Raw genomic sequence first — 64,698 nt, forward strand, 5'->3', positions numbered from 1 at the left:
TTAACTTAATAAATTTTAAATTTACATACATGGTTATAGACGTTCATGTCTTATTTGAAACGAATGATATGATTGTTTTGATTTCAAATGAAAGACTTTTTTAACTGTAACATCATATTTATAATATTTTGTCTTATAAACTCATATACTGTCTAAAATCGTGTGAACCTCAATTAGGCAGTATAAATGGTAAAAACGGTGAGTTAACATTTGTCTTTCTTCTAGTTTTTCTCCAACCTTTTGAGCATTCACAAAGCCTGTTGGATATGGGCCTTGCCCCCTCCAAAATTAGAGGGCCCTTAAACAAAATGAGCAATTAAATAAAGCCTTTCACCCAAAAGCAGGCCCAGCACCTTCGCAGGGGTAAAACCGTCATTCGCCAAGGAGACACAAAGAGCTCTAGGTTTCTGTGTCACTATAAATACATTAAACCACTGTTTGGAACAGGGATCGGTCCAGAGGTTATTATCCACCAGACTGAGAATCGTGCCGCGCCCGAACTCGCCCTAGCCCGAGATTCCCGCCGCGACTCTCTTTCTCGTGATTTTGCACTTCTGTTTCGTATTAGGTTCTCAGCTCGGCAGATAGTCTATAACTGCCGCAGCGAGACTTCTCTCTTTGTAACTTCGGATTTTTCGCAAAAGCTAATAAAGAAAATTGTTTCGTATCGTCCCAAAAATCTCGTATCATTATTGTAGCTGCTCCCCCCTTGCACAAACAAAGCCCACTCTCTAAGAAGCTTCTAGTCCAGTTGGATAAATCCCGAGCCCAAAACTGATGAGATATAGTGGAGCCGGATTCAAATTAAACCCGGACAAACTTGAACTAATACTTTTAGTTTGTGACGCCTCAAACATGATTTGATTATCGTAAGATAATATATAAGAAAAAAATCCCCATATAGAATAAATTAACGTTGACTCAATTAATTCTCTACAAGATATTTATTCCAAATATATTAGCCAACATAGTAGAAAGACTACGACACAAGCTTTAGGGTTTTATATATATATATATATATATGCTTTAAAAAGTATCCACAAAAGCTAAATGTAGAGAGTATAAATGAGGTCATTATTATTCACACACAGACACAGATAAAGAACATACGTATGCAGAGATGTCGTAACATAGATAGATAGAGAGAGAGCAAGAAGGCGCATGGCGAGGCAACGTGAGAGTGTGCATGAACTGTTCCCACCACGTGTGAAACGTGAGCTGCGACTAGCTTCCATGAGGTTGGCTCACGTGCGGGCCATTACGTGCCACGTTGTACAAAGTTGTGGTCATAACCATGGCCAGGTCACTTTGCACTCTCTTAGCTTTTCACCAAGGCCAAAGAAACCAAAAGATGTCGTAAACAGTGAGAAAACAAAAGGAATATTTGTTTTTCTCTTTGGTATTTCACTTGTCGTTTTATGTGTCTAAGCATGTTGATAATCAAATCAATGTGGTGCCTAGATTACGTGTCTTTTTAATTCTTGTGTTGACTACATATATGCACATTAATTGACTCATATCAAGAATCAAGTCAGTGTAATTGGCAAGATATATAAATTATTGAGTCAATGTTGGTTCAACTTTAATTAATGACACATGCAATATGGTTTTGACCTCTTTACATTTATTTTATAAAGAAAATACAATATTAATTTTTCTAATTCTGATCATATATTCTTAAACCATGAAGATTTACATGTTTTCATTTCATAGCTTTCCTAACTTGTCCAATCTATAATCTATACAATACCTCATAATTTTGATCAACTCATACTATTTTCCATGTATATATATAACGATTCCTAATAATAATTTAGATAGGACATTACTGATAACTTCATGATCACGTGACTCAGTATTAACCTTACAAAAAAGTGTGTGCTGTTGATTTATTCTTCTTGTAGAATCTAGGTATACGGATACCTGAAATTGCTATAAATTGAGAGGCAGTTCATGAGCTCTATAACTACAAGTCTACAAGCAACACTAAAAAAGAATCCACTAGCAAATCAGAAACACACAAAGCCACCTTAACAATGGCAGTCTTGACAGTGAGCCACAACAACAACGGAGAAGGCAGGCTACACGAGTCAACTAAGACTCAGCAGATTCCTTACTTACAAAATGGTGGCCAAGAGAACGGAGGAGACGATGACGACGACGACTGTGACGTTGCTCCCGCGGCTTGATCATATGCATATAATCGTATGCTCCTACTATAAACTTAATTAACAGTCAATTAATTAAGTAGTAATATTGTGTTTCTTGTCATTGAACCACACACACACACACACACAGATATATGTAGCTGAAGTACTAGATTATGCCTGTACTTTATCCATGTCGCAAGCAGGCTTTTATTATTTACTAGATAAACAACATTTTTGACTATGGAGTGTTGAGAGACTTAGCTATTATATATGTAACAATATAATGTATCGTGTGTCTATTATTAATGAAAATAATATTACATTATGTACACAAGAGATTTCTGGTTATAGTATATTAACGATATATATATTTGTGTGTGTGTTTATCTAATTCTCACTTTCATTTATAATTTTCTTTAATTTGGCTATTTTTTCGGTTAATTAGCTGGAAAAAATTAAAATTTCTCCAGAACCATTGTTTGTTCTTATGATCTTATCTTCCTTTGCTCAGCTTCTAGTGGCCTTGACCTCTTAGGACCACTCCTACTACAAATTCTTATCAAATTTACATATATGAATATATGATATATAATATATATGACTAGCTAAAATGTGAAGTATATATATTAAGAAATGAATTGTTAAATATACTCGGACTTGTATACTTTTGAGAAATAAGTACAATTGGTATTAACGTTAAAAGTGCAGAACATTGTTAATTTCTTGAACAGCTATTAGCCAACAATGACCGATGAATGATGATCATAGATCGAAGAGGTGAGTTTTCCGCACAGGACTTGGCTCATTGATCAATCGATTTGTTGGATAAGCACTTGATCAACTTGCTAGTCGAGCACCAGATGATCAGAAGAGCATTGATCAGCAACAGCACCAGCTGCACCATTATGTTTATTCCAATTTGTAAGTACACATATGCATTAGAAACAACTTTTAGCTTTCTAGTCAGTTATACTAATGGACAATTATTGCTCCCAACTGTAAATAGTAGTTTTCAAAAAGAAAATTTGATTATTATATTTTTGGAAAAAAAAAAGAAAGAGAAAACTAGAAAATAAGATTAAATAGTGCTTTATATTTTCTTTATGAACCTATTAGCTACTATGGATAGGCTAATACTGTGTAATACACACACAATCGTCAAGTTCAAATAAAACGAGAGAGTCTTATTCATTAGAGTCTAGTCCTTATTAACCGTGCCCATCAAACCACAAAATATGGAAACCATGATAACCTTTTTATCGTCGACAAGCATTGTGTGCTTTTAAAGTTTTTTTTCTTGTCTAAATCATTTAGGATGTATTCAGTCAAGCATTGGAAGTGATAAGTGTTAACATTGAACAAATCTTAAGTTATTCAATCATAAATTTATAAAAAAAAATTCTAAAATCGAATGTTTTAAACTAGCTAGTTATATGAATATCACTTAATATATAAAGTGAAAAAGAGAGGAAAAGTACATAAGTGGAATGTTTATAACTAATTAAAAACCTAGTGTACTAAATACTTAACTAATTAAAAAAAACAGATAAAACAATAACATATAGCCCTATAAGTTAGGTATTAATTATACCAATTTAACAAATAGGTGGCCTGACGTGAGAAGAATTAACGTATGATGTGTGGGAGACACTTGTATAAGATTATTTTGTTTTTACATACGTGTCGGTAACCATGATATTCCCTCTGCTCTATAATACTAGATGTTTAAAGATTTTTGTTTTTTTCATTTAATAAGATGTTTTATACATTTCAATACAGATTTTAGTGTTATTTGATATTAAAGAAGAATTATAAGAAAATCGAGAAAAGATAAAGAGTCTTATGAGAAAAAGGTGAAGATTGAAGACAAATCAGGTATTTCAGTTTATAGAGTCGACGATAATAAGCAATTAAAAGACACAGATTCATTTCATCAAAAAGTTTCAGTTTATTTAGTTGGAGGATACAACATCAAACAAGCATATATAGAGATTAAAAAATTAATCAGCAAACAAGAGTAAAAAAACGATAAGATAGTGAGCCAACTCAATCCCTACATAGTTAAAATTGTTGCTACCGTGATAGACTTTACGCTGAAGGTATATGGTATTCTCCAAACGTAGCTCGCAAAGCCAATCTAAACTAGAAAGATATCAGTTTTTTTTTCCAATGCTTTATAAGTAGAATATGTGTAGCCATGAAACTTCAGTTCTTGTATAATATAATGGAGCGTTGTTCAACGTTTCCATTGGCAATCTTAACATACTTATATATATGGACTTTTGTATGTGCCTTCCAAACCTTATTATCATGTATTCCAATTAGTGTGTTTTATATATTGGGGTTAGTATACAAATTGGGCAGGGCATCGCAATTTTGGTTTACAATATTCTCATGCGTTTCGTAGAATTAGAAATAATAATTGAAGTACTTGTATATTAATTATTATATATATATATATATATATATATATATATTATTTGAGAATAATTTATAAAATTTTATGTATTAACTGTTAACCAGCAAGATTTTTTTTTTTTGATTTTTTTTTAGTATATATAATATTGATATAGTTTCATAAAAAACTTTATTACATTTTTTCCAAAATCATCTCTTACACTGTTCTTATTATTACTGAATTGCATCTTAAGTATTATTGAATTGCATCTTAATTATTATTGAATTTCATAACAAGGTAAAAAGAGAAAACATATTACATAACAGAAGATGGAAATGCAATGAGAGGGAACTTGCGGCAAATATCAAGACCAACAGATTCAGCTATATCAGAATCAACCCCATTTGGACCATCCTCTACCCTCCAGTCAAATCGGCCTACAAGGTTGGCTATTGTCACCTCTGCCAAACCCAAAGCAAGTCCTATTCCTGGACATATCCTTCTCCCTGATCCGAATGGAATGTAGTTTACATCTTTGCCATGGTAATCCAAAGTTGTATTTAAGTGTCTCTCTGGTTTAAACTCTTCTGCATCTGGTCCCCATACAGCCGGGTCTCTTTGGATTGCCCATGCATTGATTATCACCTGAAAGCCAAACATGTTTTTTTTTGTTCAGTTTATAACCATATAGAGTATATATAACGTCTATCTGAATTTATGTGTGGACAAATTGATTGCCCATACTACTTTCTTTTGCAAATGATAAATATGATAAAAACTATATAAGTAATTATGGTGTTTTTATTTTACGTATAGGAGTTTGATTTGATATAAGTGATTATATATACCTCTGTCCCTGCGGCTATGTCGTATCCCTTAACTTTGACATCTTCACTTAAGAGTCTAGGAATTATCATTGGAAGAGAAGGATGCACCCTGAGCACCTCTTTAACCACAGCTTTTAGGTATTTCATATTCGCAACTTCTTTTTCTTTTATGTATGAAGTATTTGGCGTCATGGTCGACCGAACCTCGTCTTGGAGTTTCTTCAAACACTCTGGATGTCTGAATAGCTCCGTCATTGTCCATTCTAATAGAGTTGAAGTGGTTGATGTCCCTCCTAAAAACATATCCTGATATGACATGTAATGAAAGTTACTAATGGTAAATTACTAAAAACTCAAAATATGTAACTATATGTGACGATATAGTACTTGTCCGTGAATTGACTTATAATGACTTACCAAGATCACAAACTTTATGTCATTTCTTCCAGCCTGTAATCCGCTATCCTTATCGCCTTCTATCGATAAAAGTATATCGACGAAGTCCTCTTTACGATTACCTGCCTCTACATGTTCTTCTATCACTTTGTCCATAATCTCGCCAAAAGCTTGACTCACTTCCTTAATTTTCTTATTGAAACCGTTGATACTATCTATCCATGCCAAAGCCGGGATATAGTCCCCAATCGGAAACTCGCCTACAATCTCCATAATCTGCCTCACTCGCTTTTTGAAATCCCTTGCGGTATCACCCTGGCTATGTTTCTTTCCCAAGGCAACTCTGCTCGTAACATCGCTTGTTATAGTAACAAAGCATTCGCTCAGATTTTCTGATGATGAAGAACTACTTGCTTTCTCTAGCTTCTCGATCAATTCAGTTACCTCTTCTTCTCTTACCTTCTCAAAAGAGGCTACCATTTTGTTGGTGAGCAGATTCAGAATGCATACACTCTTCACGCAAAAACAAGATTTAAAATCATCATTAGATTCAAAATAATCAATTAAATCAGTCGAAAGGGGTATATAAAAAAGTAATTTGATTAGATAGTATACCCTAATACTATAACATGTTAGTGCATGTGTACATGGGTGCAACTTGTAGACGGAAGCAAAATATAAAGGTATATAGTATGTAAATAAAAAGAGGTTAAAGAGGAATGAGTAAAGGCTAGTACCTTCATCTGTCTCCAAAATTCTCCATAGGTACCAAACACCACATTACGTCCACCGTCAAAAAGCCCATTAACGGCTTTTGATTTGGGGCGGTTTGCAAACTTAAGATCGTGTGTTTTCATTACCTCGTAAGCTGCTTCACCAGAGGAGACCACAAGTATGGGGACACGACCAAAATGAAGGAGCATGAGTGGTCCATACCGGAGACTGAGGGTTTTGAGGGCACGGTGAGGGTGGAGGGTGAGCTGGTGGAGGTTTCCAATCACAGGAAGCCGCCATGGAGATGGTGGTCGGTTCACTTTGGTAGTGTTTCGTTTGAGGAATTTTCCAAGCAAGACAAGAGTTAAGAGGGTAGTTAAGAACAAAGAGATCATCAATACCATTTCCATTTCTTGAATATAGGTCATGTAGCTAGGAATGTGTTTGATTGGTGATTCTGTAAACTGCTCCTCTCCTTGTTATTTATAGGCTTTATCGCAACTCATCGTTTATTGTCAACTAGTAATTAAGAACTCAATGACACAGTCACCCAAACAAGAAACGAAAATCTAGTTTACGCGTATAAATCTTATTGCATGTTTGTATCTAGTTTTTTTTTAACAACTAGTCGTCGTCTCTACATCTTGTCTTATACAGTATCATATTTTATTTAAAAATTTATTATGAATATTATTATCATATATTATTTATAAAATTTTGTTCTTTAGTGTTCTTTAGACAGTTCTATTATGAACATTAACATCATATTAATTTCAGGAATATTATAAACATCTACTATCCGAATATTAAAAATTTAATTTCTACAATTGGAATTATCATTGTACACCAAGGATAGAGAATAACTTCTGTATTTATATATAAGAACCTTCATTTTTGTTAGAATCCATTTAAGTGCATATTATACTGTAATAAATATTATACTGGATTGTACTTTTATTTGAACAGAAAATAATAATATATACCGAAGTTCATTTCAAAAGTAGCTAGCTAGTTATACAAATTTGCTCAAGTCAATAAAAATAAAGCATAAGAATAATCTATAAATTTTATTGCATGTTTGTCTCTAGTCTGTTTTAACAAGTAATCGTCTTTACATCTTGTAATTGGCGTATATATATTAATAAAAGAACAATTATAGTAACGTTTTTTTGTTTTCTTTAGAAAATTCTATTATGAACATCATTTCTGAAATATTTTGAACAACTAGTTCCGAATAGTAAAGAAATATATAAATATACTATTAGAATTACCATTGTACACGAATAATAGATATAACTTTATGTATTTATATATAAGAACCTTCATTATTATTAGAAACGATTTAATTGCATATGATAATGTAGTATCAATATTATATTGGATTGTACTTTTATTTAAACAGAAAATAATAATATATACCGAGGTTCATTTCATAAGTAGCTATAGCTAGTCTCATAAATTTGCTCACGTCATAAAAATAAAGCATAAGATTAATGTATTTTACAGTATATACTAAAAAAAAAAATATTATTAAAATCACTTTTAAAATTAATTGTTATGTTATTTTATATAGCTGGTGTCAGTCAATTAATGTATAAATATATTTTTACTTTAACATTTATAGAAAAATTGTTAAAATACTCAAAAGTTATGTTTTTTAACTAATGTTTTTTTAAATTTTAAAAGTTACTTGTAATTAAAAATTACCAAAATACCATAAATAAGTCAAATAGTATATATTAGATCGAGTTGTATTGTTTGAAAAAGGTAACATATATAAGATATTTTTCTCTTTTTGTTTTTGTTCATGTCAACATTGATTTTTCTTCTACGACTTTTTCTATCTCAGGGACATATTGTCAAATTATCTTTGTCAGCTTCTCATCATACGTGGCATGACTTCATATAGCTGCTGATGCGAATGCGAGATGCGACGAAGTTACTATGTCCAATCGCTGCAAATACATATTTTATTGTCATTTGACTAGAATTAGTATATTCATTTCGGGTAGAATTGTGGAAGAGAAGGACAATTATAAAAAAACTGATGAAAAATTCTCATGAATAAATAATTCATATTATGGGTAGTAGTTTACAATAATAATATTATAAATTACGTTTATGCTAAACATAACATTGTCCATTATACTTATGTTTTCTGAATAATATATGCCCTAATAAAAGTTTAAAACACAAATAATAAATGTGATCCATAATGTTTTTATGCAAATTCATCATGTATCATATCTCTAGTAACGTATATTTAATTAATTATGAGTTTATAATATTTCAGAAGAGTATGTATATGAATGTTGTTAGAATCTATGAATGGCTTTAATATAGAGTTTTGACTAACTTATATTAGCTGAATATTAAAATGTCGACAACTCAAGTTATTTTTATTATAATGTAGTCAGTCAAACTTTTTTAAGTCAAAGTCGTCGCGTGTTTTTCTTCAACTGTAATCAAGCTCTTGATAATGCTGTTTGTCTACATTTAGCCATCTCACGCGTTTGAGTACTCTTCCTTAAGTTGCATAGAAAATATCTTACATGTATTTGTCCTTTTTTAAATCGCAAATTGGTAAATATCATCTAAACTTTTTAAATCTATAATTTGGAAATGCAGCTAATTACATTGACAAACTCGTGTATGCAATACGAATCTGAGTTTAGGACCAAATATTTTCATTTTCAAAAAAAACATGTAATGATGTAATATATAAAAAAAATCTCTTAACCATACGCGAAATTAGGCTACTAATTAATGATCAAAAGTTTTAGTGATGAGATTTAATAATAAGAATCCATAGCAACAAAAAAAGTCACCAGACATTTTAATTGGCAACAAACTCTTCATTTGCCAATAGGAGGGCCTCAAGCTTAGTATGAAAAGGCGATACACATTGGTACGAACCCTTCAATTCAATATGCACATATCTCTAATTCGATGTTCTTTCTTTTTTCCTTATAGATACGTAATCATTTGAATTCTTGGTTTGAATTTATGGACATCAAGGAGATTTGTATAGTTTTCAAATAACTAGCAAAAAAAACTATGGATATTTTCTTCATGAACAAATCTCATTGGTAGAATCAAATAAATCCAGCCATAAACTTTGATAAGTACTCAATCAACAAATCTCATTGGTAGAATCAAATAAATCCAGCCATAAACTTTGATAAGTACTTAATCAATTGTTCAACAACGGAAACTAACTACGCCTTAATTAATTACAATTATTAGAGTTGGTGAACATGAAAAGTGGGGCAATCTTACCATGTCGTCATTAGGACAATATAATTGTAGTTTTGAGATTAATACTCATGATAACTTGGATGATACAATTTTCAAACCACAGTTTGGAAATGGTTTATTATTTGAGGTTTGCGACAAGAATAAACAACATTTGTAACATCAATGCAAGAAGTGATATCCCAACATCTTTGTACGTACTATTCTTGCAAATGGCATGAGTTAAACAAAAGTCTATAATGGCTCACAAATTTTTCAAACCAAAGACAAGAATTTGTGGGGGACAAAGAAGCAATTATGGAGAAGAAATATCTTCTTCTAAAAACAAAACAAAAAAACAAAAAAAAAGACGATTTAAGTGATATATACTAATATGAGAAAATTGGACGTTTTTGTTTAAAATCTAATAAACAAAAAGACATATTTTTCGAGTCAAACTAAAAATCTAACATGGAGGTCGAAAACTTCTACCAATACGAAGAAATAAAAAAAGTATTTTACTGTCAGTAAATATAATTATTTCCAGGTTCATAAATCGTAACACAAAAAAATTATTAAAGAAAATATTTTGTAATTTAAAATAGAAAATAAAGAGATTGGTTGGTGTATTCTTTCATATTTGTCTATCTATTTATAGAAAATTATTTTACTCTGGTCACGTGTTGACCTCTTTATTTCTTGGAGGTTCGTGCATGTTCAGGATTAAGACTGCATCCTTATCCTCGTCCTTATCTCATTCTCATGTAAGACTGAGTCTCTTTTAGTCACCCAGCAATTTTACCATTCATAAAAGCCCAATCTCCAAAACGTTTATAGTCCAATTGAATCAAAAGCATCGACTTGGTTATGTTGGATCCAATCCATGCCTCACTTTTCCAAAGAGCAACCTCAAGAGATTTATGGATTTAACATTCGCATCCATTATAAAACTTATCATTTTGGGCTTTACAAATAGAGATACCCAAATCAAATGAAAAAAAAAATCGTATTAATTTAAATTCTCTACCTGCAATTCTTAAAAGAGAAGCGGCATATATATATTCTTGTACTTGTGAATATTTTCAAACTGTTACGTCATTTCATTCTCCACGATCTTTAACAACCTTATGACTATGTGTCAACTTTATGTCTAATGTGTGTGTTTTTTAGGTGATAATAATATATAAATTATAAATATTAGGTGTTACGCTTATTAGGAAATTTATGGGGGATTCATAAATAATATGTGTGTGTTTTTAGGTGATAATAATATATAAATATTATGTATTACTCTTATTAGGAAATTTATGGGGGATTCATAAATAATATTTAAAATGACTAACTAATTAAGGATTCACTTTATTAATTATATCTTCTTAGTAGCAAAGCGTATATATGCTTAATTATATTTTATAATGAAGAGTTGTTGTGTTTTACCAAAAAAAAAAATGAAGAGTTGTTTAATTTTAACAACTCTTCTTATTCGTTACATGTATATAAAGAGGTGAAAGAGAAAGCATTTTACACAACTGAAGATGGAAACGCAATGAGAGGGAACTTGCGGCAAACATCGATACCAATGGCTTCAGCTAGATCAGAATCATCCCCATTTGAACCAGCCTCAGCCCTCCAGTCAAATCGGCCTACAAGGTTGGCTACTGTCACCTCTACCAAACCCAAAGCAAGTCCTGTCCCTGGACATTTCCTTCTCCCTGATCCGAAAGGAATATAGTTCAAATTGTTTCCTTGGTAATCCAAAGCTGACTCTAAGTGTCTCTCTGGTTTGAATTCTTCTGCATCTGGTCCCCATACCGCGGTGTCTCTTTGGATTGCCCATGCATTGATTATCACCTGAACGCCAAACATTTTTTTCAGTTTATAACCATGATGTATATGTGAAGTTATGTGTGAAAAAATTGATTGCCCATATTTTCTTTTGCAAGTGATAGAAACTCTATAATTTTTAGCAAATGATAACTATGATAAAAAAAAACCTATAAAGTAATTATGGTGTTTTCATTTTTTCGAAAAAGAGTTTGATTTGATATAAATGAGTGTACCTCTGTCCCTGCGGCTATGTTATATCCTTTTACTTTGACATCTTCACTTAAGAGTCTAGGAATTATCAGTGGAAGGGAAGGATGCAACCTGAGGGCCTCTTTAATCACAGCCTTTAGGTATTTCATATTCGCAACTTCTTTTTCTTTTATGTATGAATTTGGCATCATGGTCGACCGAATCTCGTCTTGGAGTTTCTTCATACACTCTGGATTTCTGATGAGCTCCGTCATTGTCCATTCTAGTAGAGTTGAAGTTGTTGACGTCCCTGCTAAAAACATATCCTGATATGACATGTAATGAAAGTTACTAATGGTCATTACTCAAAATATACAAATATTTGGTGATGAAGTTGTCAATGAATTGGCTTAAAATGACTTACCAAGATCACAAATTTTATGTCATTTCTTTTAACTTGTAATCCGCTATTCTTCTCGTTTTCTATCGATAAAAGTATACCGACAAAATCCTCTTCACGATTACCTGCCTCTACATGTTCTTGTATCACTTTGTCCATAAGATCGCCAAAACCTTTACTCACTTCCTTAATTTTCTTATTGAAACCGTTGATACTATCTATCCATGCCAAAACCGGGATATAGTCCCCCATCGGGAATCTGCCTACAAGCTCCATGATCTGCCTCAGTCGCTTTTTGAAATCATTTGTGGTTTTGTCCTCGCTATGTTTCCTTCCCAAGGCAATTCTACTTATAACATCGCTTGTTATAGTAATAAAGAGCTCGCTCAGATTTTCTGATGAAGAAGAACTACTTGCTTTCTCTAGCTTCTCGATCAGTTCATTGACCTCTTCTTCTCTTATCTTCTCAAAGGAAGCAACCATTTTGTTTGTGAGCAGATTCAAAATGCATACACTCTGCATGCAAAGCAAGATTCAAAACCATCATTAGTTGATTAGATAATATACATAATATATAGAACATGTTAGTGCATGCATGTGTATATGGGTGCAACTTGTAGACGAAAAAAATATAAAGTACGTATATGTACATAAAAAAAGAGGTTAAAGAGGAATGCGAAAGGGCTAGTAATGAAATACCTTCATCTGTCTCCAATATTCTCCATAGGGAGCAAACACAACATTACGCCCACCGTTAAAAAGCCCATTGATGGCTTTTGATTTCGGGCGGTTGGCAAACTTAAGATCGTGTGTTTTCAATACCTCGTGAGCTGCTTCACCGGAGGAGACTACAAGTATGGGGACACGACCAAAATGAAGGAGCATGAGTGGTCCGTACCGGAGGCTGAGGGATCGGAGGGAACGGTGAGTGTTGAGGCTGACCTGGTGGAGGTTACCAATCAACGGAAGCCTCCATGGAGATGGTGGTCGGTTCACTCTGATGGTGTTTCGTTTGAGGAATTTTCTAAGCAAGACAAGTGTTAAGATTGTTGTTAAGACCAAAGAGATCATCAATGCCATTTCCATTTCTTGAATATTGCTCATGTAGGAAAGTGTTTGATTTGGTGATTTGTACTCATGCTCTCCTTGCTATTTATAGGGAACACATCGTTCTTTCGTCAACAAAAGTATGAACCATCATTTAGTAGTATTAGTTTGATGTGGTGTTTGCGGCGTTGAAACGTTATAATAATAAATTGTTAATTTGTATCTTCAACTACAATTTAGTCTTTGCATTTCAGTCGTAAATTATTATAAACTTATACGAACTCAGTGAGACAGTGACACAACGCATGGAACTAAAACTTAGTTTACCTATTACGTATTTACGTGTATAAATTTGATTGCATTTTTGTATCTAGTCTTTTTTTAACAACTATAGTCGTCTCTACATGACTACATCTTGTCTATATATGTACATATTTATTGAAAGAACAATTATAATAATAATAATAAAAAGAAAATTACTTATAGTTGATTAGATAATAATATAATATACATAATATGAGCATGAACATCATTTTAATTTCTGGAACTAAACGTTATCAAACTTTATTTTGAACAATTAGTATCCGAATATTAACAAAAATTTAATTTCAAATATTAGAGTTATCATTGTCCACGAAGAATTGAGAATAACTTTCCGTATTTATAAATAAGAATGTTCATTATTACTAGAATCAGTTACGTGCATATGAATATATGATGATGTAGTAATAACATGGTATCGGAATAACTTTTACTAGGTTTTAACCCGCCGTACATCGTAGGATAAATATTTTCTTTTTAAGTTATATTTTTATAAATTTATAGATGTTAGAATTTATTTAATAATTATTATGACTGCATAATATCAATCTTTACTAAATTAGTTTAATTATGCATGTTTTATATCGATGTTGTTAAAAATATAATAAAATGATCCGTATTGAACTGTGAGATTAATAATATTATAACTTTTTTTTAATATTAACTCAAACCTGTTTCTTCTTACAATCTGTAAAACAATATATACATATTTAAAGAAAATAGCAAAATCAATAATAATTTAGTATAAACTTGGTGTATAGTTAAAATATTAATAACGCTTAAGTTTTTAAAATTTTAAATATTTTAAACTTTATATGTAGTCAATAACCTTTCCCGTGTTGATTTTACTTCAATAAGAAAAGAAAAAGTGCTATCAAAACTGAAAAAACAAAAATGGATATTCTAAACTTATCCACAAAATAAAGATCTGGATATATATAGGAAAATGGTGTGGGAAATAATAAATATTAAAAAAATTGCATAAAGGATCTGTATTTTCTTATCTTCTAAATATAAACGGAGAAACATAAATATTGATTTGTTTTGTGATTTTTGACTTATTGTTAAGATATTTTTTACCCAAAATATTGCATAAATTTCAATGGTTATTATAAGTTTTTAGCAGATTTATTGTTCCTGAGATTTATAATAAGATATTCTTATTATCAAATAATCGTATGTGAACCCACACAAAAAAAATGTGTGCCTAGTTAATATTTATAAAATCGACTGAATTTATTTTGAGAAGTTTGCTTCATATTTTCAAATTTTACATTAGTTATTTTCGGAATTTTTATTAAGATATTAAATATGTATTAAACTTGAAATTGTTTTTAGCTATTTATCAAAATAACTAATAAAGATTTTCATAACTAATTTTCGTAATAATAAATATTTCCTTGTGTTAAAAAAAATAAAATAAATATTTCCTAAACTTGAAGATTTCCTTTAAGTAATTTAGCAAAAATTAAGAGATATTTCCTTGCTTTCAATATTGTTTAAACTATTTTTTTTATATACTACAATATTAAACAATTAACTGAAAGATATACTTATTATTGATTCTAGATTTTATTTAATTAATTAGTGTAATATTACTCGAAATATATATAAATACAAAACAAAATACTTTAATTTTGCTAATTGTTATAAATAAAAGGATAAAGTTAATTAATCTCTATAGTCTATTCCATGTTTATTTAACAATTCCTTAAATATAGGAACCACGTTTGACCCACGTTTTTCTAAGGAAGCAACAACAATAATATGCATGACCCAAGTTTACTATTTAACGTTAAACAAAGAATACAGTCAGCGTTTTTTATTGAATTCGTGTCGACACGACAAATATATTTGAGTAGAGTTGTATTGTTTTAAAAAGATTTGAATATATATTTTATTTTTCTTTCTTCCACGACCCTTTTTTTTTGTTTTTGTCTCATCATATATGCCATAATTGATTTTTTTTTCCTGATTCTTCGACCATCTTTATTAGTGGAATTTTAAGTTAAGATTTTTAAAATAATTTATCTTATATAAAATATTTTTTTCTACAAAATTTTAGCTTAAAATTTACCATTAAAGTGCCCTTATGTTGCAGCTGCTGATTTGAGGAAGTTACAATGTCAGCATAGCCGTTTTTTGAAAAATATATGCCTATTTGGATCAACTTGCCTAGTTGGATGAGCGTACTAAGATAGAAAACATAGATTCTGCTAAGACTATTTCGAAGAAAGCAAAGTGGAGTTGCTTTCCATGGGCAAACACCCACTTTAGAGACGCTGATTTCGTAAAAAAGGTGGAAATTGTTTTTGATCTATGATGTGTTTATGCAAATTTATCATGTATAGTATACATTTAGTTAATATGAGTTTATAATTTCTTAGAAGAGTATATATGAATGTTGTTAGAATATATGAATGGCTTTAGTATAGAGTTTGTTTTACTAACTTATATGAGTTATATATTCAAAATGTCGACAACTCTAAGTTATTTAAATAACCAAGTTAATTAGATTCTTAGTTGTAATGTAGTCGGCCAAACTTGGCAGTCTAGTCAAAGTCTTTTTTTGGCTTGAGAAAAAATCCGGATATTTACCCGAAAATTTAGATATTTATATGAAAATCCAAATATTTTTTCAAAAATTTCCAGATGTACACGTAATATTTTGAGTATTTTTTCAAAACCCGAAAGGATCAAACCAAACCCGAATCAAAATTTTAAATTTATCCTATTAAACCATAAATTTTTCTACCTAAGAAACTCGAACCCAAAAAGTTTAGAGCTAGTCTTTCCTCTTGCTGAGGAATCGTCTGCTGTTCTTCTCCCTTGTCGGACCTGCTCTCTCCCTCTCTACTTCAAACTTACTTTTTTTGTAATGTCTTATCTGTCTATTCCTTTAATTTGCTACTTTTGATTCGTAATTTGTAGATTAGGCTGTAACAGTTTCTTTTGGAACAAAAATATTAGCATTAAAACCAAAAATAAAAAACAAACTTGGCAGTCTAGTCAAAGTCTTTGTGTATTTTTCTTGAACTGTAATATATCAAATGAAGCTTACTCTACTAGAGTTTGGCTTATCTCACGAGTCACGTGTTTGCGTACTCTTCCTAGGTTTCATAGAAAATTCTACATGTATTTGTCCTTTTTTAATCGCAAATTGGTAAATATCTTCTTAACCTTTTTAATATGTAAATTTAGCAATGCAGCTAATTACATAGGCAACATTGTGTATGCAATACGAATCTCAGTTTAAAGACCAAATATTTTCATAAACAATAAAAATACAAGAAAAAGAGATATTGTTATATATGATATAATACAAAAAAAAACAAAAAAAAATCTCTTAACCATACATAAAATTAGGCTACTTATGATCAAAAAATTTAGTGATAAGATGTAATTAGGAAATCCGTAGCAAAAGAAGACACCAATATGAAAAGGCGATACACATCGGCACGAACCCTTCAATTCAATATGCACATATCTCTAATATGATGTTCTTTCTTTTTCCTTAAGTACTATAGATACGTAATCATTTGAATTCTTGGTTTAATTTCATATTTATGTATAGAAATATGTATAGTTTTCAACTAACCAGCAAGGAAAAGTATACATATTTCCTTCATAGACAGCTCTTTGGAACGTATGCATAGAATCAAATAAATCCAACCATAACCTTTGCTAGATTAATTTGATAAGCGCTTTGATCAATTGGTTCAACAACAGAAACTAATTAAGCCTTAATTACAATTATTAGAGAACATGAAAAGGGGGGGCAATCTTACCATGCATGTCGTTCATTAGGATAATATAATTGTAGTTTTGAGATTAATACTCATGATAACTTGGATGATTCAATTTTCAAAGCACAGTTTGAAATGGTCTATTATTTGAGGTCGGGGTTCTATTATTTGAGGTTTGCGACATGAATATACAACATTTGTAACATCAATGCATGGAAGTGATACCCAAGAATCTTTGTACGTACTATTCTTGCAAATTGCATTATAAGTAGAAAAGTCTACAAATGGAAGCTCACAATTTTTTCCAACCAAAGACAAGGATTGGTGGGGGCAAAGAAGCAATTATAGAGAGAAAATATAATATCTTCTACGTAAAAAATAACGGTTTAATAAGTGATATACTAATATGGAAAATTTGGACATGTTGTTATCCAATAAACAAAAAGACATATTTTTCTAGTCAAACTAAAAAACTAGCAAGGACGAAGAAATAGGAAAAGTATTTTACTCTCAGTATAATATAAATATTTTCAGGGTTACATTATTAATTTTTATAGAATTTTTTTTTGTAATGTTAAATAGAAAATTAAAGTAGTTATAGGGATTGGTGGGTGTATTCTTTTCTACATTAAAGTATTTTTTTTGTCTGGTCTCGTGACCTCTTTATATCTCATGCAGGTTCGACCATGTTCACGATTAAGACTGCATCCTCATCAAGTCATCATCAATTCATCATCATCAAGTCATCCTCACTAGTATCTTCTTTTTGTCACCCAAGCATTTCAGCATTCATAAAAGCCCAATCTCCCAGATCTAGGCTTATGGTCCAATTAAATCAAAAGGATCAACTTGGAACCATGCCTAGTTTTCGAAAGAGCAACCTCAAGAGACTTACGGAATTAACATTCGCATCCATTATAAAACTTATCATTTTGGGCTTTACAAATAGAGATACCCAACTAGTCACAAAACAAAACAAAAAAATCGTATACTTGAAAAGAGACATATTCTTGTCTATTCTTGCACTTGTAATCTTCTCAAACTGTTACTTCATTTCATTCTCCACGATCTTAACAACCTAATCACTATGGCCTCGATTGTTAACCATGATTTAGGAAAAAAATAAGAAACAATGTGACATTCCTTTTCATTCCTCAATTTTTTTACCATTTACAATAAATCATTTTTCCACATCATTGCTCTACATTCCTCACAAAATGAGGAAAAATAGAACAAAAATGTTCCTCCACAAAATTGATGAGGAACAAATGAAACAAAAAAAAAACAAATATTAAAAGGGGAAATTTCAAAAATACCCATTTTCTAATACCACTTTTTAAAAATACACCTCTTTTTAGTTTTATCAAAAAGTTACTATAAAATTTGAAATTTATCAAAAACATATGTGTAAACTTATATTTATAGACACAAATTATCTTTATATGTGTGTAAATTTATATATATATTTCATAAATACTGTATAAATACCTTTTAAAAACCTTTTAAAAACCATTTAAAAACCTTATAAAAACTGTGTAAACCTTTTAAAAACCTTATAAAAACATTATAAATGCCGTTTAGTACCTTTTAAAACCTTATAAATATTTGGATTTAGTCTCCCAGTAGTAATGATGACCTCGATGTACCTTATTAACTATATAAAAGTTTATAATTTTTCATATTTGAAAAGGGGTATTTTTGAAAATGGATAGAAAGAGGGGTATTTTTAAAAAGGGGTACACCAAAAGGGGTATTTCTCAAAAATTCTCATATTAAAATTCGTTTTTTATTTTAAAATAAAAAATTATTTATTAATAATATTTTAATCTCATAATATAATATTTTTCATATTTTTATCATGTATTGACATTAAAAAATATTTTTGATATGAATTTCATGTTAAAAAATCTTACTATACATTATTTAAAATTTGTATGGATAGTAAAACATATTTAAGAGATGTTTATATCATAAATAACAAATAAAAAATTACTATAATCTATAATAGGTTAATATAAATTATTAATTTTTAACATTAAATATTTAAATTCATTCAAAAATATATTTTAAAATTAGTGTCAAATTCATTATATATAAATTATATCTAGTATTATTATTAAAAGATGATTTATTTAATCAAATATATTATAAAAGATAGTGTTATTGTTTGGTTACCATTTATTATTTTGTTTTTCTCTGCATGTTTTACTTTCATTTCTCAAAAGTTGTTTATTACGTTCCGTATTATTTTTTTTGTTTTTTTTCATTTTGTTTCTCTAATGGTTAGCAGTAGAAGCCTATATCTCTGTCAACTTTATGTGTAATGTGTGTTCTTTTTTTATATTATGATTAGGTTATAATAATATATAAATATTAGGTGTTACTCCTATAGTCCTATACGTAGGTTAACTTTTATCTAATAAAAACTAACAGGTTATCAGAATATATTATATTTATATACCTTAATACAAATATTCATTAGTTTTAAAATTAATACTTACTGAAAAAGTTATATAGTTAAAATAATATTATTACTTAAACTCAACATAAAAAAGCATAGGTTTAGAGTTTATGTTTTATTGCATATATTATTTTATTTTAATTAAATATTTGATATGAAAAACGAATCTATCATAATGATGTAGAAATGGAAAAACAAAATTATTCTCGAGTGTCTATCCATAATAGCAATATATGTATTTCCAAGTTTCATATCAGTAATTTTAAATTTAGGATGTTGTATATGTATTTCCAAGTTTCCTTAATAATATATTTTATTAATTATATCTTTTTAGTAACTAAGCGTATGCTTAGTTATATTCCAAAATGAAGGGTTGTATAATACTTACAACTCTTCTTATTAGTGTTACATAAAGAGGTAAAAGAGAAAGCATTTTACATAACTGAAGTTGGAAACGCAATGAGAGGGAACTTGCGGCAAACATCGATACCAATGGCTTCAGCTAGATCAGAATCATCCCCATTTGGACCAGCCTCAACCTTCCAGTCAAATCGGCCTACAAGGTTGGCCACTGTCACCTCTGCCAAACCCAAAGCAAGTCCTATCCCAGGACATATCCTTCTTCCTGATCCGAAAGGAATATAGTTCAAATCTTTTCCATGATAATCCAACGCTGACTCTAAGTGTCTCTCTGGTTTAAACTCTTCTGCATCCGGTCCCCATACGGCGGTGTCTCTTTGAATAGCCCAAGCATTGATGATCACCTGGACGCCAAACATTTTTTTATTTTCAGTTTATAACCTATGACTTGAGACATATATGTGAACTTATGTGTGACCAAGTTGATTACTAGGTTAAGAAAATATATGATATTTCTTAACTTATATAAGTATTTACTTTAATATAAATTAACTAGTATTGTACCTCTGTCCCTGCGGCTATGTTATATCCCTTCACTTTGACATCTTCACTTAAGAGTCTAGGAAGTATCAGTGGAAGAGAAGGATGCAACCTGAGGGCCTCTTTAATCACAGCTTTCAAGTATCTCATATTCTCAACTTCTTTTTCTTTTATGTATGAAGTATTTGGCATCATGGTCGATCGAATCTCGTCTTGGAGTTTCTTCAAACACTCTGGCTTTCTAATCAGCTCTGTCATTGTCCATTCTAGTAGAGTTGAAGTTGTTGACGTCCCTCCTATGAACATATCCTGATATAAATATAATGAAAAGTTACTTGTCCATTACTCAAACAAAGTTTTGCATATATATGTGATAATAGTTATTAATGAAATCCTTACCAAGATCATAAATTTTATGTCGTTTCTTTCAACTTGGAATCCATTATTTTTATCTTTCTCGATCGATAACAATATATCGACGAAATCGGCTTTCTGGTTACCCGCCTCTAAATGTTCTTGCACCACTTTGTCCATAAGGTCGCTAAAACCTTGACTCACTTCCTTTATTTTACCATTGAAACCACGAACCCTATCTAGCCATGCCAACAAGGGCACATATTCCCCGATTGGGAACTCGCCTAAAAGCTCCATGATCTGCCTCACTCGCTTCTTGAGATCTCTTGCGGTTTCGTCCTCACTATGTTTTCTTCCCAAGGCAACTCTACTCGTGACATCGCTTGGTAGAGTAATAAAGAGTTCGCTCAGGTTTTCTGATGAAGAAGTACTACTTGCTTTCTCTAGCTTCCTTATCATTGCGTTTACCTCCTCTTCTCTTACCGTCTCAAAAGAGCTAACCATTTTGTTGGTGAGCAGATTCAGAATGCATACACTCTTCATTCAAAACAAGATTTAAAACCATCATTAGTTGGTTAAATAACATACATGGTATTATATATTTTGTTCATGCAAGTGTAGACCACAAAAATGTAAAGATAGTATATAAAGTAAAATAAGTTAAAGAGGAATAATGTAAAAGAGCTATATAGTAGTGAAAATACCTTCATTTGTCTCCAATATTCTCCATAGGGAGCAAACACCACATCACGCCCACCATCCATAAGCCCACGAACGGCTTTTGATCTCGGACGGTTAGCAAACTTATGGTCGTGTGTTTTCAGCACCTCCTGAGCTGCTTCACCGGAGGAGACTACTAGTATGGGGACACGGCCAAAATGAAGGAGCATGAGTGGTCCGTACTGGAGGCTGAGGGATCGAAGGGAACGGTGAGGGTGGAGGCTGAGCTGGTGGAGGTTACCAATCAACGGAAGCCGCCATGGAGATGGTGGTCGGTTCACTTTGATGGCGGTTCGTTTGAGGAACTTTCTAAGCAATACAAGTGTTAAGATTGTCGTTAAGCACAGAGAAAACATCAACATCTTTTCCATTTCTTGAATATTGCTCATGTATGAGGAAAGTGATTTGATTGATGAATTGTAACTCCTCTTCTCCTTGTTATTTATAGGCTCTTTTTGGAACTCATCAGCATGGATTAATCATTTTTTTATACATATATAATAGTGTAGTATTTTTAAATTCTAGTGCATGTTCGTTTACGTTGAATAGTTATTTTGGAAATGATATATTGTCTACCACTAGTAGTCTTTCTTAAAATATAGTATTTGCAATTGTTGGTAATCGTCTCTGTTATATGTTAATATTTTATAAAGAAAAAGACCTCATTTAATCACTAATAAAAGTAATTTTTTTTTATATCTTAAGAAACTTCTGATTTAAGCGTGGTTGACATGAAAAAAGATTGTTTAATTAGCTGCATATATATGATAATGTACAGTAATATTGCATTTTACATTAAAAAAATATATATATATACTGAAGTTAAATTTAGAATTAGTTAGCTAGTTTTATATATCTATAAATGTTTTAAGATCACTTTGTAGGTTAATCATGTTTCGTTATTTTAGTTAAAGTCGATGCAATTAACAATAGATAATATTTTGTACTTGTATATAGTAGAATGATCACTTGCTAAGTAAAATGTTTTAAAAAAATATTAAAATAACAGAATTAGTTTTCAAAACGACAAAATTTGAACAAGTGTTATACCATAATTCTCTATGTATTTCGAAACCTAACTCAGATTTACAGAGTTAACATGTTTTAGAAAAATTGAAAACTACAAAAATATCATAAATGAATCACACATAAACCGTTTTAGAACTGTAGATAGAGAGAAAGAACACTTACCACTATACTACATCTACTTTGTTGACGTATTTAATAATTTTCTTTTCGAAAGAGGAATTTTCTCGAATGAGGGCACATCACACATATATGATCTATCACAGAAGTTGTAAGCAAAGTTTGGTTTTCCTACTTGTAAACTTTTTATTCTCTTCACTGAAAAGTTATAACTTTAGTTTGATTTGATAATCAGAGATTACCACAGTATTATTTGTAAATACAGTGTTAATTAAGTTATTCAACAAATCCTGCAAAAAAAGTGTATCTTTATATATCTTAATTAAGATCGCCGTTATTCATCAGGCATTTGAACTTTGAAGTAGTAACACGAAAAAACTGCGAATGGTCAAACAAATAATATTTTTTTTGGTTTCCGGTCAATTTATGATTTACCTTTTCAAACAATATGATATAAAAAGGATACCGCCGTGAACGTCTAAAACCCGCTTGAACTAATTTGTTAAGCCATAATTAAATTGCATCACGTCACATTACACTTATATAAAAATTAAAAACTAAATAAATAAAACATATTTAAAAAACCATCATTAGCATAACATTTTAATTAATATAGTTAAAGCTAGGTTAACACATAATTTCATTTGAAAAAAGTAATCTATTTTTTCTTTATTAACTCATACTAACATATAATTTTATATATATATTTGTAATATGCAAACCCTAATCTTTCTTTGTGATTACAAATCCAAACTAATATATAATATCGTTTAAGTCTAAAATCTATATTTTACTCTTACTTTACGAACTTAAACATACATATAACCTCATTTAATCATAAAATTTACAGTTAATTTTTAAAAGAAATTTAAACCAACATATGATTCTTTTATTATAAAATCTAAAATTTAATGTCCTATTCTCCTTATAAAACCAAATGAGTAACATATCGTTAGGTTTGATAAATAAGATTAGAGTTTAGATTTTATAACCATGTATATGCAGATAAAATTTACAAATTTAAATCTTTTTAGTTTCCGAAATCAATTAAATAAAATTTATACTATTTTAAACGTGTAATACTGCACCAAAATTTTAATATATTACTTAATATAAATTAAATGTTTGAATGTTTGAAACATGGATTAATTTATTATATAAAAGCTATTATTTATAGGCAAATAATTCGAGGATAAAAAATAATGTTTTTGTTAATCGGATAATATGTTTATTGGATAATATTTTTGTTGGATAAATATTCATAGTTTCTAGCTCCTACATAAATTAGGTGCGTACCGACGTGTGTTGTCCTCGTGTAGATCAAGAAGCACATCAGTACGAATTACGATGGTAGGAGAAATGATGGTGTTAACCTATTTACCTATCATACATCATCTCCTGATCTTTGATTTTTCTTCCACGAATTTTCTCTGTATATATATATATATATGTGTGTAACCAATTTATGTCAATGTCATTATTGTTATTATTTTTTATTCTCCATGTTAATCTTCTCGTTTTTATTTTCCATGTTTGTTTCTCATATGGCTGCTGATCCAATGAACTAATCTTCTCAAATCGTTGCACTTACATTTTAAAAATCATTGGCCCATATTGCAGCAAATACCTTTCCAACACTTTTGATGATTTCTTTTTAAATCAAAGATTATCAAGAATATAATTCATTGTTAAATTCTATGTATTTACAGGAAGAAAATTGTATAAACTGCTGTTTATAATTAAAGCCTCTTAACAAAAGTGGTATTCGAATCAGCAACTTGTTTTAAATACTTTATTTATTAAACTATTACTCCCTTATGTTTTCTAAGAAAATATGATTAAGTATTTATTTTGGTACTACATATTATAGTTTACACGATGGTTATTATTTTCCTATTAACATAACCAAAATAATTGATCCATGCATAATGTGTTTGTGCGAAAGTCATCCTTGATATATAATATTTGCCTAACAACGTAAATGATTAAATGAATGTATAAATTTAAAAGAGTATACTAAAAGTTTATAGAATATATATACGATGACTTTATCAACAATATATGTATTGTACGTATACTTTGATAGGAAGATTGACTAACCCCATACAACGACTAGGTTATATTAACTGAATAATAAAAATGGCGACTACTCAAACTCAAGTGAAGTAACTTAGCCGATATAAATTTGTTGAATGAGTCAGTCAAACTTGTATAAACCAATGCCCTCATTTATTTTCCATACTATATATTATGTGTTGATTTATCTTTCGATTTATTCGGTTGTATGACACATTCAAACTTCAAAGTGGATCTTTTTTCTCTTTAATCAATTAAAACAAAACTTTCAATGTCAACGTCAACAGTATGGATTATATATCTTCACAACGTCACATCTTTTTTTTTTTTTTTGGGCAAAGCGACGTCACATTCTTAAGTAATGTACGTGAAAATATAAAACTAATTAAACTAACATATTTTTAAGTAATGTGAAAATTAATATAGTGTCTTGTTTACATAATTTAGTTTTAGATTTATATTTTCACATTACTTAAGAATGTTCTGTATAGCTAGTTCAAAAATATCAGTGTAGGAAATAAGCAACATAATTTATGTAAACAAGACACTATAATGCCTGAATAATAATTGTTTTTTTATTTTATTTTAACTCCCTTTGTTTGTTTGTTTTTCGTTTGGAGATGTGAGTCCATATTTGTAAAAATGACACAATTTTTAGTCAGATTTTTTTTTTTTGTTGTTGTTGACATAATTGATTATTGATGAAGTAGAGAGGTTTTAATATGCAAGATTTCTCTTAGTTCTTACTACTCTGTTTAGTGTTAACACTAGCTAAGTAGCTAGTGTTGATTGTTGTAATATATATATATATATATATATATGCCTTTGATCCAATTTCATAAAAATATGACGCGTAATCATTTACAACATTCATATAAAAATCCTTGACAACTATATTTTCGAGAAAACAAAAAACAATAATTATATCTTATCAAAATGTCAAACTTTCTCCATTTATTTCATCTGCTGAAAGAAGAATCTATTTTTAATACAGTAAAAAAGTATATGGATAATGAATCTATAGCCTTAAGCTCTCATTGAATTCATCTACTTAGAGAGTGAAAACGTGGGAATAATAATATAATTCTTTGATCTTTTCACCTTGGCCAAAAGATATGGCGGTTTGACTTTAGCTTTCGCATTTACATTGAAGCCTATGGTCGCACTTCCCCAATTTATATTATGTTTTTATTGTTTTATACCGCTCATGCCTTTAGATCTCCTAGGTCTCAAATCATTAGAGATAGTTATGATTTAGTACCATCACATAAGAAACGCATTAGTCTAGATGCATATATAACAACGTAATGAGTATAAAAAAATAAAAAAATAAAAAAATAAAAAAAAAATAAAAAACAAAAAAACAACGTAATGAGTGTAAATTTTTTAACAAAAACCAAAAGTGCAACAAACTAAATCGTAGCAAATTAACCAAACTTAGCTGTGACAGTACAACCACGTGTAAGTCATTTTGCGAAAAAGAACAAAGAATCAACCAAACGAATGTTCCGAAATACTTTTCAACACACCAACTTATAATTAAGAAAACAATTAAACATGTTGAAAACTGTAGAATGGTCAATTCATTTTAGTGCCATCATCTTCTAATTTAAGCATCCAAAGCGATAAAACTTGCACTCACGTAAGTCAACAGCTGATCTGGAATTATAAACAAGAAATGACACTATGAGCTCGTGGTCGAGAATGTTTTGATACATAAGAAAATTTATGGTGCATGGTGCAGCAGATGTAGACATTATTTTGTGTGTACGGTGTACCTGCCTGCGCAAGAAAATTCTAATCTTAATGATAATTCAACGACAACACAATCCTTTATTTGAGTTAGGTGGTCGTGAAACCCCCTACGAAATGTAAAACATGGTTACGAAGCTTCTCATTCTCACTACATAGCAAAAAAAGACAAAAATTACAAGTCTCAATCGGATAGCTGTGACTGTGACAAAGTATTGTTACTTTGTCACAAAGTGTGTGAGTGATTTTGAAAAGTAGAAATTGTTGTGAGACTACAAGTACAAGTAGGGTTCAAAACTAAGGCTGCTTAATTAGTGTTGCTTAATCCCATTCGCTGAAACTTGTAAAAATATTCCTATTGGTAACACTTGACACATCATGTGTTTCATTCTAATGTGAATATGTGATTATGTAAAAAAAAAACTTGTTGATCAAACAAGAAAATCTGCAACATATATTATAGAATGCATGATATAATACAAATTTTTTTGTTTTTGTCTAGAAAATACAATTAAAAAATTTATTATACAAATAAGTGGATAAATTATATATATATTTTTTTAAATCTTAATGAACAAACATGTAATAATTTACGAGTACTTCCATAAAATAAAAACTAGAGGCAAAATACATGATTGAACCGTCTATACTTAACCGGAGTTTAATAAAATGGTTTAATAAGCGTAACCATTTAGGAAATGGTTGAACCGTATATACTTAACCGAAGTTTAATAAATGGTTTAATAAGCGTAACCATTTAGGAAATGGTTGAACATGGTTTAGAAAATGGTTGAACCGTATATAGTTAACCGAAGTGTAATAAGCGTAACCATTTCACATACCATTTGTCTATGGCCTCAGGCCCAAGACTGCATTTTTATCAATCTTCTTCTTCTTCTTCTTCCCCTCCTAACATAAACCCTAATCTTGGGGAGCTCTGCACAGTTTGCAGATCGTCAGATCCGATTCTGCGTACCATATTAAGCCGGAGCAATTGCTCGTGATCCATGACATCTAATTTTGTGAAACTCAGCACTCAATATATTTGCAAGTTCACCCGTGCGACTAGCTTACAAGCTCATCATACTGATATGGTTCAAAAGGTTTCGGTTTTGAAAGAGGAGCTTTTAACGATTGGTAACAGTAAGGAAAAGTTCAGGGACGTTTTGGATCAGAATGGGCAATGGTTGTTTAGAAGTTATCGTGATGGCGCTGGGATTATAGAACTTATGGATCAACTCTTCCCTCGTCATTACTTGGCTCTTCAGGTTCCTTTCTTCTCATTTCATCTATTGTGTGTTTTTAAAAGTTTGAAACTTGCTTCTGCCCTGTTTCTGCTATATCATTATCGGATTGATTTTGTGAGGAAGGGCTAAACATCGGTATACATTGAGCTGCTGCAAATGAAAGCAGTATAACGAAAATGTATTGATTCAGGAAAGTTTGTGACTTGGGTTTTGATGTTATGTCAATGTTCAGGTTTTAGACTGGAGGAGAAGCCAAACGGATTATTGTATCCCTTTGACATCGGAGGAGTATGCGAAAGGAATCAAGATTGCGGGTCGAGCTAGGGATGTAAACCTTGCAGTCTATCTTTTCGATGAGGCGGCTAAGAAAAGAATACAGACAGCTTCAGTTTATAATGCTTTGATGAGTGTTTACATGTGGAACGGGTTTGCTGATGAATGTCAATCACTTTTTCGAGATTTCACGAGGCAAACGCATTGTGCTCCGACCATTGTGACCTATAATATTCTAATATCAGTTTATGGTCGGCTTCTGATGGTAAAGAATATGGAAGCAGCTTTCGAAGAATTACAAAAACTGAAGCTTTCTCCAAATTCTGTCACTTACAACTTTCTAATTGCGGGTTATGTGACTGCCTGGAACTGGGATAAAATGGAAGCTACTTTCCGAGAAATGAAGAGTGGTCCAGTTGAGCCTGACACCGACACTTATCAGCTAATGCTTCGTGGGTATGCAAATTCGGGGAATTTGGAAAAGATGGAAGAAATGTATGGAGCGATTAAAGATCAGGTTGGTTTAAACAGTGGTCCTTTGGTCAGAGCCATGATCTCTGCATACTGTAAGAAGTCTGTTGAGGATAGAGTTCAAAAGATTGAAAATTTATTGAGTCTTCTCCCTGGGGAGGAATATCTTCCTTGGTTGAATGTACTTTTGATTCGACTATATGCTCAAGAAGACATTGTAGAAGCAATGGAGAATAAAATCAACGAAGCATTTGAGCATAAGACATGTGTTAATAAGTCGAGTATTATGCGGGCGATCATTACAGCTTACTTCAGGTGTAATGAAGTTGACAATCTTGCTAATTTTGTCAAGCGTGCTGAGTCTGCTGGATGGAAACTATGCAGGTCTCTTTACCACTGTAAGATCATAATGTACGGATCCCAAAAACGCTTTGAAGAAATGGAAGGTGTTGTAAATGAGATGGCACAAACTAACTATGGGCTTGTAACTAAAACGTTTGCCATTATGTATAAGGCTTATAAAAGCCATGGAATGGAGTCAGATGCTGAGAAAGTGAAAGGAAAGATGCTGAAACTTGGGCTTTAGATGCACTTCATATTGCGCAAAGAATTCTGTTGTATCAGTTTGTTCAGCGTCTTTATCAACTGTGAGCTCAGACCAAACAGAGTAACAAATGGTTAGTCCTGTTTCTGCCTTTGCATAAGTCGCCTGTTTATACTGAATTGCCAGGGTGTTATGCTTAGCATTTGGTCTCTTTTTGATATATCAGGCTGTAGAACTATGCCCAATGAAGCTCAATAAAATATGCTGGCTAAGCTTCCATAATCCGTCATTGGGGTTTTGGGATGAGACTAACGCATGTTTCTTTTCCCGTCATGAGTGACTCAACCATCACTGTTCTGCCATAGTTGTACATGTTACTGGCAGGGTTTGACATTTCCGTTGCACATTTTGATACTGTTGGCGGATAAGAAACAACAGTAAAACAAATTCGATACGAGTCATGAAGAACAGTGCCTGCCCTATCTGGGCGTTCTTGCCTGTGTTGCTGATAGGATTAGAACTTAGAAGAGCTATAATTTTCTTCTTTTTGAAGGCTTTGCCAAGTAAAGTTATTTCCTTAAGAGAAACCTGTTTGCAGTGGGTTTCTCTTTCAGCCATCTGTGTTGTTAGGCTATCAATACTCTTACCTTGGCATATTGCTCTGTTGTTTAGCTTGAGCCCTGTTCGTAATTATGAGGAAACAGATAGCTCACCTACCCATAATGTTTCAGTATAGTGGTAACACATTTGCTCATTGAGTTCTCACGAGTAAAGCCATGGAACTTATAATTTATGATGATTCTTTGTTTTTTTTGTCATTCAATTCTTTGCATTTCTATAAAGATGTCATCGTACATATGCACACGATTCTCAATCAAAATCTTTATGAAAATTAAAAAGTCATCACAATAGACTAACGACCAAAGACATTTACAATCTTCACAGTGATCAAATGCTTGTTAGTTTTCTTAATCCATTTTTTTATACACAGGACATTGAAGAAGAAGACAACAGAAAACAAAGCATTCCATTAATGTATTATGTTTCTGTTTCAAGCAACACTGAAGGAAGTAGCAGCATTCTCAACGAATTTCCTAGCTCCCTTAAACCACCTCTTGTCTCCTGCTTGTGCTTTGCAGATGTAAAGCTTTCCACCATTCACAGTGGCTGTTATCAGTTGGTGTTTTCCACCTTCATCTCCATCAGCTGTTCTTGTCAAAACCGACAAGTAATAGTATTGTTTCCCTCCGATCTCTTGTGTAGATGTTTCCAAAATGTTTGCAGTTGCTACTGCATTTGCATCAAACCCTCCCTGCAGAAAGATCAGTAACACTCTTTTTAGGTATCGGTTCTTGTTTGAACTCAGCAATTTCCTTCACTAACTTGAAAAATAGATTACCTCAGAGGCTGTTTCGCCAAAGTAAGCTTGCTTTCCCAGAAGATAATTCACCTGCAGAAATCAGAAACATATCATCAGTTGTGGTGGTTATCATCTAATTGCACTTCTTTGATAAAAACAGAGTGAAACCTGAGAGAGGAACTTTTCGGGAGAGCCGTAATCAGTGATGGATTTCTTGTCTGTAGGAGTGATCATGACAGAGACATTGCTGGTGGCGTCGAAGTTATCCTCGAACCTAAGAACTTGTCCTGGATACTCAATCTCTTTGCTTGGGTTCCACTTTGATGGGATCTGGATTTTGAATCCTTCTCCTGTGTACGGCAGGAAATCTGTGTTCTTCTTTGGCTTGCCAAACACATTTGCTGCAAAACGCACTCAAGAATCAAGATTTGCCTCATGATTCTCATTGATATGATAATGATCTACATATATAGAGAAAAAGAGGGATCATATGATACCAGCTTCACCATAGGCAGCGTCAGCAGGAGAGACTTTGGATCCGACAGCAGCTGCACCAACGAGGATGGTGAGGGCAAGACGGCGGGAGATGACAGAGTTATCGTCTTCCTGAGACTGTTGAGCTCTACATACTACTAAGTGGACGGGTCTCGAGAGAGACACATGACGAAACGACGAGGAAGATGATGATCGTGCCACGGAGGAGGCGAGTGCACTCTGGTGCAAGAAGCACGTGCTGTATGACATTTGCTCTCTTTCTCAATCTTCTGTTTTTGTTGCAACCTGAAGACCAAAGTGATGAAAGTGTTTTTAAGTATTGAGTTCAAGAAAAGAGTCTTGGATTTTGGATTTTGTGGCATCTTCTGTTTGGATGTCGGGATAAGGTTGTATAGGTTCTCCATTGTGCCACGTGGCACTGATCCTTTTGGTCTGAATGAATTTCAGTGGATTTTGTAATAGTTATGATCTCACTGGAAGTAAAATGAAACTGCTAGAAGAGTCTTTTATGAGTAATCTCGAAACTGTCGCATACGATTTGATAGTGAAAGAAAATATTAGAGCGACATGAAACCGGTAAAAAGTCCGGTTCATGATTAGATAAATAAAAAGACTTTGGGACAAGAACCACCAAAGTGAAATCGAGGAACCATCCAAACATACATTGTTTGTTTATACATCAATTCCTCTGCTTTCAAGGGACCCAAAAACCAAAAGCACCCACTCTTCATGCATTTCCCTTATGTTCTGCTTTGTCTTCGCGCTGCCTTTTATGGACATCAACCTTTGGAACATATTGGTCTTTCTTCTTACCTGAATCTGAGTTGTTGCCTGACCTGGTCTTGGTTTTCTTACTTCTTTGATTCTTAGCCATTGACGCAGTAACTTCTCTTGGAGGTGCGTTTGGTTGCTTATTTCCATTGGCTTGATCAGAAGGCATGTTCTCTTTCTTGTTACCCGAACTCGAACTGTTAGCTGATTTGTGCTTGGAATGCTTCGCTGTAGAAGCAGCTTCTGGTTGGTTAATCCCATTGGTGGAATTAACAAACATTTTCCCTTTTTTCTTACCCATATCAGCATTGTTGACTGATTTGGGGTTTCCTTGCTTATTGTTTTGCTGCCTAGGTATCGATGCAGCTTCTGTTTGAGCCATGTTGTAGTCTTGCTGCCGATTCCTGTGAGTATGACTAGGATGCTTGTTCTCTTTCAAACTCAGAGACCAAAAGAGAGAGTTGAGGAAAGAGCTTGGTTTCTCTTCCCATCCACCGGAATCATACATCTCAGTCCTCGAATGTTTAGGTCTCATAGACTCCGGCGGATTTGAAAGTCCTGCGTGGCCATCATATGAGAGAATACAAGCTATCACATGCATAGAAGCTCCGAGATGAGGCGGCAAATGTTCCCGTGGATGTGTTACCTATTAAATGCCAATAAACGGTTGGACATTCAAATCAAATAACAGAACCCTTGAAGTATGAAGTAGATTTAAGTATAATGGATAATAAACTCACCTTGAACAGAATAGACGCCATTAGTCGTTCCCGCAAAATGTACATTTGAGCAACTTCAAGGGCTGTGGTTCTGAAAGGCAACCAGCGATCAACTACCAACTTGACTGAATTTTCAGGTGAAGACATCACTTTCGCCCCACGTCTACTCTCTTCTTTATGTATGTCCATTCCATCTTCATTAGTATTAGCTTCTCCATCTTCATCCTCTTCTTCTTCATCACTATCATCAGAATCACTACTCACTGTAGGAGCCACTGCTATCTCTGTTGAGATAAGTAACAAAGGAAGATCACGAGCAACAGTGCAGTTTCTGATGTGCATGCCTCCATCTCCACGTGTGATCTCATCAAAAACAACCAAAGATTCATCATACTTTTTCGACGACAAATTGAAGTTGTTTGACAGCGAATGCACACGCACTTTGGCACCACTAGCAGTCTCTACTATAGTTCTTCGATTGTTACCAAAAGCTGGGCACAATTTTCCCACCATAGGATACAATCCTACGGCTAGAACAGCACGGAGTATACCGGGATCACGCGAATTCTGGCTACAGCTTGAAATATCGTTGGGAATAATCCCATGTCTTTTAAGTTCCGACTCAAGTTGGCTACGCATTTGGTCCAACATCTTCATAGCACTAGGAGAAACAAAGTACTGAGAGCAAAACTCTGCCGAAAGACCTCTTTCTTTGGCAATTTTCCAACATTCAAAGGCAGCAACAACTGCAAGGTGATCACTGTCACCTCCACAAAGTGACGCAAGTTCAAGTTTTGCAGCAGCAGCTTTTTGCCTTTCAACTGGCGACATAGGCATCGTAAATGGTTCCTTGTAGTCGGCAGCACATGCCAGAGTAAGTGCTGGATCCAGACAGTTTACCAATACAGCGAAGAAAAGCATTTTGCTAATCAGAGGATGAACTGGGAGATGACCAAATTTCTCTCCAAGTTCTGTCAGCTCTTCCTGAGGTGTCAGGGCCCCAATGTCCTGTAGTATGCTTAAGGCATTTGCAATACTTTGATCAACAGGTGGGTCCAACAGTTTCTGAAGGAAATCATTTGTTTTACAATTTGGATCAAGTATCTTAACCTGAAAATGTTATTGAAGCGCAATGATCAGTACAGATTACACATACACGAGCGGCTCACCGCATAGAGCCAGTTACTATTCTAATAACAAAATGAGAGATGCAGTACCTGTAAGCAGAGTTCTTCTACAGGCATCCTCTTAATTTCGGGAACTTTAAAATCTGGCATAGAGGCTGCCCGAAGTCTAGAATAGAGATGATAACAAATGCCAGGTTGGCAGCGGCCTGCTCGACCCTCACGCTGTTTTGCATTTGCTTTTGATACCCAAGAAGATTGAAGGGTTGAGACATTATTGTAAGGATCATAGCTCTTTTCCTTCATCCGGCCACTATCTATCACATAAACCACATCATCAATAGTAACTGCTGATTCAGCAATATTTGTCGCCAGCACGATTTTGCGACAACCTCGAGGGGGGCGATTAAAAACTTTCTTCTGTTCCCCTGCTGGTACCATCGAGTGAAGACATATAATGTCAAATTTGACACTATCTGCGAAGAAAGGGTTCTCAAGTAATCTCTGTCTTGTTTTATTTATATCATCCCATCCAGGTAGAAAAACAAGAATGGCACCATCTTCTGAATCACCACAGATTTTCCTCATTAACTGCAGTATCAGACTCACATCAACCTGCTCTGGGTTGATTGTCGCCATGTACTTATCAAGTAACTGTTGTCCCTGCTGAGAATTAGATTGGGAATTGTCTGCATGCTCCCTGATTATTTGAGCAGCTTCCAGTTGATTCTCTGTTTCTGCCAATTCTAATGCGGTCATACCATCTTTAGACTTTAAGTTCCAGTCTGCACCAAATGAGAGGAGCATGCAGACATCACTGATCCTACCCTTTCCAGCAAACACCATTAATGGTGTTAGCCAGGTTGATTGGTGCTGATAATTGTAGATCTCATGACTTCTTCTAGAAGAAACTAGATCTAAGAGGGCATCAAACTCGTCATTGGTCCAAGCCAAGATGATTGCTTCATCTAAAGCAAGTTTATCTTCATCCGTCAAATCAAGCTTGTGGTCAGGTATACTTAAGTTGGCAGAGTTTAGATGATTATCTCCACCTGATTTCAGAATAGAGAGAACATCCTCCAAATACAAGGTTCTTACCTGTACAAGCAAGGAGATTATATTTGGGAACAAAAGAATTACCATATTCGAGAAAGAGAGAAAAAGAGAAATTAACTGGATAAGTGAATCCAGGGACACGGACAACTGGGCAGCCTCCAAAATATCCCGAAAATCTCTCAGCATCAAGAGTAGCACTCATGAGAATCTGTAGGTCCAGAAATTTCCAAGAAATCAGCTAAAGAGCGAGTACAAGGACATATTCAAAGACGTTTAACAAGTCATCAAGTCCAGCTATCACAGGTTCTTAGGCCATGTATACAATTTCGTCGGAGTTCACTTGTCCTTTGTGGAATGTGAACTTTCGACACAGTATCTTTCTTTGAAAATTCTAGTTTTTTAGAACTTACTCCACAAACACACAAATACCACAAAAGAGAATTATTTTCTAATTCATAATGCCTCTTCTTATTAATTCGTTATCCGGAGCGGAGGGAAGGGGACACCTTTCAATATACAAAACATACTCTCTCTTTTCTTTTCCCTCTCATATATCCCTTTCCCTCTTCTATTTAGACTAAGGAAAAAAATATATAACTATAGCTTCTTCTTTCTGTTCCTTTGTTATAAGTGTATTATAGCAGTGAAAAGTAAAGAAGAACACAGAGCATAACTAACCAGACGGAGATGAGGATTTGACGGAAGCAAGTCCCTGCAAATCAACAAATCATCGCAAAATTATTTGAGTTCTGTCACACACCCAAAGAAAATAGTAGAATAACTATCTTCTTTTATGGCTTGCTGCTTCAGAGAAAGATAAATACATGTGGACAAGTATAGTATTTGGCATATAAATTATGGTGCGGTACAATTGAATGCTAGCTTTAACATCAGAATCTTAGGTCACATAGAAAGATAGACTTAATTTGTTTGATAACACCCATTGACAGGAAAAATGAACCAACGTTTGAGAGGGCAAAGAACTCTACCTTATAATTGCCAACATGAAATCAGAATAGCAATCCCTTTCATGGATTTCATCCTACAAAGTAACATTCAGGTCACTGATCAACGTAGACAGCCACAGAATCAAATTTACAGCCAGGGGTGAAAATAGAGAATTGAAGATGGCAAACGATAACAAAAAGGCATGCCATAGCGACACAATTTATAACTAGTTTTTCAAGCAATTTCATTTTCCTGCAATTCTCGGCATATGTATGAAACACAAACTTACTGAATACAAGATAGCGGATCAAATTTAAATAGGTTAAGTACCACAATGATGTGAGTTATGCCGGAAACACAGCTACCAGAGCCTTTTCCTACAAGCACCCTCAGGAGAATACCATTCGTGCAGAATACAACTGATGAGTGCCTTCCACCTTTGCTTTGGAGCCGAACCTGGAATTTACAATTTAAGTCAATGGCGCACTTGTCTACAATATTGAAACACAACCACCTTTCATGTAAAAATGCAAGTGTCTCCCTACAAAGATTACTGACCTTGTAACCAATGTTTTCTCCAATGCTTTCACCTCTTTCACAAGATATTCTTTCCGAAACTGCAAAACAGGGATGAAAAACAGTAAGGAAGGGGTAAGGAGTATACAGCGTACATGTGCAGTAGAACTGTATTCAAGAGATCAACAAGTACATAGCTGCATAAAAAAAAACGATCAACCTGACATCGCAGATATTCGACGAGGTTGGGTGCAAACAATTTTGCAAGTTTCTCTTTTGCTTGACCACATATGGTCTAAAAGATATTGAGGCACCTAAAATAATAAAATGGAGGCCCTTGAGAATCCTCGAGAATGAAAAAACTGTAGGCAATTTCAAATTCAACTGAATACTCTTTGCATATCCAAAATTACAATCCCAGGCTCACGTTAAGCAAAATCCTATAACACAACATACTTCATAAAATTCAAAGTAACGTGAATATGTAGCCCTGGACAAGGCAGTTGACAGCCTGACCCTCGAATCCAAGGGGTGAATTAACTAAAATGGCTTAGGAAGTCTACTGAACTACAAGAAAACAAGGGGTAGCAAATACCTGAGTAGTTTTCCCGCAACCAGTTTCACCAGATATGAGAATAACCTGCATTTGCAATAAGAAGATATAATGAATTCTTTTTCAAGCAGTGGATATCATCACATCAAGCATATCCATACAACTAAAAAAAATTATAGCAAATAACATATCAAATAGTTCACAGAACCTGATTGGATTCCACTGCAGATGTAATTGCGTCTCTAAAGGATGTGATGGGAAGCTTTGACCGCAGCTTAGCGATCTGTAACATAAATCAACAAAAACAATTTCCTTTCACTTGCTGCTACTTGGCATGATTTATAACTTCTCAATCTGTATTCTGGATAAGGAATCAATATTACAGTCCTTTCAAACAAAAGAAATACAGCTCAACAACTGGGTGTTCCTAACCTCCTTAAGAGCTTTATCCTTCTTAAGTCTAGAACTCAAAGATGCCACTTTTTCTAGAATCTCTTCACTGCTAATTTTTGGTTTCCCGAAAAAATCATCTTTCCATTGACCTTGTTTACCCGACTGCCCGGAGTACTTGTTATTTGATGTGGCAGCAGTGTCTCCGTCACAAGGTGGATAGTGAGTAAATAACTCCTGTAGAATAGCATCTGCCCCTGGCGGAAATGACACACATTTGAGCTTCTCTTTCTTTGATTTCTCATTGGCTTCTTTACTCTTCCCACTTTTGTGTCCGCTTTTGAATATCGAAAGACGCCTTTGTTCTCCACGCCTATAAAAGCATCCACAAGAATCAGAAACACAAGACCCTCAAGTCATAGCAATTGACATTTCGCCATATAAAAATGAATACTTTCTCAAACCCCAAAACACTATGTAGCACAATAAAGGCAGTAAATCACCCCCGGAACTCTCAAAGCATAGCAATCGAACTTACGCCATCGAAAAATGAGTAAGTTCTCAAACAGTATTAGAGTAAAATAAAGGCAGTAACTCACCCCAACTCTAAACTCATAGAATTGACCATTCTTCATGGAAAAATGAATACTTTGGCAAACCCCACAACAATATAAAGTACAGTAACTCACCTCTGAACTCTCAAGTCCTAGGAATCTAACTTTCTCAATAGAAAAAAAATAATACTTTTCCAAACCAAAAATACTGTAAAGTAGATAGAATTGAAGGCAAGTGACTCACCCTGAACTTTTGGATTGAATGCCCATCTTCCGGCACATCTGATGAATTACGCCACGTTCGTTATTTGATAGATTATGCTCAAACGTGTAAACTACACAACACAATGCAACAAAATCCAATCAATACTATACAAAAAAAAAAAAAGGCAGCCCATTTCCAATCCAACAGCACAATTAGAGCTCCTAAGTAATCTCATATACCATTTCCGGAAAGAATCAGTAAGAAAAGGAAAGAAATAGAATCCAAAGAGAAGAATTGGTTTTCCCGGAGCTAACTCACCTTCATTCCCGGAGGCTCTAAAGTCTTCGATGACCTTAGTCGCCCAAATCCTAGTAGCTTCGACGGAAGTTGGCTTCCCTGCATTTTCAGACCTAAATCTCTTGTTCCCCATCGCTTATTAGGGTTTGCTCTGTTCGGTCTCTACCTGAGAAACACTTAGAAAACTGTACGGCCTCTGAGATTCAAAGAGCAGCCCTTGTAAATTGTGTAAATTTTTGTTCGATGAGTTTTTTTTTTTTTTTGCCCTTCCCAGAGTTTGCTTGCTTGCATTATAAACCGCCTTCTCCTCTTCGTTTTTCTTTTTTTTTTCCTTTTTCAGAAATTAAAAAGAAAACAAAATTTGATAAACCAAAATTAAAATATAAATAATTCCTTAGGAAATGGGCAGAGATGGGATAAAGTAACTGGTTTAAGTTCGGGTTCGGTTCTAATAAAACACTAACCATACTCAACCAAAGTTAATTTGGTTTGGTTTGTGTTCGGGTCGGTTTGTGTTCAATTCAGTTCGGTTTGATTTTATTCTGTAAGAAAAAAATCAATAAACTGTAAATTCAATAATTCAAATAGAAAGAAATCCTAAAAATATTTAAAATCAAATGTCTAGCAATAGTAGAAAATAAAAATAAAACGTTGAAAGAATGTTGGATTACATATCTAGTTGTTTAAAATATTATTAATTAGTTAATTAATTAACACATTGGATTTTTCGGTTTGGTTCGGTTATATTAATTAATTAATTAACCAAGCCAAACTGAACCATTCGGGTTCAGAAGAAACACATCCAAATGGTTTGAGTGTAAGATTGGGTCTGGTTTGGGTCGGTTGGTTCGGTTCGGTTTGGTTTGGTTTAAATGCCTACCCTAGTTACTACTACTTCTGCTTGAGGCTCATTCCTTGTGGGAGCTCCCATATGAATATTGAAATTTTTAATTAACTCGTCAATATAAAAATATGTATTGTGACTTTCAGTTAATTTTTTTGCATGAGACTTTTTTACGTGTAAGCCTCTCATCATATGTTCATATTAATTCTTTATCCTTTTTCTGATGCATTTAGATAACTAGATACCTATTATTATTATTTTGCCTTTAGTCGTAAGCAAGAATTACTTACATTAATTAGTTCGTCTTTACTTAAATTATTTGATGAGAATATATCCCTTTAAGATGATAAGATGATTATAAGATGTTATACAAGTGTTTATGATACGATGATAGATAGAGTTATTAATCTTAAGGTACTTGACCAATTAGTTGATTTTAGTTTAATGGAATTGTAGGAACCAATAGAAGAAAACTTCATATCATATATTAAAAAAACCATGGACAACATCGATTTTATTAATTAGGAAGAAACATTTTATTCATAAGTATGTGATTATGGACATTTTGGTCCACCTTCTTTGGTCGTCCAGTTATTGTAACAAGGACATTCTTCTTTGTGTCCGTATGTTCCCGATGGTACGCACAAACATTTTCTACAACATTTGTTGCAGAAGAACAAACATGGTTTCTTGTGAGATGTCGCTGAACATCGATATGCACATGCCTTTGGACATTCTACACACAAAATATAGAACAACGTCAAATAAATTTACTTAAGATATGATTCAATCACATTCATTACATTAGAACGAACAATTCAATAATTTACCTTCTATTCGAAGTGAGCCTTCTCCTCCCATCTGAATTTTGTTGGATGACGCACATAAATTTGTGATGCAAAAGAAATAAAGAATGGTTACAATTAAAATCATTTAAAAATTATATGTGTGTGATATTATTATTTGTTATATATTTTTTCTTCGTAATTTGATGTTTTATATAAAAAAATATACCTTATGGATTTCAGGTGCTTCAACTGGACTTTCAAATTCCTCAGCCTATACGAAAACAAAACATTTTAATTAAAAAAACAAATTTTGACGAATTCATAAAACAAAAGGAGTGAAAAAAAAAGTAATTGAATTTTTACATTGGAAAACTGAGTAGCAAGCAACAAACTTGATACTAAAACAAAGAAAAGGATGAATTTCTTCATCATTTTTTTTTCAAACTCTTTCTTTTCACTTTTGATTTATTTAATTTTTGATGTATTTGACTATCAATGGTGAATCTATTTATAACCAATAACACTGGTGTATTATGGAAGGTTTTTAAACATTAGTGAGAATACCAGATACAAAATATTTATTATATTTTGACCAAAAAAGCATTTTTTATGTTAAGAATTGTAAACAAATTATTATTTGTTGACCAAAAAAAAGCATTTCTTATGTAAGAGATGTAAAAAAATTATTATTTGTTGACCAAAAAAGCATTTCTTATTTATGAAGATGTAAAAATTTATTATATGTTGACCAGTATGATCAGAGATGTGTTTTCTTTCCTAAATAATTTATGAAATAAAAATATATTAATATGTTTACAAAAGTAAGTATTCGTTCTATTCAAATGTGTTTTCATTCCTAAAATAAGTTTATGCATTAGATATATATTATTAAATGATGCTAATTCAATTTAATATCATTTAATAAAATAGAGATTATTGTGCTTTAAATAATGCTAATTATTATCATTTAAGGCCATAATCTCTATTTTATTAAATGATACTAAATTGAATTAGCATGCACATAGCAAATAAATTCTATATTAAGCTCACATAACATCTTCCTTCACATCAATTCTCAGTAGCTAATAAATAAAAGAGCTAAAAAGATGCGAAAAATAAAATTCAAAAAAAAAAAACAATATGATGAAAAGAGTTGAAATTTGTTTATTCTATTTTTCGAATGTTCCAAGTTTTTTTGAAAACAGGCAATGATTTCTCACGAATATATTTGAAACGAACGAGCAAGATTAATCCACGTAGGATTAGGAATCAAACGCGCCCGCGAGTGTTAAAACGTACGAAATATTTATGGACATTTAATTTAATAATAGTATTTGAAAAAAAAACAAAATGTGATGGCATTTCAAAATCGAAGCCTCACACAAAAGCCTTTTTGGGGATTTTCAAATTTGAAAAAACAAAAAGACTCTCAGACCATAAGACTCAGACCCACCACCACCTCCATGCCACAACATCGATCTCTTTCTCGAGAATCTATTTTGTAGGTTCCTCCATCGCTGTTCCTTTCTACTACTTACCATACCACCATTACATATTCAAATCAAGACTTCATAAAAATTGAGTCGAGAACCATAAAAGTTCTTAGAGCCATGGGTTGTCTCTTCGACTGCTTCCGTTCTACTAAAGACGACGAATCTACAAGCGACTCTGTTTCTCAAGTTAAATCCAAAGTAGTAGTAAGTCTCACCGCTTCCTTTGATTATTATTAGCTCATGTTTTTTAGTGTTAACATCTTTGTTTTGATAGGGAGTTCATGAATCGAAGAATCGTTTGTCAGCTCTGTTTTTATCTGAAGGTGGTGAGAAAAATGAAATTATCTTCTTCTTTGATGTTTTTTTATGGTTTGAAACAAAGATCTTACTTGTTTTACTCTATTTGTTAGAGAACGGAGCTTCATCGACTTGTCATGACATAGAAGGATCTGGTTTGGATTCTATGCATATTGACAAAGATGTTAAGGATGAGGTATGTTGTTAACATTCAAATCATACTCTTTAAGTATTATAGGTGCTTTTATTAGTCACTCTGGATCAAGATTTTTGGCTTCTTGATATTAGTTAGCGAGTTATAAAGCTCTTGCCTTTCTATTTTATACTTTTCGAGACAACGTTCTTCTCTTGCTTGAAATGTGATATTTTAGCTAAAGCTCTTCTTGGTCAATGACAAGGAAGTTGTAATTGAGGAAGTTTGTCTAGAATCTTCATGATTGCATTGTACACTTCACAGCTTTTGGGTATTTTTTCCTCTGTTTTTGTGTTCTTAGTTATGTCAGCTGTATTGAAACAGGTGTATTTAGATCATTGTAGTTTATGTTAACTTGCATTAGTGTCTGCATCTTTACTACGGACATTATCTGAAAGTTTGTGCGAGTTACTCTTATGAAGAAAAAAATAGAGCTTGGCAGTTATCATTGTTTGCATATAACAACAGAATCTGCTTGTCACTTTCTTGAGAATCTAACTTCAGTTTTATTTACTTGTGGAGCTACAGGCACAGATTCTTAAAGCTTGCAGCACAATACCTGTGACACCAGTTGAAATGAAGAAAGCGTTCGAAAAAATGGAGACCCATGTCAGTAACTCTGACGCAATGGATGAGATAAAGAATGATCCCTGTGAAGAAATGGGAAGATCTTTAGATACTTCTTCAGAGCAAACTCCTAGCAGGTGAATTGCTAGATGTTACTTTCCTTGATTAATATCTCTTTTTAACTGATCTTTCAATTAAGTTTTCTAGAATTGGTACGCTTGCATATCCTAACAAAAGTACTTTTATCACACAAGAGGTTGCATGGAGCTAAATTTTAGTCTTTTTCTTGTTTTTCCAGTATCAGTTGCTTGACCGATGCCCGTAACAATGCGAGGATCTCTTCTGCATCTAGTGACGCTAGTGAAGAAAGCATTGGTACTGCGTTCAGGGACGATGTGGATATAGCCGGCATGGTACCACTCAAAGCTGGAAACATTAAGAGAAAGACAAAGTCAGTGCGGTCTTCCAAGAACAGCACCTCAAGGAAACCTGAGATGGCTGCAAAAACTAATACCCCTTCAACTTCGCCTAATCTGACCGCATTGAAGCTATCTCATGAGATTCAAACTCCTAGAACCATCTTTCCTGAAGATATGGGATCAGCAGGAAGGGGGAGACAAAGAGTCCGGTCGCAGTTTGTGTATCCAGCTTCCAACATAATTGAAAATGCCTCCCTATGTAAGCTCTCCCAAGATTTAAATGAGAACCTGGAACAAGCTAAAGTTCAGGGTTGCAAAGAGAAGAGAGAAGATGAATCTCCCACATCAACGATTTGCGAGGAAAAGTTAGAAGATGGTTCTGATGGAAAATACGCGATAACGGAAACTAGTAGCTCTCCTTGGATGAACCAGGGTAAAAAGAAGAGTGACAAAAACATGGAGGCTATATCCATAACTCCTGGGGACAGACCTATCATTGGAATGGTTGCAGCTCACTGGAATGAGAATAAACAATCTCAAATCTCACCCAAATGGTGGGATGGTAATGGGATACCAAACTCTACAAACAAGTATAAAGAGGTACTCTCATGGTTCTTTTGTAATCTCTAGTTTTCTTCACATTCCCCCTCATTTTTAATGAGCTTAGGATTGAATTTTTTATTAATGCAGGACCAGAAAGTGAGTTGGCACGCAACACCTTTTGAAGAGAGATTGGAGAAGGCACTTTCAGAAGAGGGTGGTCAAAGTTTCATCCCTTCAAGGTACAATTTTCTCCTTCCTTTCGCGGTTAATATATGCAAATTTAAAAAGCTTATATTGTGTTATTAGATCATTTATGATGATGTGGGATTTGAAGATAGTAAGCAATGATGAATGAACTTGTGGTTTTGCAGAAAACTTGGAATAGTGGAGGAGACTGAAAGGGACACGGCCATTTCACATCTACGACATTCAGCTCAATCCATGTCAGTTGTTTCCTTTTGAAGACCGTGTGTGAATCTATTGAGGTAACATTCTCTTATGATCTCTCTACTAGGATCTCTAATATTCTCTTAGTTTTTGTACATGGAAGAACCGTTAAATGAGAAGCGTTGTCTAGCTATGTACTCCAATACTACATACCTAGTAAACAACACAATGTCATATATATCTCAACACACGAACTACAAAATGAAAGTCATAAGATACTGATGGTTTAAGTCTATATATTATTGGATACACAATATATATGAAAAACTACCACATGTTGTTTTTTTGGTGGAAACTCTAGATATGTTCTAAGATTTGGCTCCACTATTGTTTTCAGATCCTGAAATGGAGCAATGGTGAGGTTCCATCGAGTCCTCTAGCCAAGTAATGTCTAGCCATCTCGGTCGTGGTTGTGTCTCTGTACTTGGGAGGGTTTTGTTCAGATAGAAGCTCTTTGATTGGTCCATATCTTTGTTCATTTGGTATGGTGTGCATGAAGAAAGAGGCGGTTGAAATGCGCGGTTCCTCGCCTCTATTCGCCAAAACCCTGTGCTCTACACTTACAAACTTATCGTTTGTTATAAGCTGCAAGCAAACATTGAAAAAAGAAAAAAAAACGTTTTGAGATTTGTCAAAAGATGGAAGATTTGATTGGTGTATTAAGTTTCTTTAAAACAAATTTTAACACATTTGCCTGTAAGAGATCTCCTAAGTTAACAATAAGAGCTTCGGGATTAGGAGGAACATCGATCCAGTATCCATCATGGAGAACTTGAAGTCCACCAATTTTGTCTTGGAGAAGAATAGTGATAAAAGATATATCTGTGTGTGAACTGATCCCAAAGGTTCGGTCAGGCTCTGGACAAGGCGGGTAGTAATGAGAGAGCAACGACAAGCTCTTGGCGCAGCCTAGTTCTTTAAGGTGGTTAGGTTTTAATCCGAGAGCTTCTGATAAAAGCTCAAAGATTAGCTCTCCTAACTTCATCATTCGCTTGGAGTACTCCAACATTATTTCCCTGAAATATTATTAGTTAGATAAATTTAAATAACCGAAATCGAACCAAATTAGAATTTTTTAATTATTATTCTTAAGTTTTTACGTTTATTAACAAAACTTATATCTAAAATTTATTTAGGACCAAATTACATATTACATTCCTTCATTTTGTTTTAGAACCATTCTATTTTCTTACCCATTATTTGTATTATTTTTCTCTATTAAAAAAGAATCTAGTGATGTCATGAAATTTTAAAACTTAAAAAAGAAAAGAGAAAAATATGTACCGACAAATCGCAGGTAAGTCCTCAACTTGTGGAACATCAGGAGCCATGACCGTAGTTAAAGTATCTCTCCAGTTGGCAGCTTGAGAGCTATAGAGATCGAAGTTAGTGTTATACTAAACCTTTTTGGTAATGTCACGACTATAAAACGTTTTCTTCACTTCCAAGTCTTGTTCATGAAACCCACGAATCCCATCTTTCATCTTCTCCATCACATCAACTGGAATCCCATGGTTGATCACCTGGAAGAACCCGAACTTCACAACCGCGTCTCTCACTTCTGCGATCACGCTCTCTCGAGTGACTACCGTGGTGGACTCGAACACGCCGCCTCCAAGATCGATCGTTGGGATCTTTAACGTTGAAGGACTAGGTTTAGGGTTTGTAACGGTGGCATGATGAGGGTGGTGGAAAATGCGTGGGATTTGTTTGATCCCGGAGTCGATGAGACCCTTCACGCCAATCTTCATCTCGTCGAAGGCTTTTACCTCACCGGTACGGTCATAGTAACCCACCATTGTGTATGTCGTTTCTTATACGAGAAGGGAAGAAAAGGTTGAAGAAGTTAACGAGAGACTTTGTTGTGCTTCGTAATGTAGTTTGTTGAATACTTGAATCTATTGGTATGTGACCTCTCCGTATATATAGCAAAAACAAAAGTGTATTTGGTGTATGTGTAAATCAGACACAATTTCTAACAACGTTTTTGTTGATGTTTTATTATATCACTATATGTCGTATAAGCCCATGTGATACAGTACTTGAGTCCATCTAAAGTGACTAGTGCCGGTCAGCTAAAAATTCTGGGACCTCGTCCGAAATAATTATGCTTTTTTTTTTTTTTTTTCTCTCTTTATAGTACGAGCCAAACAAAATATATTCATGAAAGACATGTATTAATTTTGTAATTTTGTAAATCATGTTTTGAGAACCACACAAATCAAGAGTCGTGCTATCACTCTCACTCTTTTTTTTTTTTTTCCCTAAGCTCAGATAATTATGCTCTTGTGGCCACCGGCCGGCCGTCCTCCACCGTCCAACTTTGATGCATGTCAATATGTATCCCTCGCCAATATCAACAGCTGATGATAATTAATGCCAACTCTATCATTGTTACTTTTTCGTGTTGTGAAACTCGTTCGTCTAGTCTAACCACATTATCGTTACTTTTTCGTGTTGTGGCTTCTTCAATCTGTTCTCACTCTTCGTCTTCAGCTTGGCACTCCTGAAGAACACCTTTATCGTTATCACTTCGTCAAACTCCTCATGTCTATGTTGAGTGGACGTACTGAGATCATTTTTATGAATTATGTTTCCATGTTTTTATCTTTTTTTGCTATGGGACCATTTTTATAGGATTATAATCTATGATTGTAAACTTAAATATTTTCATTTTTAATGAAATATTTACATTCTTAGCAAAAAAAAAAAAAGTCTAACCACAGTAATTCCTCTATATAGAGTACTCTTAGCATGTTAAAACTTAAATGTTACCAAATGATTCGAGCAAATTACTTTACTTGGAACATCTAATTAATTTAAAAAATAAATTTTCGAAGTTATGATGATCTTATAGATAAGTCGATGGATCCTGATAGAGTTGAAGGCAGAAAGTAATGAAGAAATTACGAAAGGAAGAAAACACAACCCTAATTTAGAAAAAAGAAGAAGAAAATAAATTAATCCAATTGGTAATTAAGAAATTTGAATTAAGAAATATGTATAAGTTAAGCCCAACATGTGTGTGTGAACATGGTACATAAGTGTGTCCACCATTATTTGATACCCTAAAACGGAGCAATAGGGAGGGAAGTCACATCGAGTCATCTAGCACAGTAGTTTTTGAAAATCTCCGAGTGGGTTGTACTCTCTTTAGACATGTTTTTTTTTTTTTTTTGTGAATAAATCTCTTTAAGTACTTGCACAGTTTTTGTGGAGAGTACATGCAAAAAGATGCGACCTGTTATTATTTTTAATCTCCAATTTTATTAAAACGATTAAGCTTTCATTCAATCAACCAAGATTTGGCTAAACAAAAAAATGTAAAGTCTAATCTTACGTATAAAACTCTTCTCTCGATAAAATTACATAAAACACCATTTAAAAAAGTTCCCACCTAGATTTCACGATGTTGGAGAAGAAGAATTAAAATCATTTTGAAAGTATTTAAAGTCCAAAAGATCAGATCTTGAAATCAAGCAACACAGAGTTCCCGTCGAGTCCTCTTGCCATGTAATGACTTGTGTACTCAGTGACGGTGGTGTCTCTATACTTGGGTAGGTTTTGCTCTGACAAAAGCTCTTTTATCGGTCCATAAACTCGTAAACTCGGTAAAGGATGCACAAAGAAAGATGCGACTGAGATCCGCGGCTCTTCACCTTTATTAGCCAAAACTCTATGCTCCACGCTCACAAACTTGTCATTCGTTATAAGCTACAAAACAAAATCACACAAAAAAAAAAAGGTATATGATTCATACTGTATCGAACAAACAAACGGGTTGATTTATGTCACAATAACTCTTGACTTGCCTGTAAAAGATCTCCAAGGTTAACAAGAAGAGCTCCTGGAACAGGAGGAACATCAACCCAATAACCATCTTGAAGAACTTGAAGCCCACCAATGTGATCTTGAAGAAGAATAGTGAGAAATGATCTGTCTGAATGCTGACTTGTGCCGAAAGTTAGATCAGGCTCAGGACAAGGCGGGTAGTAATGAGAAAGCATCAATAAACCTTTTGTGCAATCCATTTCTTTTAAATGGTTAGGATTCAGCCCTAAAGCTTCTGATAAAAGCTCAAAGATTAGTTCCCCTAGTTCCATCACTCTTTTCGAATACTCCAACATTATTTCCCTAAAACATTCACACAAAGTACGAATCTTTAGATTGACCAAGACAATAAGTTATAGATAACAAAGTAAGCGAGACTATATATCGTACGTACCCACAAATCTCTGGTAAGTCCTCTGTTTTTGGAACATCAGGGGACATAAAACAACTCAAGGTATCTCTCCAATTCGCTGAAGGAGAGCTATAAAGATCGAAATTACTGTTATACTTAACCTTCTTGGTTACATCACGAGTATAAAACTTTCTCCTCACGTCTGAGTCTTGCTCATGAAACCCACGAATCCCATCTTTCATCTTCTCCAAAACATCAAGTGAAACCCCATGGTTAATCACCTGAAAGAACCCGTATCTCTCAACCGCTTCTTTGATCATCGCGGTTACGCTCTTTCGCGTGACAGTGGACTCGAACACGCCTCCTTTGAGATCGATCGTTGGGATAACCATCGTTGTCGACGAAAGAAGTGGATTCGAGTCGGTTAGATTGAGATGAGGGTGATGGAAGATACGTGGGATATGAGCAAATCCGGCATCGACGAGACCCTTTACGCCGATCTTGGTCTCGTCGAAAGCTTTGACCTCACTAGTACGATCGTATGTTGCGTCCATCTTCTTCTCCTTTCTCCCTAAGTCAAAGAAAACAGAACAAAAGAGAGAACTTTGATACCTCTTTGTATATGATAATATTAAAAAGAAATGAGGTGAGTGGCCAAAGCTGTGAGTGGGTAAGCCAGTAGATAACAACAAAAGAGAGAAAAGAATATCTTGCGCTAGGTCAAGTTGGTGTTTAAGTCTCTGTGAATTCGCTTTCGAAAGTGAGTTTGAAACGACAGCTATTTCTTTATTCAATTCTGGTTGCTTGAGGGTTGAGACTTAAGACTTTTTAAAAGTGGCTAAGAAAATATAAGCAAAAAAGAATGGAGATGCGGGGTATCGATCCCCGTACCTCTCGCATGCTAAGCGAGCGCTCTACCATCTGAGCTACATCCCCACTATTGATCTATTATTCCAGATAATAATTAAAAATAAAGTATACTAGTTGAGTATTTAGTATAATTGATTATATATGTCGTGTATCTAAAACATAGTACTACTCCTACGAGTGTGCTTGGAAAAATTGTTTAGAGTAAACTATAAGTGTAAAACTAAATAAATCTTCTCACTTGTATTGGGTATAGTAAAATTTTCAAGAATAGTTGAGAAAATCAAGATGTATTCCAAAAAGATACTGTAAGTTTTAATTTATGATATAAATTCTTATATGTGTATTACTACATAATACAGACACACATTCCTCAATTAGCAATTGCAGATTATATTTTAAAGTTTATAAAATAAATTAATCTACGTGGTATTTAAAAATAAAATGTAAAAATAAAGTACTTAATAGCACCATAAGATCAAAGCATCTTCAACAAATAGAGAATTTATCTTAAGAGTAACCAAATCCAAAAGCAGTATCGTTTTGTTTTTTATAAAACAAGGTAAATCTTCTCATTTTTTGGTGTGTTAAATACATGAATTTAAATATAGGCAAAAAAAAAAAAACTATGGATTTTGTGAAAGACCATATATTACGTCAAGTTCACTAGCTGTTTACACACCAACTATCGTTGACGAAACTTGAAATTAACATGCCGTTAAACGGTAGTAATGATTGTTAGTTGCTCAATTATCTCGCTTAATAATATATGTGTTTTGGCTTATTTAACGATATTTGATGTGTTAAATTGTTAGTCAAAAAATTTGATGTATTAAGTAGTTTTTTACAAAATTTATAGTCTGTCTGGCATAAATGTGAAAGTTTATTTAGTAAATGACATTTTCCCCTAATATTAATATCAAAGTCTATACAATTACATACCTACCAAAAGAAATGAGTAAATTGAGGCATGTGGTTCAATGGGTTGTATAAACGGATGGGATCATTCTCTCACGTTTTATTTTTGGCTTCACCTACTTAGCCGTGAGTAAACGCAAACCCATCTTTGTTGTTTCCTTTTCTATGTCTTCCTTCCTTTGATTTTCCTTTTCTCCTAAAAAAAATGTATTTCAATGCATAATTAATTAATCACTTATACAGTTTTTTTTTTAATAATATAACAAAGTTCTCTTTTTCTTAAAGCCTCTTTTACTAAAGACTGTTTCGTAACATTCCTGTGTCGAAAGAGATGACACTTCAAAAAGTAATATTAAATGTAATCAACCAACATATTCAGTTTTTTTTTTTTAATCTCCCCTAGTAAAAAAAAAATCTTAATTAAACTCTAACTGATATACTTAAGTTCAGTTTAGCATGGATTGTTAGGACTCAGTTTTCGTAAATTTAATTCCAAATATAAAGGTAAAAAACCAAGAAGCAAGACACATCTTTATATTCATTAATATTTATAAGCTTGCGAATAAATATATATTATTATTATCACTTATCATCATCATTGGATAATGTCCAATAGGTTCATAAAGAAAAAAATTTATGTATATTTATGTTTTATATGATAAGTTTTTTTTAGTTAGGTGGAAAGCATATGAATGGTGATGTGTTATTTTTCTTTTTAGTGATTAATAAGTCTGATGTGTATTAATTATATTAATTTGATTTCTCTTAATGTTATCTTTTAAATGAGTGGTTAAAAACTCATAAATAAAAAAAATGCTGATATGTCAAGAGGAGAAACATATTTAATTTATTTTTTATTGATTTTGTTTCCACCAAACAACATCTGAAACGTAACGCCACGAGTCGCAATTCTCTCTGTCTCTCCTCTCTCTATAAAACTCGTGGCATGACACTCTGAAAAATTCACTCAACAAAGCTAACCATAAAACACTGTGTGAGTAAAACAGAGAAGAAACAACAAACAAACAAAAGATGGTGCTAAAGGTGTACGGACCTCACTTTGCTTCACCAAAGAGAGCTTTGGTAACACTGATCGAGAAGGGTGTCGCCTTCGAGACCATCCCCGTCGATCTCATGAAAGGAGAACAGAAGCAGCCTGCTTATCTCGCTCTTCAGGTTTGTCTCTATCTTCTCCGATTCCTTAACTTTTTCTTTCCCATTCTGATGGTTTCTTACTTTGATTGCAGCCTTTTGGTACTGTTCCTGCTGTTGTCGACGGTGACTACAAAATCTTCGGTATGATTTTCAAGAAACCTCAAATACTCGTTTGATTAAGAATATAAGCTCTGTTTTTTGTATTTGTGTAGAAGATGTTGTGTGGTTCTTGTTTTGTTGGGGTTTGTATGTATATCTATGGAGATGTTGTTGAAAGATGGTTGTCTTTGAAATTTGTGACAGAGTCGCGTGCGGTGATGAGGTACGTAGCAGAGAAGTACAGGTCACAAGGACCTGACCTTTTGGGGAAAACAGTAGAAGACAGAGGTCAAGTTGAGCAATGGCTTGACGTGGAAGCGACCACTTACTACCCACCTCTACTGAACCTGACGCTGCATGTAATGTTCGCATCAGTTATGGGATTCCCATCTGATGAGAAAGTGATCAAGGAGAGCGAAGAGAAGCTCGCGGCTGTTCTTGATGTCTACGAGGCACATCTCTCAAAGAGCAAGTACTTGGCCGGTGATTTCGTGAGCTTGGCTGATTTGGCTCACCTCCCATTCACTGATTACTTGGTTGGTCCGATTGGGAAGGCTTACATGATCAAAGATAGGAAGCACGTGAGTGCTTGGTGGGATGATATTAGCAACCGTCCTGCGTGGAAGGAGACTCTTGCCAAGTTTTCACTCCCGGGTTAAGGATGATTTCTTCTTGTGTGTTTGCTTGTGTGTTTTATTTGAGGTTTAATAAAAGTGGAACTCTCCATATATATGCCTCTTTATGTAATGTTAATTCCTCTGTGTTCTCTTTCCCTTGTGTAATTTAATAAGTATTCGAGTTGACTCCTTTGTGAGGCTATTGAGGAAATGAACTGATCCTTAATTAGTTTTACTTTCGGATAATATATCTCACGTTTATGTGGGGCAAAGATATTTCTATCTAATAGTTTAGATGTTTGTATGTTTATATGCAAAAAAAAAAAAAAAAAAAAAACATATGTTTTTCAACACTTAGATGACATGAGTTAATATGTGTTAAAACTTCATTTGATAATTAGGGAGTGAATCTGTGAATACATGACTATGGTTTAGTATTTGGATCGATCGTCGATGATGATTCATTCATTAGTTCATAAGTTGGATGTAAAGGAGTGTGTTATTTGATTCTTCGACCAACTTGACATGAAAACGTTTTATTCATGATCCATGACCACTTTTTTGTTTTTGTTAACGGAATAGATTGACGTTGGTTATTGACGGTTAAGATTGGTTTATGTTTAGTTTCATATCCACGGCATATTCCAAATAAGGTTCGCATATTAAGAGGTAGTTTCTAGTTCTGTAATAGAGGAATAAGAACTATTTCTTAACAAATCTTAAGCTAAGATTTGCTTAATGATGGTATAAGGGCAACACTATTGCAAGCATCTTAAAACTGAAAATGGAAAATCACAGTGTTCTGTAAAATCCACATTTTCAGTTTTAAGATGCCTGCAATAATGTTGGTTTAAGGGCATTATCAATGGGGGTATCTTATATAAGGATTTTTTTTGAAAAAGTAGGGGTATCTTATCGTTCTAAGATACCCCCATTGAGCATGGTCTAAGACTCTTGAAATTAGTTAGAACGTGCTATATTTCAGTTGGTAGTTGAGAGTCAGCTTGTATAATAATCATTCTAAGACCAACATTATCAATGGGATCTTAGCCTCTAAGATCCCACCAATAATGTTGCCCTAAGACACAAAAATTTATCGACATTTGTTTCCCTTTACATTGCTACCATTGAAATAAATTTGCGATATGGTTTGAACAAAAATACTCATGCGGACTTAAAATTTTGGGCTTCGGCGTTTTTGTAATTTGTATCATATAATCCAGAAAATTAGTTTTTTTTTTTTGTAATATTCTCAATAAGCTTTATTGGTCTTTTGGGGTCCTCCACTCCACTGATCGTTTATAAAACTATAAAGTATAAACTCTATAATGCAAAAGTGCTATTCTTTGGGTAAATCAATCACACTAGTTTTTGTTTTAAGGCATCTAAATAAAATAATCGAGTATTGTTGTTTACCAAAAAAAAATTAAGTATTGTTATCTTTTTGTTCAAATTAAGTATTGTTAGTCTGTCAGAATACACAAATAAAATATAAACAAAAATAATTGGGCTGATTCCGATCATGTTTTATTATTTTTATACTTTCTTGCACCCACCAACCTGATTCTCCCAAAATCATTAAGGGTGTATTGAATTAAGGATATTGTAGAATTTGAATGAGGTTTAAGATATTTTGTTTTGGTGGTATTGTTAGATGTTTTATTTTAAAAAATTAGAAAAATAATCTGTGATTTGGTAAGATTTTTTATAGAAAATTCTACAAAAGCCTTCAAAATCTTTAATTCGATACATCGATACACCCCCTAGGCCCCTAAATAAATTGGGTTAATTTGCTGTTGAAAAGTCAAGAAAAATATAAATAACAAGTGGTCTCTTTTAATATTGAAAAATAAAAAAAACACTAATCAAATAGAAATTTGCCGTTGAAAGTCAAGAAAAGACGTGAAACAATGCCGCCACGGCGCGACACATGTTAATAAGCGCGATTGCGTTTACCACAACGACCGCAAACGCAGCTAACCATATTCTTTTTTTCTTTCTCTTCTATAAAAAGTCGCGTCCTGATTATAATCAAAGAAGTAAGAAAGAAAGAAAGAAAAAAAAAAATGGTGTTGAAGATCTATGCTCCTTTATTCGCTTCTTCGAAACGAGCAGTGGTGACACTTATAGAGAAGGGTGTATCCTTCGAAACTGTCCATGTCGATCTCATGAAAGGAGAACAGCGAAATCCTGAGTATCTTGCTATTCAGGTTTGTTTTTTTTAATCTCTTTTTTTGTTTTCTTTCTCCGGCGATTGTTTCCGATGTTGATGTTTCCGGTCGTTGCAGCCTTTCGGTAAAATCCCTGTGCTCGTCGATGGAGACTACAAAATCTTCGGTACACCTTCTTCTTCTCCTTATACTCCTGCTGCCATCAACTAGATTACTACCGGTGAATCTGATCATGATCCATGAATCTGAAATTTTTTTTTTATTTTCAACATCGAGATCAGAACTGAATGCTAAGAGATTGTTATGTCAATACTGTAGTGGATTGTTTGATTGTGCAAGAATCCTCCATTAAAGCTTTAAACTTTAGTTTCAGATCTCACTTTAAATCATCAGCAATGAATGAAACATTAAACATATGGTGTTAAGTATTACTTTTGTGTTGCAGAGTCGCGTGCGATCATGAGGTACATAGCAGAGAAGTACAGATCACAAGGACCTGATCTCTTAGGGAAGACAATTGAAGAGAGAGGACAAGTAGAACAATGGCTTGACGTTGAGGCAACTAGCTACCACCCACCACTATTAGCTTTAACGCTCAACATTGTCTTTGCACCTCTCATGGGCTTTCCTGCTGACGAGAAAGTTATTAAGGAGAGTGAAGAGAAGCTTGGAGAAGTTCTTGATGTCTATGAAGCTCAGCTTTCCAAGAACGAGTACTTGGCTGGTGATTTTGTGAGTCTAGCTGATTTAGCTCACCTTCCCTTCACTGAGTATCTCGTTAACCAGATCGGCAAGGCTTATATGATCAAAGATAGGAAGCATGTTAGCGCCTGGTGGGATAAGATTAGTAGCCGTGCTGCCTGGAAGGAGGTTTCTGAGAAGTACGCGTTACCTGTTTAATCAAGGAGGGTGTGGTTCTCGTGTTGACTTGTGGTTTGTGAGAGCTCTGAGTCATGTTGAGGGAGCTCCGTTTTGGTTCCATTGTCTTCTGGTTTCAATAATAAACGGAACTCTGCCTCGTTTGTATGTTGTTTCTGGTTTCTTGTATTTTGTAATCACTCAAGCTTTTAATAAGACTTTAAGAATCAGATAGATGTGGATACTGCATTTATATGAATACTGGTTTATACGAATCCAAAAGCAAAAACATCATTCACAAGTCAAGGTTTAACACACATCTCTCTGTTCTTTCATGTTATAACAAAGGGGGACAAAAGAAACCTTCCCTAGTCAGTCAGACAAACTCAAGAGCTGCTGATACATAAGACAACTCTTGACGGTACAAGAAAACCAAAAAGCCAAATTCTTTTTTGTTGTTAGAACAATCAGCTCTCCAAACATTAACCAGAACATCAATAGTATATTAAAATGTACGAAGAGCTACCAAGAATATATCAAGGCTGATGATGAAAAGATTCCGAAGGCGGATCATTGCGTGGAACATTAAGTTCAGGAGTCACTACAGGGATATCCATGCTGTTTCTATTGTCCCGATCAGTCTCTGCGGATATTTCTCTTACATCAGAAACTCTTGCCTCTGTTGCCTGAATATCATTCCATTCGTTTTCCCCAACCGGAGGCTGAGCACTTACCACCTGCTCTTCACTCATATGGACAACACTCTCTCCCGGTATAGAGGCTGTTCTTGAAATGCTCAGACATGCTTTATCCACATCCTTTTCTGTTTCCTTTGTCATTGGAAGAGATGCTTCGCCGTTAGTAGACTCGGTCTTCTCCTCACACACTTGCTTCGTCTCTAGTTGCTGCCTGTTTATGCAAAGATAAAAGAGATTTATTACACTTCAAATAATGAGTTCCCATGGGAGATATATTCAGATAAGCCAACCTTTGAAGCTGAGTTTGTAACATATTCACATATGCTAAAAGCTCTTGCTTCTCTGTCCAAGCAGCTGTCTCTCTCTGAGAAGCTTCCTTTGCTTTTGCTTCACAACTTGCTTCTGCAACTCTGACTTTCTCTTCGGCTCTCACAACAGCTCCTTCAAGTATGACGACACGCTCTCTGGCTTTTCCAAGCTCAGATCGCCACATATGTGCCTCTTGGAAAGCAGAGTCTCTTTCCTTAACCAATTGATCTTTTTCCTTACTCAGAGTCGATGTCTTCTCTTCCAATTCCTTAAGCTACATAGGACATAAAGATCAATAAACAACAAGATATACTTCAGGATGCAAAAGTATCTGTATATGACACAGCCTCATTACCTTCAGTTTCACAGCTTCTTGCTGTCTCTCGGAATCTTTAGTCACGCGCTCAAATTCCAAGCAAACTATTTTCCTTTGTTCATCCATTGTATGAGCTGCAGATGCTGCAGCTACAGCTGCTTCGGCTGTCTCAGATAGCTTATCTGCTATCTCCTTTATCATTGAGTCACGAGAGCGAAGTTCTCGCGCCAAATTCTGTAATTCTTCATCTTTGACACGCAGAGTTTCCTGTAAGATGTAAGAGACTCAATAAGGCTAACTTGGACAGAAATAGAATAAAGATGGATGGTATACGTTATGCTAATTCTGGAAATCTTCACCCTTGACACGCAAAGTTTCCTCTAACATGTCTCTACATATGCTTTACATAGCTCAACAAGACATTACAGGATCTCAAGAGCCAATGAATGTGAATGCAATAAATGTTTCCTAAAGTCATGGTGAAAGAGATATACAGACTACCACACCTTCATTATTGTCAAATCATCTAGAGGTCCATCGAGCGGTTTATTTGCCGTTATTTTCAGAGCATTCCTCAAAGAGATCTGCATTGCTGCTTGAATTTCTCTAGAACATTCCAATGCTGTTGAATTGGCAGCAGCAACAACGGTTGCAACGGTACCAAGTGTTGCAGAACCACTTCCGCTTAGAGATTCTACAGCTTCCTTATGGGCCTTTAGGACTAGCTGTGTCGCACTGGAATGAAAAAAATGAAAGACAACGTTAAGCATATTAACTATTGAGGGGGCATTCAGAAGGTATAACATCTTCAGAAATTATAAAACGTAAAAGACGCAGACAGAGAGATGATTCTTTCGACATGGTCTATGATGAAACCATTACATCAACAAAACTTTATCATTCAAGATAGATGAAATAAGCACGGTGGCTTCTCTATAGTTTGGTAAGCAACTAAAAGGGACAGAAAGAGAAGCAAAAAAAGAGAGATCAAGATTCAGATGACTCACTGTAAGGTTGTGACCCAAGCTTTAGCTGCACCAGGAGTCTCTGCACACAGAAAGTAATCTTTCTTCTGTGGAGTACCAATATCTTTTATCATGTTGAAGAAAACTCAACTCTAGATTCCAATAAACTATCCCCTTATAGACAAAAGCCAGAATTATAAAACTACCAAACGCCACATTTTCTAGAACAAGGATACAGATACAGCAACCATTATATTTTGGAAGCCCCCTGAAACACAAAAGAAACAAATTCAATAATATGAATATGCACCTAACAAGGCTGATTATTCAGAGCAACATAAAAAATAATGTAGCATCCATACTGAAAGTTGACAGGAGAGATGCTTATTGTGCTATTTTCGTCAAACACAATTGTTCCCTTGATAGTTGGTTCGTTTCGTCTTGTCCTGCGCCATGAGAATACATCCATAAAGTGATGATCTCCACAAAATGCAGCTATATAGGAAAATTGATATAACTCACTTATAATCCATTTTCCCAGTTGTTGGATCAAGAATCACCCATCTTTCGTTCCATTTTCTCAGCTAATCATTCATAAAACAGAAACAAAAGATGGTCATCAAGTGTGAGCCTTTTAATAACCCAAGACATTACAAGCCACAGGACTTGTCAAACCACTTAAGCTATAGAACACTACAGGCAAGAAAGTTTCAAAAGAAACCCAATCAATAAAGCAATCAGACTTTGATCATTTCACTCAAAATGAAGTTAGAGATCACAGTCAAAAGAATTGAACTTACAGTTTCAGATCGCTTGAAAAGCGGACCTTGTAGCAAGTTCCGACCAGAGCCAGATGCCAGTTGCCGCTTGATCTTATCCAAGCTGTTCTCTGTAGCATCAACGATTCTCTGCGCATTTGGAATAAAAGAATCGAAATTTCCGAAATGGGTCAATTTAAGACTGTAAAGTGCAAACCCAGCCAAAAGAAGAGACTAAATTGTAGAGCAAGCAGAGATCGAGAGAGAGAGAGAGAAAGAGACCGGAGAAGCGCCGTTGGAAGCCATGTTAATTGGGATCGGCGAGATCGCGAAACTATTTGATCGATTAAAAATAAAAAACTGTTGATCGATGAATTCGAGGAAAGGGTTTAGAGGTGTTTTTGGTTTAGGTATGTATGATGAGCTGAAGAAGAATGATGAAGGAATTTGAGAATTTGCTGTTAGGTTTGGTTTCGCGGAATTGCAGTTGAATCTGTCTTCACTCTTTCAACGCGATCAATTCTACTTAACCGGCCGGTACGTATTGAACCAGCTGACATAACCGGTTCTTGAACTTGAAGTTCTTTTTTTTATCAAACGAACTTGAAGTTCTTTTTTAATTTTTTCTATGGTTCTCTTCATTTCTATGGGTTGTTTTGTTCCTATTGTTGTTGTTGATGTTTGGATTAGAGATTAAAAACTTAAATAGAGTGGAAATGCTAATTGAGAATTTAAATGCTACTTCATTTGAAAGAAGATACTAATTTATAGGCATGACCATGGTTACGATTAATGCATTTATGGTTAATTAACCACCGTTTAACGGTTATAATTTTTTTGCAAGATAGTGACATAGTTGCATACCAGATTCACCGTAGCTTAGACGCGTACTAGCCTGACTTAGTTCACATAAAATTAAAACACATTGCGCTATGGTTTAGTAATGTTTGACAAGTCTACGATTTTCTCCTAATTTAGAAACAACCGCGCTATTGATAATCGTGTAGGAGTAACATGAATAAGTGAATTTGATTCGGGCCGGGGATGGTCGAGACTCGAGACACAGCTTATTGTGGAGGGAGCGGAGAAAAGGATTGAAAGCATCAAGGGTAAAGAGTAGTAGACATGTAAGCCAAGACAAAGATCCATTTTTGTTGTTGACTGAAGTGGGAAGCCTGCAAAACATGAAGTGGTCCTCTTGCTTTACTATGCGTAATTATTCCTTTTTGTATGAATTTTAGTCATTTGTTTTTCACTTCAAGTTCTATGACATTCTCATCGACTGAGGGCATATATTTCCTAAGAGTGAAACGTCTTAAAACTCTAGGATTAGTCAAATCAATATTTTCTGTTGGCCTTATATTAAAGAAATCGAAAACAAGAAAAAAGTTCTACTATATTCTACTAACAAAATTTGTTATTCTCTAAAGGATTCATGTTTTGAAAAGAGAAATATATAACCATGTGGTCACTATTCTATACCTTCCATATGGAAATCATGATGTTTGTTGACAGTAACACATTATTGTTAGTGGTCTTTGAGTAGTGCAACCTGCCATGACTCACTTTACATTACAACACTAATTCTGACATTGTTCCACAAAACATAATAAAAAGTCCAATGAAATCATACTTTTGGATGAATCTGAACTCAAGGAATTTTCAGTTTTACTTTCTTTCTCTTTTTTTTTTTTCCAATAAAAACCAAAAGTGATGTAGAATAGTGACATCCACTAGAATGTACATATATGTATATTGTGTTTTTTTTTTAACATTCACTAAATTCAATCCTCTATTTATAGTTATATATTAAGATATAAATACATCATTGTTGAAATCTAATTAGGATTTGACGAAAACAAGAAGTTCTCTTTATATCAAATCAATTAGACTTAACCACAATTGAGTAACTTAAAGTTTATATTGCCCATTCCTCAACTTGCTTTTTTTTCTCCATTTTAATTCAGACATACTGAAAATATATTAAACCATCAACCTCCATGCAAATCCATATTATATTACAAAGTTGCGCACTTAGAATTTCATCACATTTTTTTACACTCTAAAAGCAAAATTCTGAACTCCACTTTTTCTTCTCTCTTCTTCTATAGCTAGGAATAAACTAGTGGATCAAGTTCCATATCCTCATCTTTCTTCACCCACACACATACACTTTTAACACTTATATTTATGAAATGAACTCATAAACTAATTGATTATCATCAGTCCTAAACTATGTATCTTTTGTTTCCAATTCAAACCACATGAAATCATGGAGATACATCATCACCACCTCTTCGTCTCTCTCCTCCTTCTCCTTCTTCCCCTAAGCTCCTCCCAAGAAAACACCAGAAGCTTGGTCATTGATGTCAATGGTCCAGTCGAAACTTCTCCTATCTCCGAGGTTAGTATGCTCTTCTTTCCTTTTCTCTATCGCTCATCACCACAATGATAATCTTATTATCTCAAACTCTTCACAAACTCATTAATTTAGCTCATATCTTTTTTCATCGAATCTTCAAGCATTCCCTGTGTAACTGAACTTATAATCGTCATTAGCATGCATATATGTGTGTATAATAGATATATATATATACATGAAACCATGATGAACCCTTGAATCATCTGAAAAGAGATGTAATGCATTCATATAAATGATTAAGGATATATAATTAACCAGAAAAATATTAACAGATATAATTTTTCTCTTTAAAATATGTTCATGTTAATTACTTTAAGCAAAAACTCAATTTGTGTTATTTTTGTTTCTTATTGCAACACAGAAACTGAATCCAAAGCTTGTGTACGAAATAAAAGTGCATGGGTTTATGCTTTGGGCATCGATGGGTGTTTTGATGCCAATTGGTATAATCTCCATCAGATTAATTACTATCAAAGACCAACCTATTATCACTCTTCGACGACTCTTCTGGATCCATGTCACTTCTCAGGCAGGTTTCATTTTCTTTTGGCTCTCTTTATTTTTTTTTATTTTTTAAAAATATATCAAATACTACCATTGTTTCAACGAACTAAATCATAAGCAAATTGAAAATGTTATTTGCATAAGTTGAAAATGAAATTTTAATGGTCGGTGGTGCGAGTGTCAAATGTGGATGGGTGGATAGAGAGTTAAAGCAAAGATGCTTCTTTCTTCATCTAAAAAGAATAAAGTCCAATTAACGACTTTTTTATGATTATTAATTAGTAATTAGTAGGGCCTTTTTGGTTATTCTAGATTGTTAATCACACTAATAATCATGGAAACTTGAAAGCCAAGCTAAAGCGTCTACCTTCTTCTTCTTTTTAGCTTTAATGTCAATGTCTTCTTAATCTTTATTAGTTCTTTCTTACTTTCTCTTTCTCTCTTTCTGTGATACTTAACTAAGAAACCACACCTACTAGTCTTACAAAACATTATTTTGATGATTATAACAAGTATTGGATTATTAATCAACAACAATCACTTTTAACTATATTGTTGTTGATTACTTGGAATATTATAAGCGAGCAAGTAACAATGTGATGAACTTATCAAACAGATGGTTGCAGTGATACTTGTTACAATAGGAGCAATAATGTCTGTAAAAAACTTCAACAATTCCTTCAATAACCATCACCAACGGCTAGGAATTGGACTTTACATCATTGTATGGTTCCAAGCTCTTCTTGGCTTCCTCCGACCTTCAAGGTGCGTACTTCTATTTTTTTCTCTTCAATTTTTTTTTTTTTTTTTGGTGAAAGAATTAAGATAGCTTAAGATTAGCAAGAACCAAATGTTTATATAGCATTCATCTTTAACTGATTTTACTAAACATCTATTGCAGGGGAGGAAAAGCTAGAAGGAAGTGGTTTGTAGGACACTGGATATTAGGAACATCGATTGCTATTCTTGGGGTAATAAACATTTACACAGGGTTACACGCTTACAGCAAGAAGACATCAAGAAGTGTCAAGCTTTGGACCATACTCTTCACGGCACAACTCTCTTCTATTGTCTTGTTTTATCTTTTCCAAGACAAGTGGTCTTATATCCAAAGCCAAACTACCTTCAACAGAAATCAATCCGTTGATCATAACAGCAACATCTCAACCGCAGAGGCTGGCCATGTAGACGGGGTTGATGAAGAGACTAAACAAAGCTATTAGTAAATTGTTTTCTTATCTTGAGATATTGTTTTCCAAGAGACAAAAAAGGGTTGCAAAGGCATATGAATTGATTTGTAGTGGTAATGATCATTTGACTAACTTTCGAGTTTCTTTCTTCTAACGGTTAAACACTAACCAAATTTCAATTATCGTTCTAAGCGTTAGACTCTATAGTCAAATCCATTTTTAGGGGGAGTTATTGGGAGAATGATTTTTAAAGATGGTTAGAATATAAGATTCTATTGTTATTGGTTTATGGATTCTTAAATTCTTAATAAAGTCTTTTGTTATTGGTGTATTGATTTTGTAATTTCATTTAAAATCCTTTGTTATTCAAAAAGCTGAGTACTTATTGATTTTACAATTCTATTAAACTCTAATGTTATTGGGAATATGATTTCCTACATATTTGGTCATTAACAACAACTTTCAAAATACTGCACTTAGCCTAAGTATTTGTAAAATCTATCATATTAAGAATCTACTAAACTCTAAAAAAACTTAGTAAACATTAGAATCTACAAAAATCTTTGAGAATTTTAAAATCTCTAAAACTTTTGAAATCCACAAACTCTTTTAGATTCAACCTTCCAATAACCCCTAGTTAAAACTTGGTTACTACAGTGTAAATTTGTAAAATCAAATTACAATAACTATTATTTAATTCATTTTTCTGTTATTTGTGATTATATATATATATAATATCTATATTAATTATATATATGATATATCCCCCATTTTAATTATAATTTATTATTTTTAGCTCTCTCAAGAAATATATATTTCTTAAGAAACTAAGAGTAAGTGGTAGGAAAAAAAAATCTTGATAATTAAAGTTTGATGTTGGATTGAAATCAGACCACATGTACACATTAACAATAAGTTTATTGCATAGTAATTAACCTACAGTATAATATAATAAATACAAAGATATAAATTTCCAAATCCATTAATTAGTACTAAAAAAAACTTCCACATATATAAAGATCTCCAACGTAAAAATGGAAACTGATCCATCTCCTTTCCTCATTAATGAAGATTCTAATGTTTAATTTACCTATTAAGTTGGCATAGAAAGAAAGAAAATATCTCTATTCTAATAACAAAATCAACATGTCTCTATTTACATATACCTCTCCATATCACACAAACACAATAAAAATTGTATCACACAATTCTTCCTCTTCACCAAACCAAAAACGTTGACAACTTGTGTGAGTTTTTTCAATGATGAGAGGTGATGCTTCGACCGTAATGGTCATGGTAATGGTGCTTGTGATGTTAAACCAAATAGAGAGTGCTGTTGTGAATGTTTCATCACTACCACATAGAAAGTATTGTAATATTTATATAGGAAAGTGGGTCTACGACCAAAATTACCCTCTCTATGATTCAAAGACTTGCCCTTTCATCGAGAAACAGTTTAACTGTCAATCCAATGGTCGCCCTGACACCGAGTACCTCAAGTATCGTTGGCAACCTAACGGCTGCAATATCCCCAGGTGATTCCATATTATATCTCTTCTTTATCTATGTATAACGTTTTTCCCGATTCGTATACGAATATAAGTTATTATATACTAATCTTAGGATATTTTGCAGTTATGTTCTAAGATCAATTAGCTAGCATTGTTTTGGATAATTTACATTGTTCTTCAAATCCCTTAGTGTTATTTGAGGGGATTCATATATAGGTTTCTAATAAGGAGGGTTTAATGATAAAATTGTTAATTGTCCTCTATATTTTATGCATTGGTTAGAAAGCAACCTTTAATCTAGCCAAATAATAAAAAAGCATTCATAGTAATGCTAGTGTTTCCTACCAAAAAAAAAAAGTAATGCTAGTGTTAATTTCGTTATAGCATATAGACAAACCTAATATTTGGGGTAGTGGTCAAATCAGGGCTATCGATATATAGTTGGCATAAGGACTTTGTTTTTAAAATGTACGATTCAGTAAGAATGGTCACTCTTCATTCCATTTTTTGTTGATATTAAAGATAAATGGTATGGTATGGTGCGCAGATTTAACGGCTTAGATTTTCTGGGAAGGATAATGAAAGGGAAGAAACTGATGTTTGTAGGAGATTCATTGAGTCTAAACCAATGGCAATCCCTAACGTGTTTGCTTCACAACGCCGCACCAAACATCAAATCCACCCTTACTCGTTCTCCTTCTGGCCTCTCTGTCTTCTCATTCCCTGTAACGTTTCTAATAACACATTAAACTCTTTTAATCTTCCGGTGTATATTATATAGTTCGGTTGATCAATTTGGTTTGTGATTAATCCTGGTTGGTTTCTTGTAATATATGCATGCAATGCAGGCTTACAATTCCTCAATTATGTTCTCAAGAAACGCCTTCTTGGTGGATATAGTCGGAGCCCCACCGAATCGAGTGATGAAGCTCGACTCAATCTCGAGCGGTTCGTTATGGAAAACCGCAGACGTTTTGATCTTTAACTCTTGGCATTGGTGGCTTCACACCGACAGAAAACAACCGTAAAAATCCACTATATATATATGTCCTCAAATATATCTTAGTATGGACTTAGTATATAACAAAATGTACTGACTTGGGGTTGCATGCAGATGGGATAAAATTGAGTCCGGTAATGTAACAGTTAAAGACATGGACCGATTAGTGGCGTATGAGAAAGCGATGACTACTTGGTCTAATTGGGTTGATCAAAACATTGATCCTTCCAAAACCAAAGTCTTCTTCCAAGGTGTTTCTCCGGACCATGGCCAGTAAGTTCTTTCTCTATATATAACTTTTGTTGTAACATTCGATATATACTTTCAATCAACGATAGACATCTCTAAGATAATTTGTAAGTAAATATGGATATTAATTATTACT

At 33.6% G+C, this 64,698-nt stretch overlaps 16 protein-coding genes and 1 non-coding gene across 21 annotated transcripts in view; 7 read left to right on the forward strand and 10 right to left on the reverse strand.

Annotated features, from left to right (window-relative positions):
• The first annotated feature begins 1,908 nt into the window (after window positions 1–1,908).
• LOC111830919 lies at window positions 1,909–2,484 on the forward strand. Its single transcript, XM_023783729.1, has one exon. It carries the CDS (start codon window positions 2,037–2,039, stop codon window positions 2,187–2,189), a length of 153 nt encoding a protein of 50 aa, XP_023639497.1. The 5' UTR covers window positions 1,909–2,036; the 3' UTR covers window positions 2,190–2,484.
• A 2,317-nt stretch (window positions 2,485–4,801) lies between these two features.
• LOC17889762 (cytochrome P450 71A12) lies at window positions 4,802–6,961 on the reverse strand. The gene is made up of 4 exons (XM_006294002.2): window positions 6,509–6,961; window positions 5,793–6,284; window positions 5,397–5,681; window positions 4,802–5,193 (listed from the first exon to the last, which is right to left on the reverse strand). The coding sequence occupies exons 1-4, from the start codon at window positions 6,911–6,913 to the stop codon at window positions 4,864–4,866; spliced, it is 1,512 nt and encodes a 503-aa protein (XP_006294064.1). The 5' UTR covers window positions 6,914–6,961; the 3' UTR covers window positions 4,802–4,863.
• A 4,189-nt stretch (window positions 6,962–11,150) lies between these two features.
• LOC17887687 (indoleacetaldoxime dehydratase) lies at window positions 11,151–13,239 on the reverse strand. Its single transcript, XM_006295578.2, has 4 exons — window positions 12,835–13,239; window positions 12,160–12,651; window positions 11,780–12,061; window positions 11,151–11,570 (listed from the first exon to the last, which is right to left on the reverse strand). The coding sequence occupies exons 1-4, from the start codon at window positions 13,237–13,239 to the stop codon at window positions 11,241–11,243; spliced, it is 1,509 nt and encodes a 502-aa protein (XP_006295640.1). The 3' UTR covers window positions 11,151–11,240.
• Window positions 13,240–20,046: 6,807 nt separating this feature from the next.
• Window positions 20,047–22,073, reverse strand: LOC17890046 (indoleacetaldoxime dehydratase). The gene is made up of 4 exons (XM_006293959.2): window positions 21,669–22,073; window positions 21,010–21,501; window positions 20,635–20,919; window positions 20,047–20,474 (listed from the first exon to the last, which is right to left on the reverse strand). Exons 1-4 carry the CDS (start codon window positions 22,071–22,073, stop codon window positions 20,145–20,147), a joined length of 1,512 nt encoding a protein of 503 aa, XP_006294021.2. The 3' UTR covers window positions 20,047–20,144.
• Window positions 22,074–27,550: 5,477 nt separating this feature from the next.
• Window positions 27,551–30,011, forward strand: LOC17888046 (pentatricopeptide repeat-containing protein At2g30780). The gene is made up of 3 exons (XM_023785151.1): window positions 27,551–27,926; window positions 28,138–29,326; window positions 29,420–30,011. Exons 1-2 carry the CDS (start codon window positions 27,666–27,668, stop codon window positions 29,233–29,235), a joined length of 1,359 nt encoding a protein of 452 aa, XP_023640919.1. The 5' UTR covers window positions 27,551–27,665; the 3' UTR covers window positions 29,236–29,326; window positions 29,420–30,011.
• A 120-nt stretch (window positions 30,012–30,131) lies between these two features.
• On the reverse strand, window positions 30,132–31,386 carry LOC17888980 (oxygen-evolving enhancer protein 2-1, chloroplastic). The gene is made up of 4 exons (XM_006295961.2): window positions 31,051–31,386; window positions 30,722–30,954; window positions 30,593–30,643; window positions 30,132–30,505 (listed from the first exon to the last, which is right to left on the reverse strand). The coding sequence occupies exons 1-4, from the start codon at window positions 31,295–31,297 to the stop codon at window positions 30,245–30,247; spliced, it is 792 nt and encodes a 263-aa protein (XP_006296023.1). The 5' UTR covers window positions 31,298–31,386; the 3' UTR covers window positions 30,132–30,244.
• Window positions 31,387–31,528: 142 nt separating this feature from the next.
• On the reverse strand, window positions 31,529–38,438 carry LOC17888727 (DExH-box ATP-dependent RNA helicase DExH6). Its single transcript, XM_006295738.2, has 14 exons — window positions 38,203–38,438; window positions 37,924–38,014; window positions 37,168–37,498; window positions 36,944–37,018; window positions 36,778–36,822; window positions 36,403–36,496; window positions 36,225–36,283; window positions 35,997–36,122; window positions 35,708–35,760; window positions 35,397–35,430; window positions 34,837–34,926; window positions 33,756–34,760; window positions 32,560–33,648; window positions 31,529–32,465 (listed from the first exon to the last, which is right to left on the reverse strand). Exons 1-14 carry the CDS (start codon window positions 38,312–38,314, stop codon window positions 31,776–31,778), a joined length of 3,894 nt encoding a protein of 1,297 aa, XP_006295800.1. The 5' UTR covers window positions 38,315–38,438; the 3' UTR covers window positions 31,529–31,775.
• A 1,072-nt stretch (window positions 38,439–39,510) lies between these two features.
• On the reverse strand, window positions 39,511–40,282 carry LOC17888030 (gibberellin-regulated protein 12). The gene is made up of 4 exons (XM_006295351.2): window positions 40,177–40,282; window positions 40,040–40,084; window positions 39,856–39,886; window positions 39,511–39,761 (listed from the first exon to the last, which is right to left on the reverse strand). Exons 1-4 carry the CDS (start codon window positions 40,243–40,245, stop codon window positions 39,580–39,582), a joined length of 327 nt encoding a protein of 108 aa, XP_006295413.1. The 5' UTR covers window positions 40,246–40,282; the 3' UTR covers window positions 39,511–39,579.
• Window positions 40,283–41,255: 973 nt separating this feature from the next.
• On the forward strand, window positions 41,256–44,203 carry LOC17887762 (protein JASON). 4 transcript variants are annotated; one of them, XM_023784417.1, is made up of 8 exons: window positions 41,256–41,510; window positions 41,581–41,632; window positions 41,717–41,799; window positions 42,325–42,500; window positions 42,662–43,382; window positions 43,473–43,564; window positions 43,697–43,810; window positions 44,110–44,203. In XM_023784417.1, exons 1-7 carry the CDS (start codon window positions 41,424–41,426, stop codon window positions 43,785–43,787), a joined length of 1,302 nt encoding a protein of 433 aa, XP_023640185.1. In that variant the 5' UTR covers window positions 41,256–41,423; the 3' UTR covers window positions 43,788–43,810; window positions 44,110–44,203. The 4 variants fall into 4 exon arrangements, with proteins under 4 accessions (XP_023640185.1, XP_023640186.1, XP_023640187.1 ...); XM_023784418.1 differs by having other exon boundaries at window positions 41,581–41,629; XM_023784419.1 differs by having other exon boundaries at window positions 41,256–41,504.
• LOC17889191 (probable 2-oxoacid dependent dioxygenase) lies at window positions 44,106–45,571 on the reverse strand. The gene is given in 3 exon segments (XM_023784421.1): window positions 44,106–44,357; window positions 44,467–44,788; window positions 45,057–45,571. Coding segments are annotated over 3 exon segments (1,089 nt in total).
• Window positions 45,572–47,016: 1,445 nt separating this feature from the next.
• On the reverse strand, window positions 47,017–48,603 carry LOC17890220 (probable 2-oxoacid dependent dioxygenase). Its single transcript, XM_006294290.2, has 3 exons — window positions 47,998–48,603; window positions 47,585–47,906; window positions 47,017–47,486 (listed from the first exon to the last, which is right to left on the reverse strand). Exons 1-3 carry the CDS (start codon window positions 48,507–48,509, stop codon window positions 47,235–47,237), a joined length of 1,086 nt encoding a protein of 361 aa, XP_006294352.2. The 5' UTR covers window positions 48,510–48,603; the 3' UTR covers window positions 47,017–47,234.
• Window positions 48,604–48,818: 215 nt separating this feature from the next.
• On the reverse strand, window positions 48,819–48,891 carry TRNAA-AGC. The gene has a single exon. It is a non-coding gene; the product is annotated as a tRNA-Ala (tRNA).
• Window positions 48,892–50,695: 1,804 nt separating this feature from the next.
• Window positions 50,696–51,846, forward strand: LOC17889980 (glutathione S-transferase F9). Its single transcript, XM_006295823.2, has 3 exons — window positions 50,696–50,916; window positions 50,988–51,036; window positions 51,199–51,846. The coding sequence occupies exons 1-3, from the start codon at window positions 50,773–50,775 to the stop codon at window positions 51,651–51,653; spliced, it is 648 nt and encodes a 215-aa protein (XP_006295885.1). The 5' UTR covers window positions 50,696–50,772; the 3' UTR covers window positions 51,654–51,846.
• Window positions 51,847–53,639: 1,793 nt separating this feature from the next.
• LOC17888558 (glutathione S-transferase F10) lies at window positions 53,640–54,876 on the forward strand. The gene is made up of 3 exons (XM_006294845.2): window positions 53,640–53,821; window positions 53,900–53,948; window positions 54,228–54,876. Exons 1-3 carry the CDS (start codon window positions 53,678–53,680, stop codon window positions 54,680–54,682), a joined length of 648 nt encoding a protein of 215 aa, XP_006294907.2. The 5' UTR covers window positions 53,640–53,677; the 3' UTR covers window positions 54,683–54,876.
• Window positions 54,877–54,934: 58 nt separating this feature from the next.
• Window positions 54,935–58,145, reverse strand: LOC17888900 (differentially expressed in FDCP 6 homolog). The gene is made up of 10 exons (XM_006293997.2): window positions 57,969–58,145; window positions 57,729–57,836; window positions 57,451–57,512; window positions 57,291–57,374; window positions 57,165–57,196; window positions 56,971–57,052; window positions 56,470–56,698; window positions 56,003–56,230; window positions 55,629–55,921; window positions 54,935–55,549 (listed from the first exon to the last, which is right to left on the reverse strand). The coding sequence occupies exons 1-10, from the start codon at window positions 57,990–57,992 to the stop codon at window positions 55,177–55,179; spliced, it is 1,515 nt and encodes a 504-aa protein (XP_006294059.1). The 5' UTR covers window positions 57,993–58,145; the 3' UTR covers window positions 54,935–55,176.
• Window positions 58,146–59,751: 1,606 nt separating this feature from the next.
• LOC17888054 (cytochrome b561 domain-containing protein At2g30890) lies at window positions 59,752–61,948 on the forward strand. Its single transcript, XM_023784808.1, has 4 exons — window positions 59,752–60,090; window positions 60,470–60,637; window positions 61,229–61,377; window positions 61,514–61,948. The coding sequence occupies exons 1-4, from the start codon at window positions 59,959–59,961 to the stop codon at window positions 61,833–61,835; spliced, it is 771 nt and encodes a 256-aa protein (XP_023640576.1). The 5' UTR covers window positions 59,752–59,958; the 3' UTR covers window positions 61,836–61,948.
• Window positions 61,949–63,062: 1,114 nt separating this feature from the next.
• LOC17889565 (protein trichome birefringence-like 43) overlaps window positions 63,063–64,698 on the forward strand; it is a 1,969-nt gene continuing 333 nt past the window's right edge. Inside the window, exons 1-4 of one of the 2 annotated variants that reach the window (XM_006296371.2) lie at window positions 63,063–63,337; window positions 63,861–64,038; window positions 64,162–64,337; window positions 64,428–64,586. In XM_006296371.2, coding sequence (XP_006296433.2) covers window positions 63,063–63,337; window positions 63,861–64,038; window positions 64,162–64,337; window positions 64,428–64,586 — 788 coding nt within the window. The remainder of the gene's footprint in view (window positions 63,338–63,860; window positions 64,039–64,161; window positions 64,338–64,427; window positions 64,587–64,698) is intronic. The other variant, XM_023785033.1, reaches the window with a different exon arrangement.

Source organism: Capsella rubella, unplaced genomic scaffold, assembly GCF_000375325.1.
Source record: "Capsella rubella cultivar Monte Gargano unplaced genomic scaffold, Caprub1_0 scaffold_4, whole genome shotgun sequence".
NCBI classification, from domain to species: domain Eukaryota; kingdom Viridiplantae; phylum Streptophyta; class Magnoliopsida; order Brassicales; family Brassicaceae; genus Capsella; species Capsella rubella.

What these genes read in the sequence shown, in the direction of transcription:
- LOC111830919 (XM_023783729.1), top strand. Translation starts at nt 2,037, where the DNA reads ATGGCAGTCTTGACAGTGAGCCACAACAACAACGGAGAAGGCAGGCTA.
- LOC17889762 (XM_006294002.2), bottom strand. Translation starts at nt 6,913, where the DNA reads ATGACCTATATTCAAGAAATGGAAATGGTATTGATGATCTCTTTGTTC. An exon ending in AATTTTGGAGACAGATGAAG is followed by an intron (nt 6,285 to 6,508) that starts GTACTAGCCTTT and finishes TTTTGCGTGAAG; the next exon opens with AGTGTATGCATTCTGAATCT. An exon ending in ACATAAAGTTTGTGATCTTG is followed by an intron (nt 5,682 to 5,792) that starts GTAAGTCATTAT and finishes ATGTCATATCAG; the next exon opens with GATATGTTTTTAGGAGGGAC.
- LOC17887687 (XM_006295578.2), bottom strand. Translation starts at nt 13,239, where the DNA reads ATGAGCAATATTCAAGAAATGGAAATGGCATTGATGATCTCTTTGGTC. An exon ending in AATATTGGAGACAGATGAAG is followed by an intron (nt 12,652 to 12,834) that starts GTATTTCATTAC and finishes CTTTGCATGCAG; the next exon opens with AGTGTATGCATTTTGAATCT. An exon ending in ACATAAAATTTGTGATCTTG is followed by an intron (nt 12,062 to 12,159) that starts GTAAGTCATTTT and finishes ATGTCATATCAG; the next exon opens with GATATGTTTTTAGCAGGGAC.
- LOC17890046 (XM_006293959.2), bottom strand. Translation starts at nt 22,073, where the DNA reads ATGAGCAATATTCAAGAAATGGAAAAGATGTTGATGTTTTCTCTGTGC. An exon ending in ACATAAAATTTATGATCTTG is followed by an intron (nt 20,920 to 21,009) that starts GTAAGGATTTCA and finishes TATTTATATCAG; the next exon opens with GATATGTTCATAGGAGGGAC. An exon ending in ACATAGCCGCAGGGACAGAG is followed by an intron (nt 20,475 to 20,634) that starts GTACAATACTAG and finishes TTTGGCGTCCAG; the next exon opens with GTGATCATCAATGCTTGGGC.
- LOC17888046 (XM_023785151.1), top strand. Translation starts at nt 27,666, where the DNA reads ATGACATCTAATTTTGTGAAACTCAGCACTCAATATATTTGCAAGTTC. An exon ending in GTCATTACTTGGCTCTTCAG is followed by an intron (nt 27,927 to 28,137) that starts GTTCCTTTCTTC and finishes GTCAATGTTCAG; the next exon opens with GTTTTAGACTGGAGGAGAAG.
- LOC17888980 (XM_006295961.2), bottom strand. Translation starts at nt 31,297, where the DNA reads ATGTCATACAGCACGTGCTTCTTGCACCAGAGTGCACTCGCCTCCTCC. An exon ending in CGCTGCCTATGGTGAAGCTG is followed by an intron (nt 30,955 to 31,050) that starts GTATCATATGAT and finishes TGCGTTTTGCAG; the next exon opens with CAAATGTGTTTGGCAAGCCA. An exon ending in CCGAAAAGTTCCTCTCTCAG is followed by an intron (nt 30,644 to 30,721) that starts GTTTCACTCTGT and finishes TGATTTCTGCAG; the next exon opens with GTGAATTATCTTCTGGGAAA.
- LOC17888727 (XM_006295738.2), bottom strand. Translation starts at nt 38,314, where the DNA reads ATGGGGAACAAGAGATTTAGGTCTGAAAATGCAGGGAAGCCAACTTCC. An exon ending in TAGAGCCTCCGGGAATGAAG is followed by an intron (nt 38,015 to 38,202) that starts GTGAGTTAGCTC and finishes TGTGTTGTGTAG; the next exon opens with TTTACACGTTTGAGCATAAT. An exon ending in GAGAAAACATTGGTTACAAG is followed by an intron (nt 36,123 to 36,224) that starts GTCAGTAATCTT and finishes TGTAAATTCCAG; the next exon opens with GTTCGGCTCCAAAGCAAAGG.
- LOC17888030 (XM_006295351.2), bottom strand. Translation starts at nt 40,245, where the DNA reads ATGATGAAGAAATTCATCCTTTTCTTTGTTTTAGTATCAAGTTTGTTG. An exon ending in TTGCTACTCAGTTTTCCAAT is followed by an intron (nt 40,085 to 40,176) that starts GTAAAAATTCAA and finishes GTTTTCGTATAG; the next exon opens with GCTGAGGAATTTGAAAGTCC. An exon ending in AGGCTCACTTCGAATAGAAG is followed by an intron (nt 39,762 to 39,855) that starts GTAAATTATTGA and finishes TTTTGTGTGTAG; the next exon opens with AATGTCCAAAGGCATGTGCA.
- LOC17887762 (XM_023784417.1), top strand. Translation starts at nt 41,424, where the DNA reads ATGGGTTGTCTCTTCGACTGCTTCCGTTCTACTAAAGACGACGAATCT. An exon ending in TCTGTTTTTATCTGAAGGTG is followed by an intron (nt 41,633 to 41,716) that starts GTGAGAAAAATG and finishes TCTATTTGTTAG; the next exon opens with AGAACGGAGCTTCATCGACT. An exon ending in TCAGAGCAAACTCCTAGCAG is followed by an intron (nt 42,501 to 42,661) that starts GTGAATTGCTAG and finishes TTGTTTTTCCAG; the next exon opens with TATCAGTTGCTTGACCGATG.
- LOC17890220 (XM_006294290.2), bottom strand. Translation starts at nt 48,509, where the DNA reads ATGGACGCAACATACGATCGTACTAGTGAGGTCAAAGCTTTCGACGAG. An exon ending in GACTTACCAGAGATTTGTGG is followed by an intron (nt 47,907 to 47,997) that starts GTACGTACGATA and finishes TGAATGTTTTAG; the next exon opens with GGAAATAATGTTGGAGTATT. An exon ending in ACCTTGGAGATCTTTTACAG is followed by an intron (nt 47,487 to 47,584) that starts GCAAGTCAAGAG and finishes TTTGTTTTGTAG; the next exon opens with CTTATAACGAATGACAAGTT.
- LOC17889980 (XM_006295823.2), top strand. Translation starts at nt 50,773, where the DNA reads ATGGTGCTAAAGGTGTACGGACCTCACTTTGCTTCACCAAAGAGAGCT. An exon ending in CTGCTTATCTCGCTCTTCAG is followed by an intron (nt 50,917 to 50,987) that starts GTTTGTCTCTAT and finishes CTTTGATTGCAG; the next exon opens with CCTTTTGGTACTGTTCCTGC. An exon ending in CGGTGACTACAAAATCTTCG is followed by an intron (nt 51,037 to 51,198) that starts GTATGATTTTCA and finishes AATTTGTGACAG; the next exon opens with AGTCGCGTGCGGTGATGAGG.
- LOC17888558 (XM_006294845.2), top strand. Translation starts at nt 53,678, where the DNA reads ATGGTGTTGAAGATCTATGCTCCTTTATTCGCTTCTTCGAAACGAGCA. An exon ending in CTGAGTATCTTGCTATTCAG is followed by an intron (nt 53,822 to 53,899) that starts GTTTGTTTTTTT and finishes CGGTCGTTGCAG; the next exon opens with CCTTTCGGTAAAATCCCTGT. An exon ending in TGGAGACTACAAAATCTTCG is followed by an intron (nt 53,949 to 54,227) that starts GTACACCTTCTT and finishes TTTGTGTTGCAG; the next exon opens with AGTCGCGTGCGATCATGAGG.
- LOC17888900 (XM_006293997.2), bottom strand. Translation starts at nt 57,992, where the DNA reads ATGGCTTCCAACGGCGCTTCTCCG. An exon ending in CTTCCAACGGCGCTTCTCCG is followed by an intron (nt 57,837 to 57,968) that starts GTCTCTTTCTCT and finishes CCAAATGCGCAG; the next exon opens with AGAATCGTTGATGCTACAGA. An exon ending in ACTGGGAAAATGGATTATAA is followed by an intron (nt 57,375 to 57,450) that starts GTGAGTTATATC and finishes CTCATGGCGCAG; the next exon opens with GACAAGACGAAACGAACCAA.
- LOC17888054 (XM_023784808.1), top strand. Translation starts at nt 59,959, where the DNA reads ATGGAGATACATCATCACCACCTCTTCGTCTCTCTCCTCCTTCTCCTT. An exon ending in GGATCCATGTCACTTCTCAG is followed by an intron (nt 60,638 to 61,228) that starts GCAGGTTTCATT and finishes CTTATCAAACAG; the next exon opens with ATGGTTGCAGTGATACTTGT. An exon ending in GGCTTCCTCCGACCTTCAAG is followed by an intron (nt 61,378 to 61,513) that starts GTGCGTACTTCT and finishes CATCTATTGCAG; the next exon opens with GGGAGGAAAAGCTAGAAGGA.